Below are 72,089 nucleotides of genomic sequence, written 5' to 3'. Positions count from 1 at the left end.
GCTTATTGAAATGGAAAGCATTTGAAATTTTGAATGACCTCACATGTTAAAAAAATTGTTAAAGGACCTCTCATGTTATTCAATGTCAAATGTCAATCAGACATTATCTACCGAAGACAGAGCAATATGAAAACATTGATAACTAACTCGCCTAAAAAGAAGAAAAATGTGGAATTAAATTAAAAATCATTACAAACTGCGTGATAAAAAATTAATATAATTCTAAATATAACTTAAATAACGTATTTGGATTGGACACGTTAGTCTTTTTTGTTTTCTCTTGATGTGCACCAGGGATTCTCTCTGAACCACAATGATGTACAAATCATCAAAGATACATGTTAATGTAATAATGTCTCAAACTATACTAACAAGGTTTTAATTTAATGTTACAAGATTTTACTGGATTTACAAGGTTGAATTTGATTCCTGTAAACAATACTTATTGGAAGTGGTAGTTACGAACTACAAAAAGTATTAGCCATTTATCCAAAAAGGTGAGGAGAAATGCTTATATCAAAAAACTATCATTTTTTGTTCATAAGATTATTCTGTGGATGCAAAAACCAGTGATAGAAAGTTCTGATTCAAGACTAGGGTTGGCAAGCTGCGGGTGCATTTATGTGTCTTTAATAATTAATATATAGAATAATAATAAGTATATAATATATAATTTTGAAGTAGTATAAAATTACAATATAAACAATATTTAAATAAAATTACAGTTATGATGATACTTGTGTGTGGATATCACGATCTCCATACCTAATTGTAAACTATTATTACGAGTAACCAGAGGTTAAAGTATTTTAGGTATCCACAAGTTACCTATTTTTTTCATCCCGGTAAAGCTAGAATGAGAAAAGCAGTGTTGTGAAACCCGAGCCGGACGTTAAACCGGCAGAGGTCCTGTATTAGGTTTAACCGGTTTAAACGGTTAAACCGTCCGGTCTGACCGGATGATTTCGTACATAATTAATAATTTTTATTTATAAATATATAGTTATATATAAATGTAAAACTTTATATAATTAATAATTATGTATCATTATATTGAAATAATACCTCTTTATCTTTTTTGGACTGTAGTAAAACAAAATATTAGAACATTGTCCCATTTTTTTTTATTTTTAAGTGAGCCGTCCGGCTTACTTCCCGGGTTAATCCGGTTTAACCGGGTTTAACATGGTCGGACCGGATTTTTTCCGGTTCAAAGCGGTCCAACTCTCATTCGGTTAAGACGGCAAACCAGAGTCGTTTTCAAGTCCGGTCAGCGGTCAGACCGGTCGGACCGTCCGGTCCGGTCCGGTTCCAACAACACTGCAGAAAAGTGACAATATCCAAAAATATATATTATAATTTTTTTTGGTTTCCCACAGGTATCCTCGTACTGGAGGTGATCCTGTCCGAGCCGGACACATCCACAGGTAAGTGAGGCTAACTCTCCCAACGGGCATTTTTTCCATTCACAAGACTCGAACTCGGGTTCTTACTTAAGGGGAATCAAGCATGTACCACTTGAACCAACGCCTGTTGGTAAAAAAATATATATGATAATTGATAAAGCATAGCCCATACCGACCAGAGAAAAATGGGCGAATATATAGATAGCCAGCTAAGCAGAGACACAAAAAATTAAAAGTAGGAACCTTATGGTGGAACGGACCTACCCATTAGACACCATAAACAAGGATGCCAACCCAAACCAAATGATTGAAAATTTGTGAGGTCCATTTTCATGAATGAGGGTTCTAAATACTGTTCCTCCTAAATGACTTGTCTCACTTTCAAAGCTTCACTTGGCTTCCTATCATGTCTTTTGTGTGCTTAGTTTTGGCTAACAAATGTACGGTTGTGGTTATATTGTACAAAAAAGAATAATGATCTTATATAATAATACAATACAAAAAAATATGTGGAAATGTTTTTCAGCACCTCTTACTTTTTTTATAATAAACCAATATGATTAACTCAAAGGTAATATGATGAGTTTGCAAAGAATTAAACTAATTTTAGTTTTAGTTGATAATTTCATAATTTTGATGTAGAAAATATTCTCATCCAAAATTATTTATGGTATTAGTAATTTATGTTTTAAATATTTTTAGATACAGCATGAATGTTTTTTGCTTGCAAACTTGGATTTGAGAATGGTTGACCAGTAAAGATGCAAAACAAGTATCTCCATACAAGATTTACTCATCCATCTTAGTATATATTTGGCTAGAAGAACCATGGAATGCATTTTTGTATTGCTGACCTCTAATAAGGAGTTATCTTAGCTTAGCTTTTAATAGATGATACTCTATGAATCCTTACTTGCAATTAAACAAAAGATAGTTTTATAAAAGGGATTACATCTCCCTAACCTAACAAGGTGAACGTTGGTGAGAATCAAACAAAAAAATTATTTTTCCCTAGAAGTTTCATTTCAATTTTTAATAAAACTTAAAGCACCAATAGTATTATGGTTTGAACAGTTTTTTTTTAAGATTTTTGTATTCTATAAAAAAAAGGTTAAGATAAGAGTACGTAGTGTTTAATAATTGATTATTTAAATGAAAAAACTCATGATGATTTGGTTATAAGGGGCAAAAATGGCCTCTTGCTTTTTCCCAGAGAAAAGATTGTTTAATTTAAGTTCCATTTGTGCGTTTCCCTAACTCATTGGGCCAATGGGCCCTATCCAGGTTGAAATGCCTTTTAGAAAAAGGAGGTTGCGTGGAAAATGGAAGTGGTATGAAGACTTGCATGACTGTATCACAACTATATCCCAGAAAGTGGGGAACCCTTTGTCGTTCATGTTGTTATTAGCCTTATAATCAAAAGAAAGAGAAAGCACAGGGTTAATTGGTGCTTTTGTGATGTCCCAATGCCACGTGACCGTGACCGAGGGTAAATGTGTCATGGTCGAGTGATTGGTGAGCCATGACCAAACATCCTGGATGAGCCGGGTGACCGAGTGTAAGTGTGTTTTGGTTGAGTGAATGTATTTGTGACAAAACACTTGGTCCAGTATTTGGTTGAATCTCTGATGCATCATGAACGACTACCAAGCTCGATAGTGTCAAGCATGCATCAACAGGTCAACACCAAGTAAAACATACACCAAGCATCAAGAGGTCAGCAGCAACATCAAGGGTCAATAACTTCCTATTGATTATTGTTATGCACTGGCACATATTCTTTAGATAACAATATGAGTTTAAGCTGATGTAAAGAGGTTAGAGTAAAAAACTATATATTTATACTATGTAAACCTTATGTAAAAAAAGAATAATATCTAAACACAAATCTTTATTCTCTAATTCATAGTGATAGTCTCTTAATGCTTTAGGGGCATAAACATAATTGACTCTCATTACTAAATTTTTTATGTTATTCTATTTTCCTAACCTATTTTAATATTTGATTGTTCGTTTGTTCCAAACAATTATCAAGTTAAGTAATGAGCAAAGTTAGTTAAAAGTAGTTACATCTAACTTATCTATAAAGTTGTATCATTTCTTTTTGAGTTGAATAAAAATGTCTTCAATCATTTCCTTTTCCTTCTCCTTTGATTTCTAAGAATATATGAGAGTTTATCAACTTCTTACAAGTTATTTCACATTGTACATATGTTAAAAAAAGTTGGAATGAACTCTTAAATCTCTAGAGCAAGTATTATTGTTGGAGTTTAAGGGCCACAAATAACCATCGCTTAGTGAGTAAGAATGTGTTTAATTCATAAACAAGTTGAGGATCCAATCTCATCATTTTCAGTATACAAAGCCAACACCGAGTCCTGTATGCAAGTGACCCAGCCTCTTATAAATTAAACCACAACTCAATGGTGGTTACACCTCTTCAGAATCTTTGGACCCCAGTGTCTTTTCTATTCTGAGTAAACATAATGAGTGTTGTGGTCTTGTTGAACCTTTTATGAATAAATCTACCATCGAAGGCACATGTTATTAACCCAGGAATCATTTCCTTCAGTTCTTAAATTTAAAGAAACCACACTTGTATTTTTATATGGAAAGTGCCCAATAATGGTAAAATCAAATGCACCTAGTTTTGAAAAGGGAGGAGTATCTTTTCAGTCAAAGATATGTCCTAGTTAGCTTTTAGCTCTTTTCAAGATATCACTAATTATATGCAGAATTTACTATATTTAACAAAGATGGAGGTGGTTTAAGTTAAATTGGAAATTAGATCAAAAGGAAAACAAATGTCTATCTAGGGATATTTTAATTTGTTAGGGGAGTTGGAGGTGGTTTAAGCTAAATTGGAGGTTAGAACAAAAGCAAATACCAAATTACATCATTAATTCGTAAATAATTTTGTTATGTAGTCTATGTTCGGATTAGTCAATGACTTGACTAGGATACTGAACTAATAAGTCATTAGTCCAACCAGTCAGTCAATGATTGGACCAATTAATTCATATTACATTAAAATTTCTAAAAAAAGTCATAATATAACATAACAATATTTAATAATTGTATACTCAAAATTTAAAAACATAGCCTACCTAATTAAACACTTAACAAGAAGATTTTACTACTATAAAATGACATAAATAAGTTAAAAATATCATCAAACAACATATGAACTATGCTTTAACTTCTATAAAAAACGTACAATATGTTTAAAATTTAATTAAATAACGAAGATTTTGTTATAACGTAAACTAACAAATGACAAATAAGATAAAAGTACTTGATTTTTCACCGAAAAATAACATCGATTTGGTTATTTTAAAAAATATATTCTAATTAACTCGGTCGGTCCAACCGGTCCGACCATCCAAATCATTAATTTTAGGCTTAAACTACCGAGTCACCCTGATTTGACGCAAAGCCGGTTAGATGAGAGACTCAAATCGAGTAGATGTCTGGTTCATGGTTGAACCGGTCAGTTCGAGCCAAGTTTTATAACACTATGCTTAAGTGCTAAACTCTTTTTTAGCATTTTAGTAATAAATTTAGGGGGAAATGCATAAAACTTGATGTACTATAAACTTTATGTTTTTTTTGTAAATAGACATGGTAGACTATTTTTTCTTCTAATTATCCCTTAAACTTTATTAGTTTATGAAATTGGTCCCTGTATAAATATATTGTTAAATTACTCATAAATAGACTCACAATAGTTGTAATGTAACAATCCATGTTAGTGAACATTGATATCCGGAAGAAACCAACATCAAGAAAGATCAATCAACTGACTAAGCACAACCAACAGAATAAGCAATGTTGTTTTTTATGAGATAAATCACCTTCAAATGAATATTAATACCATTAGTTAGCTGGGTGCGGAAACTTTTAGTGTCTATTTTAGGCCATATTATTCTATGGCCTTAAAGGCATGGTCTTATGTTAGGATGGCTTGAAGGAATGTATACCATGAACATTCAAGCAATACTTAAATTACACAAGTTATTGCTAAAAGCTGTGACACCAAATACCTAGATAGGACACTTGAAAGGCTTATATCCACCATGAACATTCAAGGAATACTTAAATTACACAAGTTATTGCTAAAAGCTGTGACACCAAATACCTAGATAGAACACTTGAAAGGCTTATATCCAAAACTTGGGATGGTGGTCTGTTATTTATGAGTAATTTAATATTATCTCTATGTAGGGATTGATTTCATTAATAATTAAAGTTTAAGGAGTGATTAGGAAGAAAAAATAGTTCATAGTACCCATTTACAAAAAGTATAAAGTTTATGGGGTTTCATATACTTTTCTCATATATGTATGACCAAGTATTTTGTTAATTTTTTATATAAATATTTTCTATTGTTTACAAAAATAGTTGGAAGCAATCTGAGTTAGGAGGATTCGGCCTTACTTGTTCATCTGGTATGACCCGATCACAATCAGGCCTAAATAGGATCGGGTCTCATCGGTTCTAAGGCTAGGTTTGGGTTAAAAAATTAGACTCTGTGAATATTTAGGACCGGGTATGGACCAAGCATGTCCCGACCCGACCCACGGTCACTCACTCATTATGTTTATATGTGTCTTTATTCAAATGTGCACAAAATAAGGGTATCTTTTTTTGTCAAAACTATCATAGATTCTCTAATTGTTTCATCATATATACATATATCATTTTGTATGTCAAATTACATATTCATAATAATAAATAATATTGAGAATATTTTATCTAAAATGACTATGCATTATATTTAATTGGATCTAGGTCAGGTTTGAGTTTAAAGGCTGACTCAATCGATATTTAAGATTGAGTTAGCTTCAGGTCTATGGTCGAGTTCAGGTTCAAAAAAATAACTCGACCAACATTTACGACAAAGTAAAATACAAGTCTTAACTCGTCCCAATCAGACTCATTCTCAAGCACTATAACAAGCATTCATTAATGTATACTATCCATGCCACTAAAAACAAATAATATAAGGAGAATGAAACAAAAATTATTTTACGAATAAAAATTTAAGATTCTTTTCAGAATTCAACCTTCCCATTTATGAAAGTGGAAATCTATCTTTACAATCTCTGTCATGTTTTAAGATTAATTAGAATATTAATTTCAAGGACATTTTGTTATCTAATTCTTCTATCAAATATGATATTCCGAAAAATGTCAAAATATATTCATTGTATAAACAACTTTCTTTATCTAATTCTTCTGTTAAATATGAGATCCAAAAAATGTCAAAATATTCATTGTATCAAACTCTACCTAGTAACCAACAAGATGTTGGTTTAGTGATTCTTGAGAATGGTTATAAGATATTAAGTTTGATTTCTGAAAGCAACATTTGTTAAAAAAAATATTTACACATTTAAAATAGATTAGTTTATTTACCAAAGTGTGAGAAGATACTCTCGATATTACTCAAAAAAAACACACCTAGTAATTTTATATCTTTCTGCACTAAATCAAACAAAGGATAAGTATATATTCACTTTAAACTTTTTTAGAGAATATCAGCTTAAAACAGCATTAGTGCATGCTTTGTGAAAATCAAATTCATGCTAACTAGCTTTTTAGGCTTGGGCAAATCTTTATTAGAACCAAATCTTAAACGCCCTTTATCTTTGATAGTAAACAAGAAGATCATAGAAAAGAGAAAATGATCACATGTTTGTAACTATTTCATATGCTAGTAATATATTATCCCATGAATAAATTAAAAAAAAATGTAGGTGATATCTGTCCATAGAAATGCTATGGTCGGACAAGGATCTGCTGTCCCAAATTCTATCCTAGACTAATCATATTATGTCACGTCAGTTAAAAAATTAAATATTTATAATTTATCAGTTTTGCTTCATTGTGATTGGTCAGGAATGTGATTAGAGACATAGTTAGAGACACCATATTCCCATCTGGTATGGTCGACCAACATAATATGTTAAACCAACAAAATATTGTCACGTGGCAGAATGTGATGTGTGGGTGAATATCAATGGGTGACGCAATAAGCTACATAGCTAAGACCTTAACCTTGTCAAATCCTTGCACTGTTTCAGTCTTTCCTTTTGCATTTGCCAGAGTCATATGTCTTCTACACAAACACATTTCATTCACACACTTCCTTTCTTTCTTTCGCTGTCTCCGTCATTGATGTCTAATGGAAATTATTTTCTAAATAAAATGGGCATAAAGGGGTGAAGGCACGAGTATTTTGAAAGATTAAGTTTACATGATTACATATTAAAAATGTATTTTTAAACCTTGAGAAATAGTGCACAAGATATTTTCACTAATTGATTAATTTTATGTGAATAAAATATTTTCTCATATTAGAAGATATTTTATCTCCTTAAAATTACTCATTGCTTACATGTGTTTTATTTTCATTCTCTCTAGAAATTTTCATTTTAAAATATATTATAAAAATAAAAAATAATACACACTTTAAACAATAAGTAATTTTAAGGAGATAAATTATCCTTTAGTATGAGGAGATACTTTATTCTCTAACTTTATTTACACTTTGAAAAATATCTTAATATTATTACTCTATTCTTATTTGATATTTCATTATTTTTAGTTGAAAGTATCATAATTTTAAATTAAGATTTATTAGAGACAACAAAAGAGTTAAAACATTTAATAAGGACAAATAAAAAGAAATAATAGAAATGTCTAAAAAAAGATCAGTCAAACATTCTATAAGATATAGTGTAATAAGCATCTAAGGATTTTATCCATTTTTCCAACACACCTTTAAAAATATAAGTAAAATAAAAATGTAATGATATTAATTTTTTTTATTATGTAAGGTCAAACCACATGTGTTATATTTATACATTTATTACACTCTACAATTTTAATGTTTTTTTACTATAAGTAATATTATTTTTTGGCATGTGTTTGATGGATTATATTTACTCATTTCTTCTAAATGATCATATCCATAATAGAACAATTTATTGTATTATTTTCAGATTAATATCAATATTTATTTTGTAAAGAGTAAACACTCACTTCCATTTTTCAAAATAGTTTTTAATATTGTCCAAAAAAGTAATCATAAAATATATTTAAAATAACTAATTTAATTTATATTTAATATTTTTAGAGATTAATATGAGTTTTTAATTTTTACGGTCAAATTAATACAATTTTTTTTAGGGACCAAAATGAAATCTATTTTGTAAATAAAGTGAAATGTAACTCATTTTATACTCAAATAATGTGAACTTTTACATAGCAACATAGAATTGAGAATTCAAATCTTGAATATCCCATGACGAAGAATATTTATCTTCCAAGGAATAATAACTAAATCATTTTCAATTAATTTATTCTTATAATACATCACTTTTTTTATAATGTTATTTTAGGATGTTGAATTGGGTTCTTTAATATTATTATTTTTTTAGGTGAATTAAAATAATAACAAAATAACCTTATTCAAGTGTGAAAAAATCCCAAAATAATAAGTAGAGATCATCTATAGAGATGGCAAAACAGGCTGTCTAACCTGTTTAGCCTGCACCCACAAATGCCCATAAAAATTTAAGCAGGCGCGGGCATGCCCGCATTGGTTAACGGACAAAATTCAATGTCATGCCCGTTTTAAAACGGGCTAATTGGCTAGCGGGCGGTCCGCAGATATTGTTGAATAATTAAAAAATAAAAAATTCATATAATAAATGAAATTAAATAAAGTAGTGGAAGATAAAAAATTAACAAATTTTTTGATATTTTATATGAAGTTTAACAAATTACATTAGATTACAATTTTTTAGGGATTAAAAATTACATTACATCATAACCTATTTAAAATTTCTTACTTTTTCCTTAAATTATGTTTATGGACCTCTCGGACCCAACAGAAATGCCCGCAAACTTGGCGGGCGAAACATGCAAATAGGCAAATTTTGTATGCCATGCCCGCAAAAAATACAGACTATGCGGGTGCACCCAGTGGCAGTGCCCATTTTGCCATCTCTAATCATATACTACCTGGAAAAAAAACTACTATTTTTACTCTTAATTTTAAGAATAAAAATATCATTATAAATATAAATAGAATGATATAATTATGATAGTATTTCACATTTTTCTTTATTTTAAACTCCACCTCCCTTTCTACTAAGGTAGTAAGGTGGTACCAATTTTTTTTTTAAAAAACCTTAATGAATAAATATCTCATATATTTTATGAAACCAATATTGCAATAAATACATCATTATTGAGGCAGAATGAGTCATTTCCATGTTTCTTTCTTTCACAGACATCATATATCTCTCTCTACCTGTCTTCTTTCCTTTGTTCCTTTCCCCAGGTTTTCTTGGAAAAGTAAAACCAAGGTCTGGTCTCTATCCTGCTTCCGTAGTAACCCACTCTTTCTCCTTCTTCTCTTCATCCTTAACCCACTATTCTCTCTCACAGTGTCACTATCATTACATTTTTGTATCAAACATACATACACACTCAAAAACTTTCCTTTCTCCAAAACAACCAAAGAAATTCCCACTTTTGTCGCTGTTGAATTCTTCAACCTTAAGCAAAACATAGCTGTCTCTACAGTCTCTAAAGAAAACCTATATATGTCACACTGTATATCAGTACCATTTTGTTGCTTTTCCACTAGATATTTTATCTATTAACTCTGCTTTTTCCCCTCAAACTATCTCAACTGTTATATATTAGTAATTTCTTTTATTTCTTTACCAAAAACTGGGTTGTGTTGTGTTGTGTTGAGCGTGTGAGTTATGGAAGATATTTTCAAGATGAACCCTACTCTTCTATCATGTCCAGATAATGTTGTTAGAGTTGGCAACGTTGCTTTTACTTCTGAATTGCATCTAGGACCTGCGGCTAATGATTATCTTCAACTGGAAGAGCCCGAACCGGGTTCAGGTAACTCGGATCGGCTTATCAAAAACCAGATCGCCAATCATCCTCTTTATCCAGATTTAGTGTCTGCATACATACAATGCCAAAAGGTTATTATACAAGTTCATTCTTATTACTTGTTCTCTCTTCTCTTTTTTAATTAGATTATCTATACAATATTCTTATAAAATTAATGTTACTCCTCAAATAAGATATGTTATATATAATATCTAATTAAAAGCTAAAATTCCTATAATATTTATGCACGGTTATTGAAGATAAATGGTGGAGGATAAATTATTCTCTAAGAAAAAAGTAATCATTTCCAAATTAGAGAAGAAGTCTAAATAAGTTACCACTATACATGTAATATGATTATGAATATTAAATGGAAGTAGCATATATAATAATGCAATTTTTGGAATTAAGGTTGGAGCACCACCAGAACTGGCGTCTGTCTTTGAAGAAATAGGCCGTGAAAGTCACCCCACCGGTGCTCGAGGTGAGATCGGAGATGATCCCGAGCTCGACGAATTCATGGTATATTATTTTTTTACTCAAATCCATATATATATATATTTTATTTATATTTTGGGTATAAATATTTTGGCATATTGTATATCATATATATAGTTCAATTAAATCAGGTTGGATACTCGTCTCTCCTTTTCCTAAGTATAGGCACACATAAATGTAAGGTGAAGGATATTTATGTATAGTTTCTGAATGAAGATTTGAATTGTTGTTGGTATAATTCACATGTTAGGAATCATACTGCGAAGTTGTTCATAAATTCAAGGAGGATTTGTCTAAGCCCTTCAACGAAGCGACGTTGTTTTTGTGCAATATGGAATCACAATTCAACAACCTCTGTAAGGGAACACTAACAATGCCATTGGATATAAACAACAACCGCTCCGGTAATGACTCTTAAATTGTGTTGAATTAATGTCTGAAAAAAATGTGGATATGACTCTTCTTATTACTTATTATTGTATTGATTATTGTTTTAACTTGAGAATATGGATGGTGCTGACACTCTTGTGTATAGTAAAGATGAAAATACATCCATTCTACGTTTTTTTTAATATTTTGATTTTTTAGAAACTCTAATACATAATTATATATTATTTTTCAACATACCCTCATTTATATTTCCTCTTATTTATCTATATTTCTTGTCTTCTCCTTAATATAGTTCTCATTTTAATTGCATCAATTTTATATATAGCTTCATAATTTCTTAAATAATATGTGCATAATTTTAAATATCAATCCATATGACAGCATAATAATTTCATACACTTAATCAAATCTTTACTTAGAGGGCCCCATGTCACCCACACCTGACCAGTTAAATATCGGATTTCTTAATGCAATGTTCCACACAAAAATAATTTAGGACATTGTTTTGTGTGTGTATATATATACATTATGCATCGGGAGCAAATGTTTAAAAAAAAGTGAGGTACATATATAATGTCTTCCTAGCTTGTCAAATGATGAAATACATAGATGTATATGCAACTTACAGCAAATGTCTAAAACAAAAAAACTAGTAAGGTACATCTATGATGTTTTCCTAGCTTCTCTACTGATGAAATATTTGTTTAGTTTAAAAAAATGTTATTTTCATCGTATAAATTAAAAAAAAATAGAATGAAATGATAACATATAATATTACTTGTAATCTTTAATTTGAAAACGTTTATTTAACCTAACACCCCGAACATTCTAATGTTGAGTATTCTAAGTGTGAATGAAAAAGTCTCACATTGATAAAAATTGATGAGTTAAATAATATAAGTGAGTGGACTCATAAACCTAATGCCTTAAAGATTTTGGTCAAGATGTGGTGTCAAATCTTTCACTTTTCCATAAAGGAATGTTGTAACAATAATGAAAATCTCCCATCTAATTCACAAAATTTACAATTTACTTGCCTTAATAGTAGTCCATTGTTGAAGAATCAGTCTCTAGCTTTTGCTGTCATCTTGGATTCTGTAATCCCAATGGCTTAAACATGTGCGTACGAGTGGTTGATGCTCCAAAAGGAAAGTACCATGTTGATGTAATTATGGCAATGGCCCTATAATAGTATTTATTATTTCAACATTGGATTAGGAAATAGTATTTGAAAATTTTAAATTGAAGGGTTGAGTCGCTTCATAGTAAGCACAATTTTGAAGATCTGTCTCCATGGGATCATATGACAAGCCCAATAGAGTAGGGCTATATGGCATGAATTTAAAGTTTTTGTTATTTGAACATTTTCCATCTCTTACCTGTTAAATACATCTTAAAACTTTGGAGACAATTCTTTGTATCCTAAAATTACGGAGTTAGGATGGCAACTACATAAAAACATAAAGATATTACATTTTTATTGTTTAGATATAATGATATGTCACTTGCAAGGATAAAAACAACAACTTATCTTTCTAGTATCGGAGATGATTCTTTCTGAAATTATGGTTACCCATTTGCATCTGGTAATTGGCACCTGCTATAGTTATTTTGATAACGCAATACGAACAATGATCACCTGTCCCAAAAGTTGTTATCCTCATGTTCCAAACCAATCATATTTCAACAAGTAACATACAAAAGTTATTTTATGATTATTCTTTTTAATTACATGTCAATCTTTAATTGGATTGGGAGACCATTAGAACACCTAAAATAGGACAGGTGATCTCCATACAACGCATTAATATCCATTTCTACATGGACACAGTTTTTCTTTTCCTTCATTAAACAGTTTTCAAATATTAGATCAGGACTTTTTAGTTACTCCAATACATATGCAGAAACATCACTTACCAAGGATCTTAGCTACATCCTATGGTTCTTTTGTATCTTATGCACGTTTAATTTAATCCTGTATTGAGGTTAACATGCTATATATAGTTTCCTTTTGATGTCGAAGCTGCTTTTGCTTTTCATTTTCAATATTTAACTTCTGTTGTTACTTACAATTTCAATAGAAGAGAAACTGATTTATTGGTTTTCGGAGTCCTGTGATAAGTAATGATATGTAAAGGTTTTAGCTATACTTATTATAAGGTACATGGTGACAGTTTTTTGGCGTTCTATTTCTTGAAAATCCCAAGTAAAACTTTGCATTTAGTTTCTATATATATGGAGATTAAATTTATGAAGAGGAATCAGCATTCTTTGTCGTACTTGAAAGTGAAATGTTGGATCTTTTGCTAAAAATGACAGAGTACTCAGTCATAGGTAGAAATTTTTTTGGGGGGGACCATTTCAATCCAATGTCTTGAAGAAATTAAAAAGAAAAGTGTAACGCTGGACTTTACCTAATAATAATTGGTGTATAGTTTGCACTTTGCAGCACTGCCAGTCAATGATTATAGGTAAACTCAACTTTTTGTCAATCTTCATGTTTATTGCAAGCTTTGGCTTTTCACCAACTAACAAGAACACTTCATCAACTTTGCATCCAATTAAGCCCCAATAAAAATAAATAATCTAAGCACATTTTGTTAACAAAGGACGAGGATCTTTTGTCATCGAGCATGTCTTCAAGTCTGTCTAATACTAATCACAATATGTCATTTCAATTAAAAAAATTAAACATTCGTGACCTTTTTCTATTTTTGCTTCATTGTGATGGGTTCGGGGTAAGCTTGGGACAATAGATCCTTGTCGGTTAACCAATGCATAAAATACCTATGTTTTCTATGTATGTGTCTTGTGCTTTATCCTTTTGTTCAGTGCAAACATTTAAGAAAACTATGAAAGTTGATTAATTCTAAATCAGCATGCAGTTTGGTCAGTCATTGAATCCCTTGTGTGTTTTTCATTGTTGTCAGATGAGGAAGCCGGGACTTCAGAGAATGGATTAAATTGTGAGAATGTGGAATCAGTTGAAGCTTATGAATCTTCTAGCACACATCCAAGTGATGATAAAGAGCTCAAAGAAATGCTTCTTCATAAGTATAGTGGATATCTTAGTAGCTTGAGAAAGGAATTTCTAAAGGAAAGGAAAAAGGGTAAGCTACCAAAGGATGCAAGGATGGCACTGATGGATTGGTGGAATACTCACTATAGATGGCCATATCCTACGGTAATTGTCATTAAATATCATAAAGTATATTTATTGCAGTCGCATAACTGGTGTTCGACCGTGACTATTAGCAAGTGTTTTTTTTAGATTTGCTTACCTTTGGAAGGTAGGTAGCTGAGATATTATCCTAAAATCTCATAATCCAACTCCAAAAGTCTTTGGCTGTGTTTGGTGAAAATGACTGAAGGCTAAAAGCTGGAAAGTTATTTGAAGGCTGAAAAGATAGGGCTAAAGGGTTAAAGGATACTAATTGATAAATTGGCTGAAAATGGTAAAATGATCTCAAAAAGTTTACAAGTTAGAGGATTATAAGACAGTTCACTTTATAACTCTTCTTAAATTAGGGGTTATAATACTGAGGCTTTTCAAAAACTCTTTTAATGAAACTGAGTTTCAAACTTATCTCTTGTCAAATAAGCTTGTTACAGGATAAAAATATATACTATTGCATGCCTTGCCAAAGTGTGTGTTTGGTAAGATATGAAAGAGGATTACATGCTAATAAGTGACCTTATTTGACCCAAAAAAAATTAAGTTTGTATCCTCGGAAAAGAATCCTATCAAGTATTGGAAAGATAAGTTATTGATTTTGCCTTTAAATTTAAGTATTTGTTTGCGAGTTGAATATTGGAAGGAGAGAATGAAAACAAATTGCTTGAGAGTTATGAAATACATTTGTGAATTAGCTTTGAAACATTTCATTTCCCTTTCTTTTCCTTCAAAACTCAATTTGCAAATAGACCTAAAGATAAAAGTGTCATCATATTGTTAGGATTTTGGAAATGTAAATGATTTCTATAGTGTTTATATATAGCCTCATTTTTCTGGCATAATATGGACTTAAGAAACATCATGCACATACCACATAATGTTTGAAACATTATACAATATAACATGCTATATTAGTTTATATCTTGTGCACTTTTTAGCCAACAACTAATTAGTCAATCAAGCATTGTTGCCATTTTTAGTAGTCAAAATATCAAATTTATATAAATGCGTAGAAACTATATTCTATTGCCAGGAGGAGGAGAAAGTGAAGCTATCAGAAATGACTGGACTGGATCAAAAGCAGATAAATAATTGGTTTATCAATCAGAGGAAACGACATTGGAAACCATCTGAAGATATGCGATGTGCCATTATGGAGGGTGTGAGTGGAGGAGGACCTATGTAATTCAATTCTGGAAATGGTCCTCAATATCACGATTTCTGAATATTTCCTTCTACTTGTACCTTGTATGCTATAGTCATGTATATACATATAAATTCCATCATATGTTAAGTTTTTGGAACTGTACTTATATCTTAAAGTATGCCGGGTCTGCTTATATATACGTAATTGTAAAGGCTAAATAAAGATTAAGAATAAGGATTTAATGTAATACGAATAAATGATATATGATGGAAAAGTTTTAAAATTTAAACTAACAATATAAAAATATTAAACTCTTATTATAAAGGAATAAAAGTCACAAGGTGAAGAGTATGTTCAGCATTTTGTTGGACAAGCGGTTCTTGTGAAAGTGCTTACCTTAGGGGTTACAAGGTTTTTCCTTTGTAATAAATGTTAGAATTTTTGACAATTACCACTTGTTGGAGAATTTCTTCATTTATAATCCTTAGATTGAACGCAGAAATCATTATGACCATGGCTTCGTTCCCATAACGTAATGTTTATGCCCATACATAAACCCAAATGGAACAACCATGGTCTAGACCGAAGAAACCTCAATTGATTTCATGGTGAAGATGAAGAACATACATTGATTAGCCATATGGAATCTCGAAGGTATGAGGGTGTGATGATCTTCCAGATGTTAGAGCACTTGATGGTTTTCCTTATGCTTCTCTTGAGGGGAATGAGAGAGCTCAAAAGCTTGAGTGTGTGCCTTGTGAGGAGAGATGCCTTATAGTTACCTTATGGATGACTAGATAGTGTTTTATCCTTATGGATAACACTATCCTAATCCACATTTATTCTCCTTAACCTTACACTTGAAAACTTGTTGCTCTACAAATGAGACCATAACCCATAAAAGTAACCCCGAAGCGGTTACTACTTAAGTTGCAATAATTCTGATTCAGTCCCTTCATCAAAAATCAGAAATTGCCTGAAGGTATCTACACTTATATTATTTCATGACACATATGCCCTTAGCCACCAAATTAAATTATTGAAAATCATTTTATATTTTGGCTAATTAAATAATAGTCATAACACAATTATAGAATTATATTTGTGACCCATAAATTGTCAGAAATTCTAACAATAAATACACAGTTTACTAAATAATATGCAATATTTATACATACTTAATATATTTTCATCCTTCATTTATATATTTTTGAATAGTCAATAAAGATTAAATGTATATGAATGGTGGATCATTGATAATTGTTAAAATAGTTGAGTTTTTGTTAGTCGGTTAGTTAATTTGGTTAGGGTAGTTAGTGTTTTCTTCCATTTATATAGATGATTCAATGTAATTTTGGAATTCAATTCAATTCAATAACATTTTCTCATTCTTTCTTATTCATCAAGAATCTCTTTTATCCATGCCTACTACCATTTTAACATGGTATCAGAGCATAATTATTTTTTTAATCGCTTCCACTTGTGACCCAATTCTTCCAAGATTCAAGAAAGATGAAGTCTTGGAAACAAAGAAGGAAATGTGAGGGTAAGAGAGATAGATACAAAACAACAAAGTTATGAGTGTTATTAAGTTTGACAGGGACCCAATCTTTACATTAAGATAAGGCACTTGTGAATCCAGAGCTGAAAAAAATTCGTGAAGAACGTGGTTATAACTACATGAATGTTTGTGAGGTGTGCCCTGAAAAGTTGCCAAACTATGAAGAGAAAGATCAATACATTCTATTTCAAAGATAATTCAAGATTCATTCTTCTACATTCAAGATTTTGATTCTCTCACTTTCTCTTCTCCTCATCATGGAATCCACCATGTTTTACATGGTATGTCAAAGACTTCAACACGCAAGAAGCTGCAAGAGAGAAAAGTAGATTCTTCCATCATCATTTCATCAAAGAGTAACTTCACAAGCCTCAGATCCGGCAAGTGCAGAAGGAAAGGTTGCATGTGCATTTGCTTCTCAAAGGAGGCCTTAGATTCTCCTTGCTGCTTCTGGATGCGTTCTGATGCTATTTGCAATCCTTTGTGGTGTTTGAAATTAGTTGTTTCAGGTTTCAAGATCAATGCAGTAGCTTGGAACCAATATTTTCTTCTCAATGACAATAAGAATCTACACATTCTTTGATCTATTCCCCCAATTATTTCTCATTTTTTTATTACTCTAGTTTCTTTACCCCTCTCTGTCATTAAACACACAACATTATGGTGTGTAATTTTTTTCCTCATTGAAGCAACATATAAGGATGAAGATTAAGGTCCATCTCTTTTATCTCTTTTATCCGTTATGATCGGTTTGCTTCTGTCAAATAGATGGTTAAGCATCGGATGAAATTGCTTCTGTCAAATGGTGGTTAAGCGTCAGTATTGCTTCACATTCAGATTTCATGATTGGGAGACGAATATTAGCTCACCAACAAGAGGAGGTATTAGAGTATATCATCGTATTCAACACAATTATTTCAAGCTTGGAATGCTTGATACATTCCAGCTTGCGGGGGAATGTTAAAATAGTTGAGCTTTTGTTAGTCGGTTAGTTAATTTGGTTAGGGTAGTTAGTGTTTTCTTCCCTTTATATAGATAATCAATGTAACTTTGGAATTCAATTCAATAACATTTTCTCATTCTTTCTTGTTCATCAAGAATCTCTCTTATCTATACCTATTTTAACAATAATATATAAAACTCATATTATCACTCTAATTTACATGTTCCTAGCATACTGAATATAATTTTTATGTTGACAATATCATGCCAAACAAAGAGATTAAGAATAAAGCCATCATTTTAAGTGTGTTCTCCCCCTTCGCTTTTAAAAGAAAAAAATGCCTATAAAAATTGTGTTTCATGGTCAGAGAACCTTGACTTAAAGGTGAATGAGTTGTTTGGCAGATCTTGAATACCGTAAAAAACAACCCTAGGTTGTTGATCTCGTTAAGTTTCACAAGAATATAACTTGCATTGAAGTCTCTATAACAAGAATATAACTTGATATGTGTTAACAAGTCTTCAAGTACCTTTGTTTAAGGAATTCTAAAAAAATAACAATGAAAAGCAAAGTCTACAACTTCGTATAATAAAACATCAAATTTTAATGTAAAATTTTCATTTTCTCTACCTTAAGTAATATCATGAGGTCCTTGTTAAGAATTGTTGAAGTTTCCCTTAATAACAATACTATTTGAAGAATTTATCTATTCATCTAATTAATAAAAAAATTACTTATCAATTGTCTTGGATTATAAATAATGATATTTTTTAGAGTTTGAATTTATTAGGAGTTTATAGGAAATTTATTTCCGTTGTCTACAGAGCTTGCTGCATATTGCATCACTATCTTCCCAAAAAGGCCTTTCTAGATGCCTAATTGGAGTTTTCAACGGTTCGTGAGTCATAAAATAACGACTGTTTGTGGAGCTTGTAAATAACAAAAGGCCCAAAGGCTTGAGATGTTGCATTTTGCGGATAGTACTATGTTGTTTTCCTTCAATGTTAAACAGCTTTTATTTTATTTTTCGGGAAAAAATGGAAACAAGTCTTTAAAACGAAACATAATCATATTTTGGTGTTCTAATAACCATTTACATTTTCTCAAACTATATATCTGATACCAATAAGACATTAGTCTATAATGAACGTCCCATCAGATCTCAGAAAGACCAAAATGTTAAATGTTCAATTTTTTATACCAACATTTATTGGGATGGGCAACAATAAACTCAAAAAAGAAAGATTAGTTCTTTATTAAAAAAGAGTAAAGAGATAGTTGGTAGTACCAAAAAACTACACATCTGAAATGAAATCAAGTTATCTCGTTAACTATAGTCCAATGAAGATGAAAACCTCTATACTATTTCAATAATTCTAATATTTAGTCTGTTTAAGCTAATACTAGCACATGAGTAGTCTCAAGAAACTGAAATATTTCTCAACTTAGTTATTGAAAAAATCGTTACTAACACTTCTCTATGTCAAAATAATTTGGTAACAATACTTAGAGTTACATGGGATGACAACTTAACCTTTTTTTTTGGTACAACGAAAATATAAAAAAACAACAAAACTAAAATACAGGGTACAAATCCATATGTAGGATAGATGAAGCTCCTACAGGTGGTGTATCCTAGAACATCCAAGAGACTTGGAGACTCAAACTAAGCTTGGCCACGAAGTCAGCCATCATGTTTCCTTCCCGAAAAATATGTTGTATATGAACCTGCCAATTTATGTTTACTAAATCGGCAATGCTATGAATAACTGGTTCCAGATGTTGAAGTTGAACCTGCATCTTATTGGTGATTATGTGAATAGCCTCAAGACAGTCACTCTCCAAGATTACAGCTCGATGGCCCCAATCCCAAGCCAACCGAAGCCCATGATCAATAACAAGCAGCTCAGCTATGATGGGAGACCCATTTCCAAACTTACTAGAGAAACCTGAAAGCCAAATTCCAGCATGGGCCTGGATAACTCCTCCTCCACCAATAATTTGATCACGAATAGTGCAACTTCCATCAACATTAAGTTTTACTCAACCAAACTTCGGGCGACACCAGTGAGTACTAGCCAAAGCTACATCCATGGAAAGGGCATCAGTAGAAAACCGATCCTTAAGATCGAGGTGAACATTCCTAGTGACATAGTTTGAATCCCATGGAGTAGTGCCAAAAATTGAATTATTTCACCACCGCCAAGCCCACTAGAAGCCTGTCAAAAAAAGTCTCCCATTGTAAGATCTTATATTTTTCACCAGCCACAACATGAAGGACAGTAGTCTAAAAGCCTTGATCATTAAAACCCAAACGATGCCATAGGAGTGCAGAATGAAAGCAATCTCTAAAGTTATGGAAAAGATCTTCACTATCATTAATACATCGAGGGCACATAGGGGAGATGGTAATATGTCTCCTGAAATGGAGAGAGTTAATAGGCAAGGAATCATGAGCAGAGAGCCAACCAAGAAATTTGACTTTTTTTGGAACATTCAGTCTCCACAACCAACTCCACTGAGTATGAACAATCGTGACCTCGTCATTGTTCTTAATCCACCAATAACCTGAATTAGTTGAGTAGAACCAAGTTGCACTACCCTCCCAGATCCAAGAGTCAATAATGTTTGAGGAAGACGGAACTGGAATTGTTAGAATAACTTCCTTCACATGTATAGGAATTATAGTATAAATTATGCTAAAATCCCAAGAACAGTCCTTTCATAAGTCCTTTAACTGTAGCTGAGTGTCTGTGATGTTAACATAATTCACCAAATTGCAAAGCTTTCCCAACCCATACCAATTATCATACCAAACAAATCGATTTCCATCACCTAACTGCAAGGTAAAGCCACCCCTCAGCTCGTCGGTAGCCTTCACAATACTCTTCCAAACAGATGAAGTAAATTGCCTACTAGTTGCAAAAATCATACAACAATCCCCAAGATACCTCTCTTTTAAAACATTGCACCAGAGTTTGTTACTCCCTTGGATCAAATTCCAGCTATGTTTTCTAAGAAGAGATATATTAGCCGAGCGAGAGTCCCGAATCTCAAGGCCACCATCTTTTTTATTTTTAGTCAGGGTCTCCCATTTAACCAGGTTTAAACTACGCTTATTTGCATCACCACCCCAAAGGAAATTCCTTGACATTCTATCAATGTAATTACAAATACTCTGAGGGAGCCACATACTTTGCATGATATAAATTGGTATAGAGTTAATAGCAGATTTAACAAGACAAAGCCTACCTGCTTTATTAAGGAGGTTCGCCTTCCACGTACTCATGTGTCTCTGAGTTTTCTCCATCAAGGGATTGAAAACTGATTTGTAGACCCTCCCTTGAATGAGCGGGGTACCCAAGTATTTACCAAGATTGGAGACAACTCTCATTTCACAAATTGACATGAAAGTATGAGTAAGCATTTAAACACAACTCAAATTTAATAGGAAAAATCTACTTTAACTAGGTTTGAGTTTAGTGTTCCCTGATTTTAAATACTGACTTCAGGTCGTATTTGGTATAGGTGATACTCCAACTCAATTTATATAATAAATTTCAAATTACAAAACATGAATAACACTAAGGGCAAAAGCGTCCATTTAAATGATAAGTGAGTATATTTCGGTCGGAGTTAATACAGATTCAGAGATACTCGAAATATGATGTGTAAAGATGATAATTTTTTAGCATTGTTGTATTAGTGGTCGAGTAAGTAAAAACTCGACCCCAACCGATCTAGATACCTCTTCTATTATGAGGATAAGACCAAATACAGTTATTATCATATATTAAAAGTAAAGGTTGAATCAGAGATAAAACTTAAGATAACTAAAAGAAATTGTGTTAATGATGATGCATAACATGTGTTTCAATTGAAACGAGCAAGCAAGGGTGTGTTTGTGAGCCGTAGAGTGTAGATGACTAGAATAATGAGTATTAAATAAACCATAATATTCAGCAATATTAAAATAGAATTAGATTTATTTAACTAAAATGGGATGTAAAAAATTCCTCCCATCAGTAAACTGATTTTGCATGGCAAATTGGGCAATCCTCATGACTGACTTACATAGCTTGAATTTTGTTGTGAGCAATACATACAATTTTACTTCATTTGGTTGCTTTCCCTACTAACATTTCCATTAGGCAATATCATGGACATATGTTAAAAAAAATTAAATAAATTATATGTAATGTAATTTAATGATTACAAATTATGATATAATGTAATTTATTCATCTTCAAATAATATACTAAGATTTTTAATAATTTTTTATCTTTAACTTTTATCTACTTTTTTAAATTTTTAATTTTTTTATCAATGATCAAAGACGAACATAAAATTCAATGAACCTGTTTTAAAACATAAAAAATAATAAAATTTACTCAAAAATTATAAATGGGTATATCTACATCCTTTATTGATGTGCGGGTAAGAACTAAAGGGTTAGGAAGCATATATGGGAATCACTTTTTTCAACGGTTTTTTGTGATAGGAACATTAATCTAATGGAAGCCTTCAATTATTAATTTTAGGAGTTAATTTTACCCACCCCATAAGTTATAGTAAAATTATACAAATCATTTATTCATTTTTTGCACATATAAAACATCCCTTAATTTATATACATATATTATACTGACTATTTATGTATGAGAAATAAGTGTAATGATTTAAATATTATCTCTGAATTGTTGATGCATTTTGTAATGAACTAAAAATAATGAAAATTATTGTCTCGTATATTATTTGAATTTGTCTTCTTAATATATTATAGTTTGTTTAACTTAATTGTACTTATCTTCATTTTTTATTTAGAATATCACATTTATTTCTCATGTAGGGATAATCTATATATACTATATGTATATAAATTAGAGAAATTTTTGTAGGTCTAAAAAATACAGGAGTAATTGAAAATGAGACATATTAATATAAACTCTAATTTTAAATTATCTCTCACCTTTCATATTAAATTTCAAATTAACTAGAGTATTATTCTTTATTTTAAATTTTTTAATCATACATCAATATATGATTATCTTGGAATAGAGAATAAGATACTATTAGAAATAAAATATCTTATTTCATATCAAATTGTCCATTCCGGTTCTGACAACTTTGATTGGAACAATTAGTGAAATATCAGACTGATTTTTGATAGGTGAATTCTATATATGATGCACCATACAGATGATAAATAGAATTCATACTCTTTGAGTATTGGGCATTTTATAGCTATACATGACTTAAATAAAATTTTAATAATCTCAATTTCAGATTATTTTTTTAATAATGTGGGGCCAAACCATGATGAGGAGTCTTCAACATTGAGGAAGTTCTTTTACTACTAGAAACGGGAAGAATGAAGAGTTATAAGAGTATCTCGAGCAACAAATAAAATCTTCATTCTTATTTGGGATTAACACATTATTTATAATTTATTATAATTTCTCATGAAATAAGAATATCATATACTTTTTATTCACACAATAATAAACATTATTCTTATTCTTATTTGGGTCCCACAATAATTACTCTTTTCTCTCAATATCTACATTTTTTCCACAATATTTACATCTCTCCTCACTTTCATTTGGCTAAGAACAAAAACACAGAAAATACCATTGATACATTGAAGAACAGTGTAAGAATGTTCTTATTCTATTAAGAACAATCATCGTGATTACTCTAAGTGAGATACCACATCTTGAATGTGAGACTTTTACTCCTCTCATCATATTCAATATGATATATGACTTCACAATTGAATAAACTAAACAATCTACCTTTTAAATATGGGTACCACACAATTATCTTTCCGCTCCCCATTAAGTCTACATGCCTCAAACAAACTATTGGTTCTGATACTAATTATTGGACATGACTTTGACTGGAGAGCCTCCAACCACTATGGAGTTCAATTGTTACTGGGGTATGAGAAGAGTAGAAAGTCACAAGTGCATCAGTTTCATGAGTTTTACACTGATAAGCTCTTTCACTTATCCACTCATATCCAATATAAAACTTCAACTTGAATAAACTCAACAAATAAAATAATTTTAAAAATTAACAAAAATGAAAAACTCTAATAAATAAGATAATTAAGTAAATAAATATGATCGAATCATTTTACTCAAAGAAAAATGACATACATCACAAGTGTTACTTTATTTACTAATAATTGTTTTACACGTGACATTCTATTTTCATGTAGAAATGAGGATTTGTGTAATAATTTAATATGAGGATATATCATTACTTTAATTTTTACACATCTTAAAGTATGTTTATGTTCTTTTTTTGTATTACCAAGAGTATTCTTACATTTTTTAGTACGAAACTAATCTCTTTGGGATTCATTGATATCTCTCCTAACAAATATCGCTCTTATGAATCGAACTCTTAACATTAAGATTCAATATAGTCTTACATCATTAAATTAACGTATTGTAAGTTCATTTATATTTGGTTTAATGTTATTTATACTCAAACCTTTTGGATAAATTCTAGCTACAAAATACAAGTATTATATTTGGGGTAAACGGATTTTGAGGCTCCCAAGTACCAACCGCATAAACAATCAATGTTATTAAAACCATATCGGTTATCAAACCGGTCATGATAATAGTGCATTGGTTTAGTGGTTCAATCAGTGATTTAGTAATTAAACCGCATACCGGTTAAACCGGACAAACATGCTTATATTTATATATACGTAAACCTATAATAAAAATTTTCCAATATGTAGATACTCAAATTTATAATCAATGTTCATAGTTTACAAAAAAAAATCTTTCATACACAAACACATTTAGTGTCTTTGAAACTGTGGGATGAAATGATGAGACTCAATCAATTTGTCACTTTATTTAATATAATTTTTTTGTGGAAAATGCTCCATCTACTTCACCATCCACCGTTTCTAACTTTCTCTATTTCCAATCCCTTTCACTCCTCTATTTTCAAACCCTCTTCCAATTTTATCTCTCCAAAAAGTTTCTAACTTTCTATATTCTCTATTTTCAATCCCTCTTCTAATTCACTCTCTCCAAAAATGCTTCATCTACTCCTTCTATCTTCTCTATTTTCCAATCTATCTTCTAACTCTATCTCCAAAATGCTCATTCCATTATTTCTATTTTCTCTCTTCTCCAATCCATTTTCTAACTCTTTATCTCCAAAAATGTTTTTTTCAATATTAACGTTATTAACGATGAAAGATGGATCTATGAGAAGATAGATATGCATCATAGAAACACAATGGAGGACAGATCTGTTTGGAATCCGGTCCAATTTTAATATCACTGTAAACAACAACACATACATTTATGTCTGTTCATTTCCACGTTTGTGGCAAGGAAATGTGCACTAATTTTCCAAAAATAATTAAGAGTAGCTCTTGGCCCAAGCTAATTTTGACTCCAATATCTTCTGTCTTAAACTTTGTCTTATTTTATGTATAATTTATTTCTTATTTATCAAAAAAGTAAAATAAAAATTAAGTTTATATTTTTTGGTCAACAAGAATAAAAAAGTACATGAACATGATAAAACATCCACATAAACAAGACCACATTCTTCCTCAGCAGAAGTTCCTCAATGCAAGAATAGCTAGATTACTAGTAATATTTGGATTAGTCTCTACCTTAGCCACACAATTGTAAGCTTGTTTTTTATTATCTATGTTATTTTAGGAAATTAGAGGAGAGAAGAAAAAAAATACAAATTACAATTTTAATACAACTATACAATTTTAAATTGTCAATTAAATTCAAATTTCTTCTATTTAAAAAAGCTAAAGAAAACAAAGTCACATTACTTCATTATGATAAAACTTAATCATTCAGTCCGACCAGACGGTTTAATCATTTATACCGGTTAAACCTTATATGAGATATCTTTCAATTTAATGTTTGGCTCGGATTTCATAATGTATCTTTTTTGTTGAAGTAATTGTCTTCACCAGCCTTGTAGTTTTTTCTTAATTGAACTTCCTGTAACAAAAACTGACAATTTTTGAATATATAATAAATGCATTTTAATTTATTAGAAAAATATGAAAACGTATATTTCCAATTAAATTGAATTACACTATTAAGTGAGAGAGGAATATCATAGCCAAGTCAAAAGGTCGGGTATAGAATAATTTATCTAAATGATTAAATACTAACAACAAGCGTTGGTTCAAGTAGTACATGCTTGATTCCCCTTAAGCAAGAACCCGGGTTTGAGTCTTGTGGATGGAAAAAATGCCTGTTGGAAGAGTTAGCCTCACTTACCTGTGGATGTTCCCGGCTCGGACAGGATTACCTCAAGTGCGAGGATACTTGTGGGTAGGGGTGTTCAAATCCAGACCGGTCCAAAACAAAAACCGCAAACCGATCCAAAGTAGACCGAAACCGCAAAAACCGAATGTATTTGGATCGTATTGGATTTATTTTTTAAGGACCGACCGGTCCGGTCCGGTCTTCGGTTTCACGTCTGGGATCCAGACCGGACCGATATTATTAAGTTAACTAAAATATATCACATAAGCATTAAGCAGTAAGCTAAACACAGCAAAAACGCATATAAACTGTCGTAACAATATGAATATTGATGTTTCTAATCTTGCTATTAAAAGAATCAAACTTTTCTTCATTGTTCTGGTTACTACCTTGTTGGTGTTGTAGGCTAAAATTGAAGGAATTTATATGTTTATATCTAAAAAATAGACCGATCCAAACCGGACTGAAACCGCATATAATATTTGGACCGGATTGGATCGGACATCTTAATATAAATGGACTGAACCGGACCGGACCGCATACTAATTACGCGTTTGGATCGGATGAGTTTTTGCTTAAAACCGATCCAACTGGACCGCGAACACCCATACATGTGGGAAACAAAAAAAATGATTAAATACTAAATTTAATTCTGTTTAAAAAACTGTTGACCCTCACATAAATGAAAATAGACAGGAAATAAATAAAAAGAAATAAAGAAGATCTCCGCACACAATAACATGTGCCTGATAAAAAAATCATGAGCTTCACCATAAAATTATTTCTTACTAGAATAATGATAATAATTACATAAAAGTATTATTATTATTTTAAGTTTAATATTTATGTATATTAGGGTAAATTTTTTGTTACTTGGTCAGTAACTTGGAATATAATATATCATTTACATATATTAATTTTATTTAAGAATTAATAATAATTCAATACTTAAATAATTGAAGTGAAGTGTGTATTAAAAAATATTCATACTCTCACTACATAGATAATTTTTTATATTAATTTTAGACAAATTTTTTGAGGAGAAAATACATGTTCAAACATACATACTACCTGTGCTTATTTTCTTCATGGAAGACATATATAGAAGTAGTAGTGTATTCGTGGATGCTTGTATTTTAAATAACAATTTTTTGGTCACCTATTTTATACTATTAATGAAATTCTTTCATCATGTGCATAAAGAAGTAATCCATTTTAAAATGGTGAGTGACGATCTTAACAAATATTGATGCAAGAAATCATTCCAAAGATAATAAGGAATGATTGCCTAGGTGTAAGGGAGTGATTGCCTATGAGTTTTAATAAATTGAAACAAAGACAGTAAGGGAGTGATTGCCTAGATGTAGATGAGGTGTCTGGGGTGGAAAAAGAGCAATGTTCATCAATGGATATGAAGCAAACGCTACTTTTCTGCCCCCACCATTCTATTGTTACTGCCAATTTTGTCGGACAAGATCATCTGTCTTATAATTTTCTTATCCCGGATCAATTAAATTTCACAAAATTTTATAAAATAGTAATTTTTATTTTTAGAATTTTTCTTTTTAAATGAATAAAACTTTATAATTAGTTTAGTACACCAAGTAGAATATGAATAGAAACATAGGATCCTCATCCAATTTCGTCACCTCCACTATGACCAGTCACACTATAACAGAAAGAAAAATGTATGTTTCATGAACACCTACTTAATGATGTTTAATTCAATGCCTTTTTTACCTAAGGAAAACATGAATACAAGGTAAGTCTAGATAAAAAATAGATGTCTGTGGTGTCAAATATTTGGTGTATAAATAATTGGGATAGTAAAAAAATGAAATTACGTTAATTACCATATTGTCAAAATATGATCTCAAACATCATGTATCCATAACTATATATATATATTTCTTTGTGGCTCCATGACTTTATCTATCTTTCGGTAGCACCATCACAATTATTTATATATATATAAGGATTATGATCAAAGCTGAGTGGTGATGAGTATAATGATTGGCTATGAATGAAGTCAAATCCACTTGATCATTATGCAAATGGACAACGGCGTGTGCCATGCAGAGTCTCAACCTGTTCCTGCGTGTGGAGGCGTGTGTCTTCTTTAATTGCTGTACATTACTCCATTGGTCATTAATTAAACTTGGGTTTGCTCTATCACCGTCCAGATGCTTCAACTCAGGCATTTATTGCCTCATGCAATCAAGCGGCAGATTTCAATGAATCACATTTAGGCTATGTTTGGTTAAAGAAGGAAAATGAAAGAAAAGAAAATGGAAGGAAAGAAATTTGAAGGAAAGAAAAGTAGTAGAAAATGGGATGATAATTTTATTGTTTGGCATGATTGAAAATAGAAGAAAAGTGAGAGGAAAGAAAATGCATACTTAAACATAATATATTTAAAATGACATAAGTGTCCTCATTATATAACTAAATTACATAACTAAATATTTATTTAAAATGACAATACATAATTATAAAATATGTCTAATTTTTAAATACTATTTTTTAATATTGCAAATTACATAACTAAATAATTTATTTTTAATAATATTGATTAATATTTTTAAGTTACTAAGTTTAATATAATAATTTATGTTTATAAAATTCAATAAAAATCATTAACATCTTATATTTTCTTCTCACCAATGTATCTAAGTAAAATATAACTAATTTTTTACAATCACTTTTATATTTTTAAAATCTCACTTCTATATATTTTGCGTTTTGCCTTTCTAATTTATTTATTATTTGTCTATTTGTTAGTAATTATGTTTATTTTTTTCTTTTCATTCCGGACAATACACAATTATTATTTATTTTGAGTTTAGAAGCAACGAAAATAAAATTAAGTTAACGAATTTCACATCAAAATGAATATAAACAATTTTTTTACTAAATTGTATATATTTTCACATAGATTGTAGTTCTTTAAATTCATTCATGATGAATGACAAATTTGAAATATTTGAAATTTTTCTCTCATTTCTTAATTTTCTTCACAAAATAGGGAGGAAAACTTTTTATGTGGGACCCATGCTTATTTTTCCTTCCCCTCATTTTTAGTGTTGAATCAAACATAATGTTAATTAAGCCTCATTTCCTTCCTCCTCTTTTCTTTCCTCTTTTTTTTCATAGAACCAAACATAATGTTAATTAAGCAGGCAATATTTAAATCTGGCACAACTTGATGGAAATTCCCAATCCACAATTGGAAAGGGCTCCAACGGTTAGAATCATAATTTAGTGGCCTCTTTAATGTGCACCGAAATTGGCAATCCTTCAAATGATCAACTTTTGGAATTCGAGACATTTACTTCAACTTGAATAAACTTAACAAATAAAATAATTTTAAAATTTAACAAAATCTCATTTCCCCCCAATATTCTAGTACTAAAAGAGAAGCTCTAATAAATAAGATAATTAAGCAAAGAAATATGATCGAAACAATGTCTTGCAAGATGGAGACTGTGGTATCTGAAACACATTATTTATCTCTTCTTCTATAGTGAAGAAGAATATGATGAAAAACATACATATGTTGCTAGGTAGTGCCCAAACGAGTTATACATAGTGATGGACATATCTATATATAAAGATGCTAAATACCCATCATGCATGTGTGGAGAGACAATTGCAAAGTTAGGGTAGCTCCTCCTTGGTGACCAATTCTTCAGTCACATTCCCATTAATGAGAGGGTTAGAGACTTTGATCTCATTAGAATAGTAATTTTGTAGCTTAGAACCAAGGCCATTCTCAAGTGATGAGTGTGTAGGAATAAGACATTTTTGTGCTATGACAACAGAATTGATAACCTCATTGGTAGGATGAAACACTGAGAGGACTTCAAACCCTCCAAGATCAGAAGGATTAACCACTGGATAGAGAAAAGCCCTTGCACCATGGGCACTCCTAACCATCAAAAGTGCTCCTTTGGCCATGTACCTGGCCAAGTGCTTGACGATTCTTTTCTTTGTCTCGATGTCCATTCCAACAAGTGCCGCCAAGTAAACGACTTCATAGTCTTCCAAATCATTTGTCACATTCGATATATCATTGGTGTGAAAAACCATACGCTTCGACAAGTCAAGGTCAGAAGAGACCAATCTCAAGGCTTTGGAATTGGCCAAAGGGTCAATGTCATAGTTATGAAAAGTGGTGGTCGGTAAATGATTTGAGGCCAACACAATTGAAGTAAGAGGAAGTGGACCTGACCCCACAAAAGCAATTTTGCTAGGGGTTTTGGTATAATGTTGGTTAAGGATAGTGAATTCAAGGAGACCAAGTTTAAGGTAATTGGAATAGTAAGGGAAAATATTAAGATGATGGAGTGGATTATCATATGAATTACCTAAGATGGCTGAGTAGTGACTCTCCAAAAGGCCTTCAGCTTCACCACATAGCCTTATAAGTTTTGTTCTAATCTCTTGAACATTTGTGCTGAGTTTAGTAACATCAATAGGGCTAGGTGGCATGCATGTATGAACAAGTTGGGTGAAAAGGCTGTCCACATCTTTGCAAGGTTTGAGACTCTCTAGGGTTGAGATTTGATCATATAACTTGCATACTTTCTCAATCAACAACTCTTCCTCACAAACCATGTTTACACTAAGAAGTTATGGCTCAAGGGTACAAGTATAGAGCTAGAATTAGAAAAGGAACACTTACACACTCTTACATATCACAAAACAATGAGAGTGTTGAATATTTATGCTCATTTGTAAGCCCCGCAACCACCTTATTGGGATTGTTTAGTTTTAAATAATATATTTATTGAACACACAAAATAGTAACCATAGTCAGCAAGTGATATGAATGTAAAAATATTATCTTTAACTTCATTAAATACACCATTTCGAATACCATTTTTTTCACTTATCCGTTGCCTACAAAACTGTTTGTAAAATATTTTATAAGCAAGCTCACCAAAAAGGTAATTTGGAGGGAATCAAGATAACTTATATGTACTTTTGAAAAATTAAATCAGCCATTATTTAGTTAATCATTTTTTCTCCACCTAATTTAATAATTATTCTTAATTTAATTTTCAATTTTTTCTCCATTTTCTCAATGCAATACTCTCCGTTTGTAATTTTCCATAGGGTGTAAAATTAGGCTGTACCTCAACTCTCTACTTTTGAATGTATTTACTATTTACCTTATCCCAGTAATTCTTCTCTTATTTGAATTTGAATCAAATTTAAGGACGGTGGAAAATTATCTCTAAGAAAAATATGACAATTTAATTGGGTATTTTGGTTAAAGGTTTTTAATTTTTACGGAAATATAGTGTCCTACTAAATCATTTTACTCAAAAAAAAAATGACATATATCACAAGTGTTACTTTATTTACTAATAATTGTTTTACACGTTACATTCTATTTTCATGTAGAAATGAGGATTTGTGTAATAATTTAATATGAGGATATATCACTACTTTAATTTTTATACATCTTAAAGTATGTTTATATTCTTTTTTTTGTACTATCAAGAGTATCCTTACATTTTTTGAGTAAGAAATTAATCTCTTTTAGATTCATTGATGTCATTCCTAACAAATATCGCTCTTAGGAATCAAACTCTCAACATTAAGATTCAATATAGTCTTACATCATTAAATTAACATATTGTAAGTTTATTTATATTTGGTTTAATGTTATTTATACTCAAACCTTTTGGATAAATTCTAGCTACAAAATACAAGTATTATATTTGGGGTAAACGGATTTTGAGGCTCCCAAGTATCGACCGCATAAACAATCAATGTTATTAAAATCATACCGGTTATCAAACTGGTCAGGATAATGGTACATTGGTTTAGTGGTTCAACGAGTGATTCAGTAATTAAACCGCATATTGGTTAAATCTGACAAACTTGCTTATATTTATATATATGTAAACCTATAATAAAAAATTTCCAAGATGTTGATACTCAAATTTATAATCAATGTTCATAGTTTACAAAAACAACTTTCATACACAAACACATTTAGTGCCTTTGAAACTATGGGATGAAATGATGAGACTCAATTAATTTGTCACTTTATTTAATATAATTTTTTTTTGGAAAATGCTTCATCCACTTCACCATCCACCGTTTCTAACTTTCTCTATTTCCAATCCATTTCATTCCTCTATTTTCAAACCCTCTTCTAATTTTGTCTCTCCAAAAAGTTTCTAACTTTCTATCTTCTCTCTTTTCAATCTCTTTTCTAATTCACTCTCTCCAAAAATGTTTCATTTACTCCTTCTATCTTCTCTCTTTTCCAATCTATCTTCTCTCTTTTCCAATCTAATGCTCATTCCATTATTTCTATTTTCTCTCTTCCCCAATCCCTTTTCTAACTCTTTATCTCCAAAAATGTTTTTTCAATATTAACGTCATTAACTATGAAAGATGGATTTATGAGAAGATGGAGATGCATCATACAAATACAATGAGGGATTATTTTCTGACTTTGTATTATTTTATGTATAATTTATTTCTTATTTGTCAAAAAAGTAAAATAGAAATTAAGTTTATATTTTCTGGGTCAATAAGAATAAAAAAGTACATGAACTTGATAAAACATCTACAGAAATAAGACCACATTCTTCCTCAGCAGAGGTTCCTCAATGCAAGAATAGCTAGATTACTAATATGTGGATGAGTTTCTACCTTAGCCACACAATTGTAAGCTTGTTTTTTATTATCTATGTTATTTTAGGTAATTAGAGAAGAGAAGAAAAAAATACAAATTACAATTTTAATGCAACTATACAATTTTAAATTGTCAATTAAATTCAAATTTCATCTATTTAAAAATGCTAAAGAAAACAAAGTCACATTACTTCATTATGGTAAAACTTATTTAGCAAGAAATGTTTAATAAATCTAACATGATATCACAATTATGAATTAACAATATAATATGAGAGATTAACAATATAACATTATAATTTAACAACATAACATCATAGTCATGTATAATAACATACATATATAATTAACATTATCTATCAATGATGTTAATGTATATACATACATATATATATATATATATACATATATATATACATATATACACATATATATATATATATACACATATACATCTATATATATATATACACATATATATATATATACACATATATATATATATACATATATATATATATACACACATATATATATATACATATATATATATATATGGCGAGTCAGGTAAGAATTCCCGTATAAAAATTGGACAACAGTAAATCAGTATCTTACAACTGTCATAAATGACTAAGATTAAAAGTTAGATATTGGTCATATGATCTCACTTAAAAAATTCTCATGCATTTATAGCTTAATCTTGATTGCTTAAATAAGATCAAATAGTTCATATTAATTGTACTTATTTCTCACAATAGTGCATTATTATCAAGTGAGCCTTATATATATATATATATATATATATATATATAGATTTATAAACTCAAGTGAGACCAGTTCTCATATAAAATATGCGAGAACAATAAATTCGGGCCTTTTGTTATATGATAGTCACATGTATGTAATTTTTAATCTTAACCGTTCAAAGAAGATATAATAGTCTATATTAATTGTTCATATTTCTTATAATAGCGTATTATTCTCACACGAGTCCCCCTTATATATATACAACAATACACACAAGACTGACTCAAGTGTGAATAGTTCTCATATAAAAACTGAGAATAATAAATATTGGTTTTATAACCAATCATGAGTTGTTGGGATTAAAAACTAATTATTGATCACGTGATAATGATATTTGCATGTATCTTTTAATCTTAACTGTTTAAATAAGATTCACTGGTTCAGATTAATTGTTTTTATTTCTTATAATAGTATGTTGTTCTCACATGAGTCAGTATATATAGTGACACAAATAAAGACAATTCTCATATAAGAGAACAATAAATTTAGGCCTTACAAATAATAATAGATTTTAGTATTAAAAGTTAGTTATTAGTCACATTATCACTTAAGAAAATTATGTGCATATATTTTTCAATCTTGACGTTCAAATATGATCTATTGGTCTCACACTAGTGCATTGGTGGGTCTTACAGACAATCAAGTGCATGTACTCACGAACTTAGGTATCCATTACCTGGATCTAGACTCATTTAATAACGAGTTTTAAAATATTCAATTGAGTTGTGCATTAGTCTAAAAATCGAGTTGTCCATTGGTCTAAAATCATGAACCTGAAGCCATCCCATTACATATATTACAACATAATGTCATTTATACTCTAAAGAGCCAAAAAAACCGGATGCACTTCCATGCCCAAAATTGGCAACAAAAAATGAAGAAAAGAAAGCTGGGTGCCTATTTTTGACTTGGTAGAAGTGAGAATTATTGCATAATTATAGCCATGAAGGCAATATGAACCATGCATGAGATTGCGTTAACAAGCGTAATTGGCTAATATAGACCGGTAATTAATTGACTTTTGTTTAGTTTCATACATAAGAGTAAGAGCTAGCGTGTTCATCAATATATTACAAACGAGCAATCTAAAATATTCTAGACTATCATCAAAGCTATAAAACAACAACAAGGATGCATGTTTTTCTTATATGGTTATGGAGGAACTCGTAAAACCCATATGTGGAGAACTCTAACATATGTGTTGAGATCTCAAAAACAGATTGTGTTAACTGTTGCTTCTAGTGGTATAGCTTCTTTATTGTTACCAGGAGGTAGAACGACACACTCTAAATTCAAAATTCCTGTACCAAGTGTTGAGAACTTTGTTTGAAACATTCATCAAGGTTCTGAACTTGCTGACTTATTGAAACAACCAAAGTTAATTATATGGGATGAAGCTCCGATGACACATAAGTTTTGCTTTGAGGCACTTGATAGAAGTCTTGCAGATATAATGGGTACAAAAACAAATGACTCAATTTTATTCGGAGGAAATGTTGTAGTTTTTGGAGGTGATTTTAGACAAATCTTGCCAGTAATTCCAAGAGGGTGTCATTCAGATATTGAACATGCAACAATTAACTCATCATATCTTTGGCATCAATGTAGAATTTTGAATATTACAAAGAACATGCGTTCACAAAATAACGACAATGCAACAGAGATTAAGGAATTCTCAGAATGGATACTAAAGGTTGGGGATGGAAAATTATCAGAGCCTAACGATGGTTGTGTTGAAGTTGATATTCCAGAGGAACTTTTGACTCTTGATTTTGATAACCCAATTGATGCAATAGTGTCCAGCACTTATCCGAACTTACATCTTCACTACAAGGATGTACAATTTCTGCAATCTAGATCAATACTTGCATCAACAATTGAGATTGTTGACCAAATCAATGAATATGTTCTAAGCATAACTCTTTGGGATGGTTCTGACTTTGATTGAGATTTTCAACCTTCAATTGGAAATTCTGGTGGTCTTCTCAGTATTTGGAGAAATGAGAAATTTCAGATAATCTCCATTAAAAGCGGTTAAGGTTACTTGGGTTTTATCAGCAAGTACTCTAAAACGGATGAGCTTTGTGTTTTAATAAACATTTATTGTCCTTGTATCAACGGTGAGAAGCGGGAGGTTTGGTGTGATCTTGAACAATGGAAGCTTGATTCTAACATTGATCTGTGGTGTTTAGCTGGGGATTTTAATTCCGTCAAGCTTCTTAAGGAGCGAAAAGGTAGTGAACACCATGGGCGCCTTAAGGAAATGTAGGATTTTAATACTTTCATTAATAACATGAACATTTTGGATCTCCCTCTTACTGGAAGGAAATATACTTGGGTTAAAGGTGATGGTAAAACTATGAGTCGACTTGACAGATTCTTAATCTCTAACGCTTGAGCTCTTAAATGGCCTAATTTACTTCAGAAAGGGTTGAAGCGTCACGTCTCTGATCATTGTGTTGTTGTTCTCTATGATAATTTTCATGACCGGGGTCCGAGACTCTTTCGGGTTATTAATACTTGGTTTGAGGATAAACATTTTCCTACTTTTGTTGAGAATAATTGGAATAAGCTTTCATGTCATGGTTAGAGTATGTTTGCTCTCAAGGAGAAACTCAAACAATTAAAAGTCATCCTGAAGAAGTGGAACAAAGAGCATTTTGGGGACATCAACATCAAAATCAACAAGGCTGAAATGTGGTTCATGAGTTTGATATGAAGGATGAATTGGTGGGCCTAAATGATAAGGATAACACAAATAGATCTAGGGTTTAGGCTAATCTTTGGCATGCTCGGTCGCTTCTTCATAATCTTACTTTTCAAAAGTCTAGATCCAAATGGCTTAAGGAAGGTGATTCTAATTCTAAATACTTCCATGGTCTTATGAATAGTCGGAATCGTCGTAACTCCATACATTGGCTCAATATCCAAGGTGATTGGATTGATGATGTTTATGGTGTCAGTCTGTCAGACATGGGATCTTTAATCACTTTGAGAACCTTTTACGGAACAGAGCAGAAATTTGTTCGACCTTACATGGTGTTCCTTTCCATCAATTAGATTCTTTGGATAATGATGTGCTTACTGCAAATTTTGATGACGAGGAGATTAGAAATTCTATATGGGATTGTGATGGTGGTAAGAGTCCGGGACCTGATGGTTTTAACTTTAAATTCATAAAAACCTTCTGGAATATAATGAAGAATGATATCATTTCTATGGTCCGGGAGTTTCACGTTAATGGTAAAATCTCCAAAGGTGTCAACTCTTCCTTCATTTGTCTCATCCCGAAGAGTTTCAACCCTTAGCATGTGGGTGATTATAGACTTATCTCCCTTATTGTATGTCTTTACAAAATTCTAGCTAAGTTGCTCGCAAACAAATTATGAAAAGTGATTGGCAAGGTTATCAGTGATAATCAATATGCTTTTTAAAGGTCGTCATATTCTAGATGGTGTGGTTGTCCTCAATGAAATCATCTATGATGCTAAGAGAACTGGCCATCAATGTGGTATTTTTAAAATTGACTTTCAAAAAGCTTTTGATTCGGTTTTATGGAGTTTCCTTGATCATATGATGTCTCAGCTTGGCTTCTGCCAAAAATGGAGGGTTGGATTATGGAATGTTTGTCTACTGCTACCACGTCTATTATGGTTAATGGCAGTCCTGCGAAGGAGATTTATCTTCAACGCGTGCTGCGACAAGGAGATCATCTTTCTCCTTTTCTTTTTCTTATTGTGGCTGAAGGTCTTTATGGTCTCATGCAACAAGCTACTTCTCATGGCTTTTTCACACCCTACAAGGTGGGCCTGGAAAATATTGAAGCCTCTCTGCTTCAATTCGTCAATGATGCAATTCTAATTGGTGATTGCTCTGATCAGAACATTTGGACTTTGAAAAGTATCCTACAGTTATTTGAACTCACCTCTGGTCTTAAAATTAACTTTTCCAAATGTAAATTGCTTAGTTTAAATATTGTTGAGGATCATACCAAACGATTGGTTGATTATCTTCACTACAAGCTATCTCCTTCTGCCTTCTCTTACGTGGGTATCCCTGTGGGTGTAAATCATAGAAGACAATATACTTGGAAGCCTTTTATTGAAAGACTAAAAAGTACACTTTCTTCGTGGAATAAGAATCGTATCTCCTTTGGTGGTCGACTCATCCTAATTAATGTAGTCCTCTCTTCTCTACCTGTGTACTTTCTGCCTTTTTATAAAGCCATATTACTGTTATTATTTCGATTCAAAAAATTCAAAGGGATTTTCTTTGGGGAAGATCTGAAAATCTTAAGAAAACTAATTGGGTTAAGTGGGATAAAGTTGTTCTCCTAAGTCTAGGGAGGTTTAGGGGTCAAATATATTCACCTTTTTAACCTTGCTCTTCTTGGTAAATGGAATTGGCGTCTTCTTAATGAGAGAGATAGCCTCTGGTGCAAAGTTTTGTGTTATAAGTATGGTCATGACTTTGCTATTACTTTGGTGGTTGGGTCTAGATCTCTCCATCTTAAGAAATCTGCTTGGGGTAGGGATTTATGCAACATCACTCCTAGGAATAATTCTAATAATCTTTGGTTTTGGAATGGGATTTCTCGTCGCATCGGGGATGGGTCTAAGACTATATTTTGGCATGATAATTGGTTTGGTTCTAATAATTTGTCAACTAGGTTTGGAAGACTTTTTTATCTGAGTCTGCATCAAAATGCTCTCATTAATGAGTAAAGTAGTTGGTCTGAGGGTACTTGGATTTGGAACTTCTGTTGGAGGCGTCATCTTTTTACTTGGGAACTTGAACTAATTGATTCTTTTTTGCAGGAACTTCAAAAAAGAGTGTTACAGGAAAGTGCTACTGATTCTTGGAAGTGGCACCATGACAACTCTAATCAGTACTCAGTCAAATTTGTTTACGATTTTCTCACTCAGCACCACCATCAATCAGCCATCAATATCAACCATCTTTGTCTTCTATGGAAATCCAAAGCTCCCTTAAAAGTCATTACCTTTGCGTGGAGACTTTTTCAGGAAAGGATATCTACAATGGTCGCACTTCATAAGAGGGGATCCTTTTATCTCATGGAGGTGGTCCCTTATGCCCTTTCTGCAACGAGTATGCAGAAACTCCATATCATCTATTTTTTACTTGCAACCTCACATCTTTGATTTGGCAGCTCCTATGCAACTGGTTGAACATCAGTATGACGCTTCCTTCACAACCTATAAACCATTTTATTGCTCACATGGGTATGATATCAAACAAAAGTCGTTCAAAATTTTGGAGTATCATCTGGTTAGCTTCGAGTTGGGCTATTTGGTTTACTAAGAATGACTTTATTTTCAATTCTGTCAGTCCTTTTCCTCCGAAGATTTTTGAAGCTACAAGAATTTATTCTTGGTTGTGGGTTAATGGTGAGATGGGTAATAATTCTTTTCCTTACTCGGACTGAGTTTCTAATCCAATCTCTTGTGTTATTATCATAGTATAACCAGTTCTTGGTCTTCTTAGTTTCGCTTCTTTTTTCTTTTTGTAATTATCTTCTATTACTAAGATTCTTTTTCCCGATGAAAAAAATATATGTACCATAATAATATCTATCTAATGTCAAAGAATAACTTTTATTTGTTAATGTGAGGGGTTTCATTTTTATTAGAATTATAGTGTTTAATTCATGATATTAGTGATGAGTCATTATGATGATAAATATTTACTCCTACATGCATGCACATGCAAGTGCAGTATAATACTTAATCACTCTGCATGAACATTGTGGACCTCAAAGTATGAATTTCAGTCACCAAAATCTCTCACGACTCTTCTGCAACTCTTCTCCATCTCTTCCTCTTTCCTCTCCATCTTTATCATTCAAACATCCAATTGAATCCGAAATAAATTCGTGTGCTTGCTTTTTTCGACAATCCCCTTTGAATGCAAAAGATGCATAGAAAGTAAATGATTTTTGTTGGATGATTGAAAATGACTACTCTAGATTTTCTTTGAATAATACTACTCTAATGAATAGAAATATGTTGCAAAACTAGAAAAATATAATATATTAACTAAAGAGATAAATATTCATTGTTTTTTCTATTTTTTCTTCAATATTATTAAAAATATAAAAGCCCTCTTTCAATACACTTAATCAACATATACAACTATTCTTGAATAAGTGGAGTTAGTTCATATTAAAAATTTAATAAATTCACAACATGATACCATTTAGTAATTCTTTCAAAAGTATAATTCTTTTTTAAGTATATGATTAAACAAGTAATAAAAAAGTTTTACTACACGATATTGTGACAAATAAGTTGTTGAAAAGTCAACTAACAACACAGTTTTAAGCTTTAAGCATAACAATTATGCGAAAATAAAATTTAAACTTAAATAACAAATTTGTTCCAACATAAACTAACAAATAACAACTATAATAACAATAAACATAATTATAAATAAGTTGAATAGAACCTCATTTTTTATCTTAAAAAAATACTCATTTAATGTTATTTTTAAATTGATTGAAATGAATGAGTCAATCCAAGCAAGTTGCTAATTTTATACTCAAATTGATCCATACTATTTTTGGTGCATAATTAATAGAGGTGAGTATGGGTCGGGTAAGGCTTGTCCTTACTGACCCTAATTGTTGGTTGTACTATTTTTTGAATCCGGATTCAACCCTAGACCTAAAGTTAACACACCCTAAATATAGACTGAGTCAATCTTTAAACCTGAATCCGATTCTAGATCCTATTAAATATAATGCATACTCATTTCAGATAAAACTTTCTCAATATTATTTATTATTAGAAATGTGTAATTTCACATATAAAATGACATATCTATATATATTTTTAATTATGTAAATATAATGAAAAAAATTAGAAAATTAATTATACTTTCGACCAAAAATGTGACATTATTGTGTACAAATTTGAACAAAGACACATATAAACATAATGAATAGACACATACAAACATAATGAATGAATGACCATGAGACAGGTTGGAATGAGACATGTTTGGTCCTTACCCGGCCCTAGACACGATGAGACATGACCCTATTTGAGTTCGATCATAATTGAGTTGTATAATCGAGCCGTACCAATTGAGTCTTGCTCACTCCTAATAACTGGATTAAAAAGTAGCTCAAACTGATCAACGGTCCAGTTTCTATATAATGCTAATTTAGTTTTTTTGTGTGGTAGAAATGCTAATTTAGTATATACTAACTTATTTGGATTATAGTGAATAGTGTTACTTTAGTCTGTTAAGTTAACAGTTTTACACTTCGGTTCTTTATTTAGCTACCATTTTTTTTGTGTTTGTGTGGATGAATGTTATGTTAGACCAATTCCAATCAATCTAAATAGAACATTATAACAACATTATGTAAAAACTAAGGTACGTACATTGGGACTAATTAAGAGTGTAAACATAATATTGGTGAGATTTATTAAGGTGCGACAAAAAAATAATTAAAACAATTAAATAAGACAAAGATAAATGAGTAAAGTAAGAAAAACGATTAATTTTTTTTTGCCAAAATTATAATTTGCAAGTTTTCCCTTTTATGACTCGAAATGTCAATATGTTTTCTTATTGAAGACGACAATCTTTCATGGAATCATGTTAAGTATGTTTCTTGAGAGAAAAGTAGAAACCAAGAGGATTCCCAAACCTAACTCTTAATCATGGAATTTATGTTCCATTTTTATCCCTAGCAAGTAGAGCACGCAATATTTGAATACCAATTTTCCTTTCAAAATTTTGTACGACAACCCTAAGTCGTTGTGTTTGTTTACTTTTTTATAGTACTTTCTTATGACCTAATTCATATTCAGGTATTGTTGGGCCGTGATGAAGGAATTACAAAGTTAAAGAAAATCTATTCTAATTCACCTCATAGGAGCTACACTAATAGATAGTTAGAAATTATATTAGATCGATTAAACGTTGTTGGAGAATATTGAAAAATAATTTTTCATTCGCTATAAGAAACATATATATCATGGATTGCTTTCTAAAAGAAAAAAAAAACCCAAAATTTTAGTGCTCTTGCTTCATGATTCAGAATGCAGGAAAGTTAAGTGTGGCATGTGATATTTAAAACTATATATTAAATGTTTAAATTATTAAAAAAAATGATTATTACTTTTCAAAATTTAAAAATTTAGATAAGAAAACTGACATCAAGAAGTATATCAATCACTTATCAATTATTATTAAAAGTATTTTTTAGAATCAATTTTATTTATTCGTTCCGTACTTTAAGTAAATTAAAGTATTCCTCCAAGTTTCAATTTTCCTTCCACTTTTCCAGTTAATGTGATTGAGGATCTCTTTCATAACTTCTGGGGTGTGCTAATTCATCATAGTTATTGCATCGTTTGGGTTTTCATGGAAAATTTTTTCGGGGGAGCCAACCCTTTTTGTCTTAGCTAGAGACTAATGCTAGACATAGTTAGGGGTGTCTCTTTTTAGCGGGGGTCTGGTGGGCTTGGAGGTGGCGCAACAACTCAATTTTCGGAACGACTATTTGGGACATGCCTTATGTCGTTAGGATTGTGCATCATGATTTGGTGTTCTATTGACACTTATACATATGATGTTACTATGCCTTCAATTCATTGGTGTCGGCCGAAAAATGGTAGGGTTAAAATTAATGTTAATGGCAGCTGCAATCTGAGAGATCAAACTATTGGAGGGGGTGGTGTCCTTCGTAGTGAATCATACATTTGGTTATTAGGTTTTTCTAGAAAATTTGATATTAGATCTTCCATTCTCAAAAGGTGCATGTCTAGAGGTAGTCCACATCATTTCTCAGAAGGTGTATGTTCGCTTAGAATAACTATCTCGAGTTCTTCACAACATTAGTGGCTCGCTTAAAAGAAATTGAGTTGTTCATATTAAACATATCTTAAGAGAAGGAAATATGTTGGCGGACTTCATGTCTAAACCTAGTCTTGGTCATCCTCAGAATATTAAATTTTGGAATTCATCGCCTACGGAAGCCCTTTCTATCCTATAAATGGATCTTGCTCATATGCATAAATGTTTTTTTGTTGCCTTTTCTTTTCATTGTATCAAAAAATACTATTATTCCATATTAATTCATCTTATATCTCAAATTTATTATTTATTCAATGCTATAATTTATCTTATATTTCAATTTTTATTTCTCAGAGGCACACGCCTGGATTAGTAATCTAAACAAAATTATACACACGAGATCAAAGTAAAAAATAATTAAATCTAAACAAAGTTGATCCCTTAGGATAACTTATTTGTTGAGTTAGTTTAGTTCTCAAAAATCCATTTTATTAAGAATTTGATTATTAGAAGTAATATTTATTAGATGAGTAATGATATATTTTAAAAGGATTAGTTCATTAGTTCATACATTCATTTACCAAGAAAACTTATTTGTACCAACAAGGCAAAATTTACACAAGCCGGGGGACAAAATAGTACTTTTACATGAAAACAAAAGGCGAGTTTGGTAAAACAAAACACACGAGGGTTTTTGAAGGGCTTTAACAAATCCGTGTACACGAAAACACTTCTCCACCGTCCCCATCCAGAACCACCACCGATCCAATTCCACGGCAGTGTTTTGGAGCAACTTATAATCAAAAGCCACATTCCATTATAATAATCACTTTTTACTTTATGAACCATTTCTTATTCATCATCTCATTCCCATAAAAAAATGTTGAAGCACATTTTATCCTCCTCCGTCCACCGTCTTCCCAAGACGGTGGTTCCGCCCCTCCGACCTGCATCCGTTTATTTCTCGCCGTTGCATAGAGTGCTCGGTTCTCTCCGGGGAGGAAGGTTGTTTTTCTGTTCCGGTTCCGGTGACGGAGCTGACGCCGAAGCTAAAGTGGTTGAGTTAGCCTCCGGTGCTGATGAGTCTCAAACAAAGGCTTCTTCTGCCATTGTGTCCACGAATCCCAGGCCCGAAGATTATCTTACTGTTAGTTTCTGATTTTACTTGATTACTTGTTTACATTAGTTGTATTCAACAATTCTAATGTTTATTTATTTTTTCTTTCGAAATGCTACTTATGAGTTCTAGAAAATATTTGGTGGATTGAAAAAATAGGGCAAGGAAATTGTAATTTAGGTCCAAAATTAATAATTGTGTTGCAAGTGAAAATTTATGTTCTTTGTTCGTGATCCAATCTGTGAAATGTTGCCACAACTATGTGTTCACCTTTGTCTGAACTTAAACATCTGTATAGGAGTATAGGGTATATATTTATTTTTAACTGGCCCTGATGGAGAAGAAATTGCAATGTCCACTAATAGTAATACTTTCAAATTCCAATGATAGATTTGACAACTAAATTTCAAATTAGAGCCCATTTGTTAAGTTTTTTTTTGTTCCTTAATAGCACACATTTTTATCACACTTGTGAATTGTGATGTTTATAAGCTTGTTTGGTTGGGTTTCACTTAAAGCCTTTATTCTCTTTCTTCTTAAAAGAATGTTATTTTATTTATTAAAAAATCACTTCTGAATTGTAATGTTTATAAGCTTGTTTGGTTGGGCTTTACTGAAACCCTTTTTTTTTAAAGAAGCTGAAATTTAGAACCTGTTTGTTTTACGTTCTGACCAAACATTTTTGGGAAATCACTTTTTTGAGAATCCTTAAAAAATAGGTTCTTAATCTTACAGCTTGTATGGCTATACAGTCCAAATGTTATGTGTTTATTGTATCGAGTGTAGTAATCTCGGAGTATGCAAGAATCTCTCCAAATAGAGTGTTTCTGCTTCAGATAAGATGTTCAAATCCTATTGGTGTTTGCCCTTTCCCCCCATTGCTTTGATGTGATTTTGTTGGAAATGTTGGCTGTTCTTGGAGACTGATTTTCTTTCAATTTTTTTAATTAACCTGAGATATAGTTTGGAGAGGATTTTACGCGTAGCCTGAAGGAAATTTTGGACTTGTTATCCTACTTTGTGTCTAGTATCTGCTGCAGCATTTATTGGTGTCTTGGAATGTATTATGCTGTTCCTTCATCATGGAAATGAAGCAAGGACTAGTGCATACCAATTATCTTGTGTTTGTTATTTATTTTTATATATACACTTTCTAAAATAAATGATCGGGGTTTATGACTGGTATCTCCTTTCAGTGCCGCTTTATGACTATCTTTCTTGATTGCTTATATCATAAGTATTCTTAATGTTGGTGTTTTTTCCTTTACTTTGAAACAGGTTTTGGCGTTACCATTGCCACACAGACCACTTTTCCCTGGATTTTACATGCCAATCTATGTTAAGGTATTGTAGGTTGTGAAGAATAATGAGTTAAATCTATTTCTTTAATCTTTATTCATTACATGCTTCTGGCTTAAGCATATCAGAACTGTAATCTTTGGTCTGTGCATGTTTGTATGTGTCAATGAATTGGTTAAATGTAATGTTTAACTTCAAAGTATGATTTCTAATGAGTATTTTACTATGCATCCAGGATCCCAAGTTGTTGGCAGCTTTGCAGGAAAGTCGAGAACGACAAGCCCCTTATGCTGGTGCTTTCCTCCTTAAGGATGAGCCAGGGTCTGATCCTAGTGTAGTAACTGGCTCTGACACAGATAAAAATGTATATGATTTAAAAGGAAAAGAGTTGTTTAACCGCCTTCATGAAGTTGGGACTCTTGCTCAGGTATGTGATTTTTAGTGCAACTCATTACTTGCTTTATACCTTCAATAGATAACTTGTTTAGCTTTAATAAGTACCTCACATTTTGTTACCACTCCCCCTATTCAATACCAGATTTCAAGCATCCATGGGGATCAGGTGATCCTGATTGGTCATCGGCGTCTACGCATAGCAGAGATGGTTAGTATTGAACATGTGAAGAATAAGAACTAGTGTTTGATTATATTTTTATGCCATTATCTTCATATTTGTGGCTAAAGTATTGTGATGGTTATTAGCTTGTCTTAAACACTGAAAACTTGTATCTTTTCTACAGGTTAGTGAGGATCCACTTACTGTACAAGTTGATCATCTTAAGGTATTTTTTTATCTATTGTTTTCTCGGATTAGATTTTAATTAGAGTGAAATATTTCTTTTGCTTTATTATTCTGAGGTACTTTTTTAACTCTCTGATGGGGTTTTACTTGGTGCTGCAGGATAAAGCTTTTAACAAAGATGATGACATTATAAAGGCCACATTTTTGGAGGTTATCTCAACCCTAAGGGATGTTCTTAAAACAAGTTCCCTTTGGAGAGATCATGTTCAGACCTACACTAAGGTTTGAACCCTTCTTTATTTGAGGTTATTGGAACTTGGAAAACTGGGTGGGGGTTGGAACTGTCATTTGTTCACATGCCTTGGTTTGTTTGCATTGGTTTGATAAAACTCTTGGAAGACGGTACTCCTCCCTTAATTTGTAGTTTGTGAGTTTTAAAATACTGTATTAAATGAATATTTTCTTTGTATTGCAACAAGCTCTCCGATGAATTGGCTCTATAAATGTTTCTTGCCCTAACATATTTCCATAGGTTAAACCTTTTCATTCTATTGTCACGCATCGTGATCAAATCTGAAAAATAGTTAATGTCAATCTCTGTTATAGATCTACTGTTTGTGGGTTCGTAGAGGGACTGAGGGAGAAAGAAGAAATATAAAAGGACTAATGAGGAACAGAAAATGTTAGGGAAAGAATGGGTAAGTAATTTTTTCTAACTTCCAAGGGCCATGTTATAGATATCTTGGTAAGTGATAACAAGTTTTATGAAGTTTTAGGCTGTATTTTGAACAAGTGTCTTGCAGTTCTCTCTTGGGATAATTCCCAGTTGGATTAATGGATTCCTGAGGTTTTTTCTACTCAAAACACCACGCTTTTCATTCTTCTGTTTTTTATATTTTGAATGTTATTTAAGTTTATGTGAGAACATAATTTACTCCGAACTTGAAATTCAATCACTGTGCATACCTGCATTCTGGTGTCCTTCAATGTTCTCTATGACATAGTGGTGCTCATAGGCCTATAAAGTATCACAGTATTTTGAACTCAAAGGTGCATGTTTTCCACAAAATTTTCATTTGTTGTGTGTTAAACAAGGATCAGTCATACACATAGTTAGTATATTGGTGATATGGATTTGTTAGTCATCCTTGCAGTATGAATGGGGTTTTATAATATTTATTAGCCCTTAACTTTGTTTTCTCGGAAACTTAAAGTGTGTCATGTAATTAATATATTTCCTTCAGTTTAGGATCATCAGTAACATTTAAAAGACCTGAAATATGTTAGTCTAAATTTAATTACATTTTGGCAGCTTGTTGGGTTGGACTATAACAACCAATTAGTTAATTTCGTGCTAGTTGTATTTCCTTGGTTTGTTCTTATTATTTTTGTTTGTAGTTCATATTCATCACTATATAACAATTATTAGGGTTGGCCAGCCTGTCTCTGATACTGTGATTTTACCTCTGTTTGTGAAGCAAATTTTCTGTATAAAAAATTGCAGGATGACGAAACTATTATTCTGTTTAACAAGCTAGAAGCTACTAACTTGATTCAATTGTTATTTTACACAGAAATTAAATGAATCATGTATTATTATTAGGGCTAAATACTCTTTTGGCCCTTCATCTTATTTTTAGGATTCAATTTGGTCCTCTAACAAAAAAGTGTAAATTTAGTCCTCTATCCTTTTAATGTTTGTCATAACATTCTAAAATTTTCATTGAAATATACCAAATGATCGTCAATTTTTCATCGGAGTTTGTAGTAGTCTTGTCATTAGGATGATAAAGATGGATAAATTATGAAACTGATGAAGATGAAGATACGTGAGAGACAAAGAAAAGTTGCAGAAAATATTCAATTGATAATATTTTGTCCATATTGTTAAAAATTGATATATTCCGATAAAAATCCAACATTGTTTTGATAGAAGGTTAAAATTGATAATATTAAAAAATGAAGGAATAAATCAACATCTTTTTTGTTAAAGGGACAAATTGAAACCTAAAATTGAGATAAATGAATAAAAGAGTATTTAGCCTTATTATTATTATTATTATTATTATTTATTATTATTATTATTATTATTATTATTATTATTATTATTATTCCCACATAAAAATAGTTTCTCAAAACATTAACATATAAGTGCCTGACCTGTGTTTTTTGGTTGCTTCAACTTCAAATTAGAAGACAATGAATGATGCAGTTAGAAGTACCGAAGTAATGTGATGCTTGTTTAAATGTTGTAGTATTGAGTTGCAGATCCTTGCTATACTCATCATATCACGTTGACTCTCTTTTCTTCAAATTGTGCAGCACATTGGTGATTTTACCTATCCAAGGCTTGCAGATTTTGGAGCTGCAATATCTGGAGCAAACAAATTGCAATGCCAACAAGTCCTTGAAGAGCTAGATGTGAGTACATTTTGGTTGTTAACAATGAGAAGCTCTGACTGAATGTAGTACACTGTGCAGACTATACTTTCCATTTTTATCTGTAATAAGTTTCAATTTCCTTGGCTATACTTTTTTGGAAATTTGACGTTCTTTGTTATTCTTGAATTAACATAGAAAGAAGTATCTCATCCCTGTCAAACATATAAAGAGATGAACATAAGGAACACAGGATTTTTTATGTTTGGAGGCGTTATTTGTTATTTATCGAACAGGTGTATAATCGATTAAAACTTACGTTGGAGTTGGTAAAGAAAGAGATGGAAGTCAGCAAGATTCAGGTAATAATGTCCTTTTCTTCTTAGTTTGCCTTGGTTGCATCCAATTTTTCATCATGTTTTGAAGCTTATGTTGATTCTTGCAGGAATCAATTGCAAAAGCAATTGAAGAAAAAATAAGTGGTGAGCAGCGCCGTTACTTGTTAAATGAGCAGCTTAAGGCCATAAAGAAGGTACAAAGCCTTCATGATATGGTTACATCCGTGTTCCTTGAATCCTAGACATGTTTGTATTTTTCTCATATCAACTAGACTTTCCACATCAGAAATTGGTTCATTACATTTCATCACATCAGAGATTGGACATATCTGTTACATTATTAGTTATCCATATCTTTTTAGTGGGCTTTATCCCGTGGTGTAGAAACTTTAGGTTTCGACCTAGGTCTTTGATCTTGCTGGTGTCATTTCCTTTATCCTAACATCAGTGCAATTATATGTATGTCATACTTTTCTGAAATTTCTATTATTCTAGTTGGCCTTAAATTTAATTTCTATTTGCAGGAATTGGGACTGGAGACCGATGACAAAACAGCTCTCACTGGTTGGTTCTAATCTACGATAGTCGTACATTTCTTTTTATAACTCATTTCCCGAAGGATTGATCTAATGTGCATGCATGTAGGAAAGGTCGTTGTAGAACCTACAACCATGTGATTGAAGTCTGCGAATGCCAAATTACTAAAAAATGTTTACCTATCTGGTTGTTTTCATCTTTTTCTCTTTATGTTTCTATATATGCATTCTTCAAATATTTTGACTATATAGTGAGCATATAAATGTTCTTTATATCATACGTTTTCTATGTATCCTGTGGTTTGTGTTTATTGTCACCTGATATAGCTTCCATCCATTAGTTCACGAAGTGATATGTTGGTTGGGGTATTTTCCGGTGAAATTTGTCGCTATCATTACATTACTTTTACATTTCAGGTAAATTCAGAGAAAGAATTGAACCAAAGAGGGAGAAATGTCCGCCTCATGTTTTACAAGTTATAGATGAAGAGCTCACTAAACTGCAGCTGTTGGAGGCTAGTTCTAGTGAATTCAGTGTTACCCGTAACTACTTGGACTGGTTGACTGCTCTGCCTTGGGGAGAATACAGGTTACTGCCTTAGTTTTTTCTTCATATCTCTTTGTATTATTGTCTTAACTTTTTAATTTAATTCTTAAGGATTTCTTATCTTCCTTTTGAACTGTTCTCTTCTTTCTACACAACCCACATAGATGTTACTTACAATAAAAACTTCATTCTCATTACTGTTGGCGAGATTAATTTGAGTTCATTTAAGATTTCAATGAATACTTGAAATTGACACCAACATTACCATTCATGTGGTACTGGGTTTTAGGAAAGGCCCTTAGGAGGTGTCTGTTTTTTGAAGTAAGTCTCACGTTGTCTGTCTCGTTCTCCTTGTACATGGTGGGCTACTCTTCTTTTGAATGGAACATTAACATGGTATCTATTAGAGTAGTTCAATTAGTAGTTCAGTTTTAACTACTTTATGTAACTGCATTGTGACTATCTCCCTTTTAATGTATCTAGCCCCTATGCCTGTCCATAAACATTTTCCTTTTCTTTTTCTCTGCTCTTTATAAATATTGAGCGTGTACTCTTTGCATATTAACATTTCAATACATTTTCAATACATAAAACAGATTTCTCTTTCTCTCTTACTCTCATCCTCTCTCTTTCTTCCTTCGTCATTCTCTCTCTCTCACCGAAGGGTTTCCTTCTTCTTCACCATCGTCTTCACTGATTCTTCTTCCTCTCATCATCAAAATTCTAATATGGTATCTAGAGCTTCTAGATCCTGAAGATCAATGGATTCTTTTCCGCCGACGTCACCTTCTCTCTCTCCTCGACCTTCGATGGTGGTTCCTCCGACGATGGTTACTTTCTCTCACAATGTTTCAACAAAACTTTCGGAGAAAAATTATTTCATCTGGAAACAACAGGTAGAAGCCGTCCTAGCTTCACATCGGCTTGAACAATTTGTGGTGAATCCGCAGATTCCGCTTCGTTTTCTCTCAGAAGAAGATCGTGATCTTCAACGATTGAATCCAGCTTTTCTGCAATGGGAAGAACAAGACCAGCACCTGGTCTCATGGTTGCTTCAGTCCCTTTCTGAATCCGTTCAATTTCGAGTGCTAGGGCTCAAGCATGTGTGGCAGATTTGGGATGAAGTTCATACGTTCTTTGATTCCTTAATTCGTGCTCGAAGCCAACTTCTTCTCTCTGAACTTCGCACAATTAAGAAAGGCACTCAGAGTGTTACTGAGTTCATATCTCGCATAAAGGCCTTAATCCACTCTCTTGCTATGGTTGGTGAGGTTATTTCTGGCCGTGAACAGGTTCGTTTAGTTCTTGAAGGTCTTCCTTCCGAATATGAATCTTTCGTTACTACGATCAATAATAGAACTGAATCTTGCTCTTTTATTCAACTTGAGTCTCTTTTAATGGCTCACGAGACCTATTTGGAGAGGATTCATCCTCCTGCTAATGAGGTATTCTCAGCTAACGTTGTTAGTTCCTCTCTCAAGCATCAATTCTCTAAAGCTGGACATCAACAATTTCAGAATCAACACTATCAGACAGCAACTGGTTTTCCTTCACACGTGGTGTCAGATACTCATGTTGGATATCAGTATACTGTTACCAAGTACCAATCTGGGGCACCGCATACAGGGAGAGGACGTGGCAATTATTCTGGACGTGGCAGGGGCTATCGTTCTAGACGTGGCTGAAGTACTGTTCGTTGCCAACTGTGTAACAAACCTGGTCATGAGGCCTTGCAATGCTGGTACCGATTTGATTTGGTAATGCAGTCACAGGTTCCTGCTTCTCCGGTTCAGTATGCTCAGTATGCATCCCCGACTCAGGTTGTGCGTCCTGCATATGGAAATAATGTTCCCTCTCATTTTCAGCAACACACTTCACGACTCTATGGAAATAATGTCCTTCCCGTGTTACATCTGGGGTATCTTCAACCCTCTGTTTTAGGGCTGGTTCCTATGCCACCTGCTCCGTCTCACTGTGACTCTTTTCATCCTGCACAAGGGTAGCCTAGCCCTCTCCATCATTCGGTTGGTATGGACCCACAAGCTTATAATTCTCAATTGTGATATCCTGATTCTAGAGCCACACATCACATTACTGCTGATTCGTCAAATTTGATGCACTCTATTGGCCTATCCGGATCTGACAACATTTTTATGGGTAATTGTTCTAGTGCACCTATTACAGGTATTGGTATGATAGAGTTTCAATCACCTCACAACCCCTCACATGTTCTTACTCTTAAAAATTTACTTCTGGTTCCTTCTATAACTAAGAACCATGTTAGTGTTAGTCAATTTGCCAAGGACAACTCTGTGTATTTTGAATTTCATTCTCATTATTATTGTGTTAAATCTCAGGTTGGTGGTACCTTACTTCTAGAGGGCACTCTCGGTCCTGAAGGGTTATATGTCTTCATCGATCTTCGGCTACCTGTCTCGCTGTCATCCTTAGTTTCTAGCAGTAATAGTTCTAATGTTCAGTCGTGTTGTAATTTTTCTGTTTCTCCTACATGTACAAACTCTAGGGATGATACTTTGTATTTGTTATGGCATTCTCGGTTAGGTTATCCAAATAAAGAAGTTGTGCAGTCTATTTTGAAATACTGTAAACTTCCCCTCATAAATAAAGACAATACTGTTTTTTGTAGTGCTTGTGCTTTAGGTAAATCACATCGTTTACCTTCAAGACCTTCACACGGTTTATTCCACTCCTTTTGAGTTGGTGTTTATAGATCTTTGGGGACCTTCTCCGGTTGCATCTGTTTCGAAGTTCAAATACTATACGTCCATTGTTGATTCTTGCACTAGATACACTTGGTTTTTCTTCTCAAGCAAAAGTCTGAAGCTCTTAGTATTTTTAAGCAATTCCACACTATGATTGAAGTTCAGTTTAAGGGAGTCTTAAAGTCTCTCCAGACTGATTGGGGTGGGGAGTTTCGTCCGTTTTCCTCCCTTTTGAAAACTCTTGGTATTCATCATAGAATTATTTGTCCTCACACTCATCATCAAAATGGAGTGGTCGAAAGGAAACATAGGCATATTGTAGAAATGAAGTTGACTTTGCTTGCCCAATATTCTCTTCCTTTACAGTATTGGGAGTATGCTTTTGACACCCCTATTTATCTCATAAATAGAATTCCCAGTCAGTCTATCAAGGGTGAAGTTCCTTATACTTGTCTTTACAAATCCCCTCTTGACTACACATTCCTAAAAAAAATTGGTTGTGCCTATTTTCCTTGTTTAAGACCTTATACAAAACATAAGCTGCAATATAGGTTTGAAGAGTGTACTTTTCTAGGGTATTCTTCACATCACAAAGGGTATAAATGTCTTGCTTCTAAGGGTAGAATGCATGTTTCTCGTGATGTTATTTTCAACGAGGGCAAATTTCCTTTCACTGTTTCTCCCATTCCACATCCGACTGCCAACCTAGTAGTAGTGTGTGTATCCCTCTCTCAGTGGTGTCTCAACCCTCGTCTCTAAATACCTTACCTCTTTCCTCTACTTCAGCCACTACTTTCCAACTTGTTACATCCTCTACTACTCCCTCTCACCAGTCTCTCAGTTCATCCTCATCCCCGTGTGTGTCTCCACCTTTGTTGGTTACTAGTCCTAGTTAGGTGTTGCCTCTTAATACTCACCCAATGCTTACACGGTCAAAAACTGTTCACTCTAGGACTATATCTTTTCCTAGTGCTCTTATTGCCTATGTTGAACCCAAAACAGCAAAGATTGCCTTGTCACTTCCTGAGTGGAGAAATGCTATGGAAGCAGAATTTGATGCTTTGATGAAAAATGATACTTGGAGTTTGGTTCCTTTACCTGAGAATAGAGAAGCTATTGTGTGCAAATGGGTGTTCTTCAAGGTAAAAGAAAATCTTGACGGCACCATTAATAAATAAAAGCACAGTTGGTTGCTAAGGGGTTTTAATCAAAAACCTGGTTTTGACTACAATGAGACATTCTCTCCCGTTGTAAGACCAGTCTCTGTAAGGGTTGTGTTAACCTTAGCTCTTACATATGGATGGGATGTTCAACAAATTGATGTCGATAATGCTTTTCTTAATGGAGTTCTTGAGGAGGTAGTTTACATGCAACAACCAAAGGGGTTCAAGTCCTCAGACAACACCTTAGTCTGCAAGTTGAACAAGGCTATCTATGGTCTCAAACAAGCTCCCAGGGCCTGGTTTGATAAACTAGCAGGAACTCTCTTATCCTTTGGTTTTCGAAAGTGCAGATGTGATCACTATCTTTTTCTCTTAACTACTGCTACACATAAATTGTTTGTCTTGTGCTATGTTGATGACATCATAATCACTGGAACGTCTTCCGCTTTGATAAAGCAACTCATTAAAAAGATGAATTTTGCCTTTGCTCTCAAAGATCTTGGTGCTTTGGATTATTTTTTGGGTATTGAAATTCAAAAACTTTTGAATGGGTCTCTTCTTCTTACTCAGTCCAAATACATTAAAGACTTGTTACAAAAATTTCATATGGATAATATGAAGAGTCTTCCTACTCCTATGGTTGGATGGTGCAAGCTTACTAGACATGGGAGCAATTTTTTGGAGGATGAAAAATTGTACCAGTCTCTTGTTGGGGCCTTACAATACGTCACTATTACTCGACCATAAATTTCCTACAGTATCAGTAAGGTGTGTCAGTTTCTTTCACAACCTCAAGAGGAACATGGAAGGCTTTAAAAAGGATTTTACGGTACCTCCAAGGAACAATTACTCATAATCTATTATTAAAATCGGCATCTCCTCATCATCCTCTTTCTCTCTACATTTACTGTGATGCAGATTAGACATCCGATCCTGATGACCGCAAGTCTACTTCTGGGGCATGTGTTTATCTTGGCCCTTTTTGGTTTCCTGGTGGTCAAAGAAACAAGAATGGATTGCTCGGTCCAGAGCTGAAGCAGAATATCGCAGTTTGACTCTTGCTGCTAGTGAGATGATCTGGATCCAAAGTCTTCTTCAAGAATTGCAATTCAAAGTCTCTGTTCCAGTTGCCTATTGTGATAATATGAGCACTGTCTTACTTTCCAGAAATCCGGTTCTTCACTCCAGAACCAAACATATTGAGTTTGATCTTTTTTGGGTCCGAGAAAGGGTTATTAGCAAGCAGTTACTTGTTGAGCATGTTTCCTCCGAGCATCAAGTTGCATATATTCTCACTAAACCTCTCTCTACCTCCAGATTTATTCTTCTCCGAGATAAGCTTCATGTGACTGATCTGTGTACTGCTCAACGTGGTCATGATGGCTCCAAATTTAGGGGGGAATATTAGAGTAGTTCAGTTAGTAGTTCAGTTTTAACTACTTTATGTAACTGCATTGTAACTATCTCCCTTTTAATGTATCTGGCCCCTATGCCTATCCAGATGCATTTTCCTTTTCTTTTTCTTTGCTCTTTATAAATATTGAGCGTGTACTCTTTGCATATTAACATTTCAATACATTTTCATTACATAAAACAGATTTCTCTTTCTCTCTTACTCTCATTCTCTCTTACTCTCATTCTCTCTTTCTTCCTTCGTCATTCTCTCTCTCACCGAAGGGTTTCCTTCTTCTTCACCCTCGTCTTCACTGATTCTTCTTCCTCTCATCATCAAATTCTAATAGTATTAGAGGGAGAACCCAACTTCCTTTCGGTTGTCATGGGCCAAAAGATGTCCTTTAATCATGGGTCAAAGGTAACCTTTCGCCTGATCCGGCAGACTTCTGTGGAGGGGATAAGTTGGGAAATAAGTCCCACGTCGTCTGCCTCATTCTCCTAGACATGGTTAAAATACTTGTTGGGCTACTTCTTCTATCGCCAATTGGTTTTGAGATGGAATCTTGACATTGCCAACTAAAATGCATATGCATAATTTTCAGAGACTTTTGGGTGAACTAAGGGTTTCAATTTTCTGAATACTACTAACTAGTCTTCATATGCTAATTTTAAACTTTTATGAATATCATGTTTTATGTTTTGTAATCTTTAATTTCCACATCCAGTGATGAGAACTTTGATGTTACTCGAGCACAAATGATTCTTGATGAAGACCATTATGGATTAACGGATGTGAAGGATAGGATATTGGAATTCATAGCTGTTGGGAAATTAAGAGGAACTTCACAAGGTAAGCATTGCTCATCTTTGTAATATATCCCAAAGACTGATCTGGGTGTTTATTGTCTGCGAACTCAATATTTTGCTAAGTATTGATCTAGGTGTTTAGTTTCTATCAAATACTATATTTTTAACATTTCTTAAAACGAGTCATTACGTAGTCTTAAATCATCATATATTTTGATGCATGGTTCTATATATTTATGGAAGGACATGTTGGCAAACCTGCTTTGGAGTATGCTATTAGTTATTTTTATTGATATATATATATATATATATATATATATATATATATATATATTGAAATTTGGATAATTTAGAAGATTACAAACATGATTGTTTCTGTTAGGCTTTGAAATATGGTGGCCTGTTTTTTAGACTTTATTGAGCGGTTGAGCCAGACTTTTGCTCTCCCTTTATGTATTTTGTGCCAATTCATGTTTAAAAGGTTTTAGATTTTGGCTGCAGCTTCTATTTTGTGCTGATGAGCTAATGTCTTTGTTCACTTATCTGTTTCTTGGCATGGTTCCTGATATTTCTTATATATGCAGGAAAAATTATCTGTCTTTCTGGTCCACCTGGGGTGGGCAAAACAAGTATTGGCCGTTCAATTGCACGTGCCTTGAACCGGAAGTTCTTTCGATTTTCTGTAGGAGGATTAGCTGATGTGGCTGAAATCAAGGTATTGTTTCCTTGCCAAGGTTGAAATGTTACTTGTTTTATAACATTATATGTACTAGTGTTTTGTATGATTAATATTTTATCTTACAGGGTCATCGTCGAACCTATATTGGTGCTATGCCAGGGAAGATGGTACAATGCCTTAAGAATGTGGGAACAGCCAACCCTCTTGTTTTGATTGATGAAATTGACAAGGTAAGACATTGCTAGAATGTTCAATTTATTTGCTGCCGAGTAATGTTAGTTTCTGATTTCTTGTTAAATTCTCCATTAGTATTTGATTACCTTCACTCTAGTAAATATAATGCATGGATTTTATGTTATGTTAACTTCACTATGGTTTTAAGCTTGTAAGTCTTCTATGGAAATGTTGATTTTATTACTCATATTTGTTTTATTCGATTGGCAGTTGGGCAGAGGACATGCTGGCGATCCAGCAAGTGCTTTGTTAGAGCTTCTAGATCCGGAGCAGAATGCTAATTTTCTGGACCACTATCTTGATGTTCCCATTGATCTATCAAAGGTAATTATTTTGATACTGAAACCTGAATGTTTAGGTGATAGAAGAGTCAGTAATTTGTGAATGTTTTTTTTAATTGTATGCTGCCGTGTTCACGGGATTTAAGTTGGGTGTCTATAGTTGTTTCTTTGGATAGCTGGGCAATTTTTGAATGATGTATAGTTCTAATTCAGTACCCTGAAGGCAAAGTGGGATATTGTGAATGTTTTGACAGCGACGATTCATGCATTCGAAATGTCATTGCAGGTTCTCTTTGTTTGTACTGCAAATGTAGTGGAGATGATTCCCAATCCTCTATTGGATAGGATGGAGGTTGTTTCTATTGCTGGGTATATTACTGATGAGAAAATGCACATTGCAAGAGATTATCTGGAGAAGAGTACACGTGAAGCATGTGGAATAAAGCCTGAACAAGTAATTATCTTTTCTACCTGTTCTGCGGTCTTCCTTTCTTAAAAGAAAGGGATTGTCCTAATGTAGGGATATTGCAAGCATAATGATGCCTGCTTTTGTTGCCTTTTTTGTTTTAATTGAATTTAGTTATTTAGTATTAATACAGAAACTAACTTGATTTAGGTGGAAGTGACCGATGCTGCTCTTCTTGCCCTAATAGAAAATTACTGCCGAGAAGCAGGGGTACGGAATCTCCAAAAGCACATAGAGAAAATTTATCGAAAGGTCTGTTGAAATATTTTTAGGTCAATATTAGTTACTGCAAGTTGATCTTAAATTTAGTAAATGCTTCAATTACCTGTGGTCTAAAATGTTTTGTTTGTGGCATGGTAGATAGCACTACAACTTGTGAGGCAAGGGGAGACAATTGATGCTACAATTGCTAGTTCTCAGTCTATTGAACCTAAGAATGCCAAAGTAGATGTTGATGAATCAGGTCAAAATGCAATTAAAAAGGAAAACTTGTTAGGGAGTAGTAATCCTGAACAAATGGGTGGAACCTCTGAAGAAGATGACAAGTTGCAATTAGATCTACCAGCTGAGGAATCTCCATGTCCTGACAATCAATCCACAGATAATGAGGTAGTTGTTCTCTCAGGGAGCACATCATAATTCTCTCGTAAACAAAAGTTATTTTCTGAAGTTTGTTCAACGAACAAGTAAAGAGAGATCTATGAAGTGCCATGTTATAAGGAAAACTTACGAAGTCCTTTTCTTAATATTACTTCAATTTTATGGTAGTGCTTATCTACGTGCATTTTGTGTTTAACAGCTCTTCTTTGACAATTGTACAAGTTTGTGGTTTGGTTTAATTGTTTTCAACTGGCAAAAAGAATATATGATGATTTTATGTAAAGGGGCTTTGATCTGAAACCTGATATCTTTTCTGTGGTCAAACACCATCTTCTTTTGGTTTGATATGATTTATTTTTTCTGTGAATCCAGAGCAAACCTTTTGTGGTCAAACAACTTCTCATTTGCTCAATTTATATGTATTTATCTTAATTTTGGCAGGTTGCAAAAGAAACAGAGGAAGATAAGGAAACTGAAACAATGACAATAGAGAAAGTCTTGATTGATAAATCAAATTTAAATGACTATGTTGGAAAGCCTGTCTTCCATGCTGAGCGCATCTATGATCAGACTCCCACCGGGGTTGTTATGGGCCTTGCCTGGACTTCAATGGGTGGTTCCACTCTGTATATAGAGACCACACTCGTTGAGGAAGGGGAGGGAAAAGGAGCGCTGCATGTCACTGGTCAATTAGGAGATGTTATGAAAGAAAGTACTCAGATAGCTCACACAGTTGCCAGAGCAATACTACTGGAGAAGGAACCAGAAAATCCTTTCTTTGCAAATTCAAAGTTACACCTCCATGTTCCTGCAGGGGCTACACCAAAGGACGGACCCAGTGCTGGTTGCACCATGACCACTTCACTGCTGTCCCTTGCCTTGAAGAAGCCGGTAAAGAAGGATCTAGCAATGACCGGGGAAGTGACACTTACTGGGAAAATTCTTCCCATTGGCGGGGTACGTTGAGTAATACCATCTATTGCAATATTGTTGTTCATAATCTTTATTTGTAGAAATTTCGGCCTTAAAAGGCTTGTCTGGATTAATTGAAATTGATGGAATGATCCCAGGCTCTATTGTTTGGATTGTTAAAAAAATAAAGATGGAATGGATTCCATTTCATTCACTCATTCCCGTATAAAATATTTCAACTATGATGATGACTCCTTCCTGTTTCGCCCTGTTCGTGACAGATGCGACCATTGCCATGGTGACTTCGTTTAGTTTAATTCCATTCCACCCTTCCATAAATATCCAATTATAAGCTTTTGTCATTTGTTTTCATTATATGGAACATTTTTGTGAGGTTATTATTATCTTTGTTTCAGAGATGGAAAATGGGTTTTTCATGGGTGGCCCACCCCAAAGCCACCCCTCTACTCCACTATAATTCGTTTTTGCACATTACATTGCATCCGAAACTGTCAGTAATGCATTGCTGTGAAAATTGCAGGTTAAGGAGAAAACCATTGCAGCAAGAAGGAGCCAAGTTAAGACTATTGTATTCCCTTCAGCTAACCGGAGGGATTTTGATGAGCTAGCACCTAATGTGAAGGAAGGTCTTGATGTTCATTTTGTTGATGACTACACACAGATCTTTGATTTGGCTTTTGGTGATGAACATTCTCAGAATATAGAAAAGTAAGTGCAGGATCTTGAGATGAAACTCAATTCTTTCTTGAGCTTTTGGAACCAGCCTGAATATATTGATTTAGTGCCAATGGTTTTGGGAGCTTTTATTCAACTCGAGGCAAAGTATCTTTTTCTTTATCAGAGTGCTCTATCCAAATGTAATAAGATGTATATTTATATGTGAAGGGATGCTATTTAATTTTTTTGTTTTTACTAAGGTGGGAGAGTATTCATACTCAACATTCTAATATTTGCAAATAAAACACAATCACTTTTCAGATTATCGTTTGGATATGTACTGAGAATTAAAGTCGTTGCATTCTTCTTACCATTTTTTGTTTTTGTTTTTTTACACTTTTCACAATAAAACAGGGTACCAAGTACATACAAGGTTAAGATAAAACTAAATTACAAAACGAGCAGCATAATAAATTAAGCTGGTCTTCGCAAAACATATTTAAGTAGAAAAAGCACCATTAAAAAAATAAAATAAATTGGTATCCTCCATTCTAGATTCAACATGATTGTTCTTTTTTAATCCAACCAGTGGTAGAAATGTTTTATATAATTTCACTAAAACTCATATTAATAGAATAATTCTTTTAATAGTGCTCTATGGATTGTAGTTATTTCCAATCAAGATTTGTAACTAGTTGCATATACAATTGGATGAACAATTTAAGTAAACCTTATCACTTAGTTGAAGGTCATACAATATTTTTATAAGCTATTCTTAAGTCCAAACACAGGTTTTGTTTGGGAGTTAGGAGGGAAAGAAAAGGAGAGAGATGAGAAGGTAAAAAGGGGGAGGAAGGGAAAGAAAAAGGAAGGCAAATTCAAGTAAGCTCCTCCCTTGTTTGGAAGTATGAAATTTAGATAGGAGGTGGATGGAGGGTTAATGTAATACAAAATATTATTTTACCCTCCTTTAAAAAATTAATAGTATGTTATGTATTATATAATGTACAACAAATGTACATAAATATAATTAGAAAATATTAGTAAGGGTAATCATGTATTTAACATTGTTTTCCTCCCAAAAAACCCAATTAGGGGGAACACCAAAAAATGGTATAATGAGGGTTTTGGAGGGTTTTAAAAATTCTCCAAAACCCTACCCCTTCTCTAACCAAACTCCCAAACAAGAGAATTTCATCTTAAGCTCTCCCCTTCCTTCCCTTCCCCTTCAAAATAAGTCTCCCAAACAAGGCATTAGGTACTTAAATAATCTCATTATTACCTCTTCGAGACGACCCTTTTATCTTTTTGTTCCGGTTTTCCATGTACAATTTACTCTTGTACATTGTTTTGGTGCCGTATAGGCTGGTACTTCAGAGCATACTGTATCACTGGGTCCAAAAATAAAAGTCATTGCAGTTGATTTATCAAAATTGATTGATTTACAAAGAAGGTTATAACTGTCATATATATTGAAAGTTGAAACACATTGTCTTGTAAACATAGAAAAGTAACTAAATGGAAAACAAACTCTAACTAATTCTCCTAACAAATTAATAAACACGTGTTATAAAACAAGTTCAACATGCATTAAATATGTAAAATGTGTCAATTACAATAATTGTTCAGTGAATGCTCCACTTAATTTTTTAACCAGTTAATCGATTAACATTTACCATACAATTAATTGATTAACTGTTATTGTTGTTGTCTTGTTTCCATGTTACTTTGCTTTCCAATGAAAATTAAAGGGTTCAGACTCTCACAATGCATCTGTCATAGGAGACATTGTTGGAGACCCTCTCAAGGACACTTCGGCCCCTCACTCAATATTTTGATCAAGCTCATGGCACTTGAATCATTGAGATTTGCTCCATTCTTTGCAGCCCATGGAGGCTTATAATCTTCAAATTACTCTACTGTCCATGCTGTTTCAGCTTCAAACATGTTCTCCAGCATCTAGTGGAATTTTGATTTGTGAGATATATATACTATATAGTGCTTGCTTATGTAATTAAAAGTCCAGGTATGAAAACTAAGAAAACATGTTTTGCTTAGTTTGCATAAAATATTTAGAGTTGAATAGGATAGCAATATAAAATATTTTTTTACATTCTTAACAAATCATCTATCTATGTAGAGACTTGCTTAAAACATTGTTAACAAATCATATTCATTAATTTTGTAAGACACTCATATCAATACGTTATGATTGTTATTAAATAAGTTTTATTGCTTTATTAATCAATAGACTATATCACCACACCAATTAATAAGTTTAATGAATTAAGATAGAATAATAAATAAGATCTTATCCTCCTATATAACAACATTCCATATAAAAAAGTGGGAAATATATGCATTATATTGTATGATTTTTATATCTTATTATTATATCATTTATTATTGACTCTCTGAAAAAATACAAATTAATTATTGAACAATATACTGTCTATATATAAATGTTTATATTAACAGTGTATAGATGTTACACTATAAAAACATTTAATTAATTATGATATTAAAATGGTGGGATTGTCCTTCAATCATACATGATAAAATGAATAATTAAATCAAAAATTCAAAATAGTAATGAATATTTAAAAAAATTAATCCACTTTAGGATGTGATAAGATCTGAAACAACTTATTTATATTTAAAAGAAATAGTTATATGAAGGCAAATCAATATATCATATGTAGAAATGAACGTATCTATTTAAACTAGTATGTTTATGTCTATCAACCCACGTTTTTATTTTAAACAATTAAATATTTAATTTCTATATATTTTATTTTATATAATTAGAATGATCTTTTCTTTTATATTTAATGTACTTTATACTATATTCTTATTGAAAAATATACTTGAAGTATTGTTTTTAGTTTTTATTAGAATATCCCATTTGTATTGAAAGTGACAATTTTAACTTATAATTAATGTGTTTGTTGATAATAGAAATTACTGGTGATAGTTTATATACGTTTCAGTTTTATATATTATTTGGACCAATCAATAACATGATTCCACGTGATATTGCAAGCATAATGATGCCTACTTTTGTTGTTTTTTTGTTTTGATTGACTTAAGTTATTTAATATTAATACATAAACTAACTTGATTCAGGTGGAAATGACTGATGCTGCTCTTCTTGCCCTAATAGAAAATTACTGCCGAGAAGCAGGGGTCAGGAATCTCCAAAAGCATATAGAGAAAATTTATCGAAAGGTCTGTTTAAGTATTTTTTAGGTCAATATTAGTTGCTGCGATAGGGCTATGTCTATGGTTGAAAAGACAGCCACTCTTGATCAGTTCTCTTCGATTTTTCTGTGAGACAGCATTTGTTCACCTCTGAGATTGAACTTCAATTTAGTGAATGCTTCAATTACCTGTGGTTTAAAACGTTCTGTTTGTGGCATGGCAGATAGCACTACAACTCGTGAGGCAAGGGGAGACAATTGATGCTACAATTGCTAGTGCTCAGTCTATTGAACCTAAGAATGCCAAAGTTGATTTTGATGAATCAGTTCAAAAAGAAAGCTTGTTAGGAAGTAGTAATCCTGAAGAAAGGGATGAAACCTCTGAAGAGGATGACAAGGTGCAAATAGATCTCCCAGCTGAGCAATCTCCATGTCCTGACAATCAATCTACAGATAATGAGGTAGTTAAACTCTCTGGAAGCACATCACAATTCTCTCCTGTAAGCAAAATATATTTTCTGAAGTTCATAGACCTATGAAGTGCCATGTGTTAATGAAAACTTACGAAGTCCTTCTTCTTAACATTACTTCAATGTTACGGTGGTGCCTGTATACATGCATTGCGTGTAGCAGCTCTTCTTTGACAAGTGCATAGCTTTGTGGTTTGGTTTACTCGTTTTCAACTGGCCAAAAAATATATGATGATTTTGTAGGGAGACTTTGATCTGGAAACTAATATCTTCTCTGTGGTCAAACAATATCTTGTTCTATATGATTTATTTTTTCCGTGAATCCCGAGCAATCTTTGTTGCCCAACAACTTCTTGTTCACTCAATTTATATATATTGATCTTAATTTTGGCAGGTTGCAAAAGAAAGCGAGGAAGATAAGGAAACTGAAACAAAGACAATAGAGAAAGTCTTGATTGATAAACCAAATTTAAACGACTATGTCGGAAAGCCTGTCTTCCATGCTGACCGCATCTATGATCAGACGCCTACCGGAGTTGTTATGGGTCTTGCCTGGACTTCCATGGGTGGTTCCACTCTGTATATAGAGACCACACTCGTTGAGGAAGGGGAGGGAAAAGGAGCGCTGCATGTCACTGGTCAATTAGGAGATGTTATGAAAGAAAGTACTCAGATAGCTCACACAGTTGCCAGAGCAATACTACTGGAGAAGGAACCAGAAAATCCTTTCTTTGCAAATTCAAAGTTACACCTCCATGTTCCTGCAGGGGCTACACCAAAGGACGGACCCAGTGCTGGTTGCACCATGACCACTTCACTGCTGTCCCTTGCCTTGAAGAAGCCGGTAAAGAAGGATCTAGCAATGACCGGGGAAGTGACACTTACTGGGAAAATTCTTCCCATTGGCGGGGTACGTTGAGTAATACCATCTATTGCAATATTGTTGTTCATAATCTTTATTTGTAGAAATTTCGGCCTTAAAAGGCTTGTCTGGATTAATTGAAATTGATGGAATGATCCCAGGCTCTATTGTTTGGATTGTTAAAAAAATAAAGATGGAATGGATTCCATTTCATTCACTCATTCCCGTATAAAATATTTCAACTATGATGATGACTCCTTCCTGTTTCGCCCTGTTCGTGACAGATGCGACCATTGCCATGGTGACTTCGTTTAGTTTAATTCCATTCCACCCTTCCATAAATATCCAATTATAAGCTTTTGTCATTTGTTTTCATTATATGGAACATTTTTGTGAGGTTATTATTATCTTTGTTTCAGAGATGGAAAATGGGTTTTTCATGGGTGGCCCACCCCAAAGCCACCCCTCTACTCCACTATAATTCGTTTTTGCACATTACATTGCATCCGAAACTGTCAGTAATGCATTGCTGTGAAAATTGCAGGTTAAGGAGAAAACCATTGCAGCAAGAAGGAGCCAAGTTAAGACTATTGTATTCCCTTCAGCTAACCGGAGGGATTTTGATGAGCTAGCACCTAATGTGAAGGAAGGTCTTGATGTTCATTTTGTTGATGACTACACACAGATCTTTGATTTGGCTTTTGGTGATGAACATTCTCAGAATATAGAAAAGTAAGTGCAGGATCTTGAGATGAAACTCAATTCTTTCTTGAGCTTTTGGAACCAGCCTGAATATATTGATTTAGTGCCAATGGTTTTGGGAGCTTTTATTCAACTCGAGGCAAAGTATCTTTTTCTTTATCAGAGTGCTCTATCCAAATGTAATAAGATGTATATTTATATGTGAAGGGATGCTATTTAATTTTTTTGTTTTTACTAAGGTGGGAGAGTATTCATACTCAACATTCTAATATTTGCAAATAAAACACAATCACTTTTCAGATTATCGTTTGGATATGTACTGAGAATTAAAGTCGTTGCATTCTTCTTACCATTTTTTGTTTTTGTTTTTTTACACTTTTCACAATAAAACAGGGTACCAAGTACATACAAGGTTAAGATAAAACTAAATTACAAAACGAGCAGCATAATAAATTAAGCTGGTCTTCGCAAAACATATTTAAGTAGAAAAAGCACCATTAAAAAAATAAAATAAATTGGTATCCTCCATTCTAGATTCAACATGATTGTTCTTTTTTAATCCAACCAGTGGTAGAAATGTTTTATATAATTTCACTAAAACTCATATTAATAGAATAATTCTTTTAATAGTGCTCTATGGATTGTAGTTATTTCCAATCAAGATTTGTAACTAGTTGCATATACAATTGGATGAACAATTTAAGTAAACCTTATCACTTAGTTGAAGGTCATACAATATTTTTATAAGCTATTCTTAAGTCCAAACACAGGTTTTGTTTGGGAGTTAGGAGGGAAAGAAAAGGAGAGAGATGAGAAGGTAAAAAGGGGGAGGAAGGGAAAGAAAAAGGAAGGCAAATTCAAGTAAGCTCCTCCCTTGTTTGGAAGTATGAAATTTAGATAGGAGGTGGATGGAGGGTTAATGTAATACAAAATATTATTTTACCCTCCTTTAAAAAATTAATAGTATGTTATGTATTATATAATGTACAACAAATGTACATAAATATAATTAGAAAATATTAGTAAGGGTAATCATGTATTTAACATTGTTTTCCTCCCAAAAAACCCAATTAGGGGGAACACCAAAAAATGGTATAATGAGGGTTTTGGAGGGTTTTAAAAATTCTCCAAAACCCTACCCCTTCTCTAACCAAACTCCCAAACAAGAGAATTTCATCTTAAGCTCTCCCCTTCCTTCCCTTCCCCTTCAAAATAAGTCTCCCAAACAAGGCATTAGGTACTTAAATAATCTCATTATTACCTCTTCGAGACGACCCTTTTATCTTTTTGTTCCGGTTTTCCATGTACAATTTACTCTTGTACATTGTTTTGGTGCCGTATAGGCTGGTACTTCAGAGCATACTGTATCACTGGGTCCAAAAATAAAAGTCATTGCAGTTGATTTATCAAAATTGATTGATTTACAAAGAAGGTTATAACTGTCATATATATTGAAAGTTGAAACACATTGTCTTGTAAACATAGAAAAGTAACTAAATGGAAAACAAACTCTAACTAATTCTCCTAACAAATTAATAAACACGTGTTATAAAACAAGTTCAACATGCATTAAATATGTAAAATGTGTCAATTACAATAATTGTTCAGTGAATGCTCCACTTAATTTTTTAACCAGTTAATCGATTAACATTTACCATACAATTAATTGATTAACTGTTATTGTTGTTGTCTTGTTTCCATGTTACTTTGCTTTCCAATGAAAATTAAAGGGTTCAGACTCTCACAATGCATCTGTCATAGGAGACATTGTTGGAGACCCTCTCAAGGACACTTCGGCCCCTCACTCAATATTTTGATCAAGCTCATGGCACTTGAATCATTGAGATTTGCTCCATTCTTTGCAGCCCATGGAGGCTTATAATCTTCAAATTACTCTACTGTCCATGCTGTTTCAGCTTCAAACATGTTCTCCAGCATCTAGTGGAATTTTGATTTGTGAGATATATATACTATATAGTGCTTGCTTATGTAATTAAAAGTCCAGGTATGAAAACTAAGAAAACATGTTTTGCTTAGTTTGCATAAAATATTTAGAGTTGAATAGGATAGCAATATAAAATATTTTTTTACATTCTTAACAAATCATCTATCTATGTAGAGACTTGCTTAAAACATTGTTAACAAATCATATTCATTAATTTTGTAAGACACTCATATCAATACGTTATGATTGTTATTAAATAAGTTTTATTGCTTTATTAATCAATAGACTATATCACCACACCAATTAATAAGTTTAATGAATTAAGATAGAATAATAAATAAGATCTTATCCTCCTATATAACAACATTCCATATAAAAAAGTGGGAAATATATGCATTATATTGTATGATTTTTATATCTTATTATTATATCATTTATTATTGACTCTCTGAAAAAATACAAATTAATTATTGAACAATATACTGTCTATATATAAATGTTTATATTAACAGTGTATAGATGTTACACTATAAAAACATTTAATTAATTATGATATTAAAATGGTGGGATTGTCCTTCAATCATACATGATAAAATGAATAATTAAATCAAAAATTCAAAATAGTAATGAATATTTAAAAAAATTAATCCACTTTAGGATGTGATAAGATCTGAAACAACTTATTTATATTTAAAAGAAATAGTTATATGAAGGCAAATCAATATATCATATGTAGAAATGAACGTATCTATTTAAACTAGTATGTTTATGTCTATCAACCCACGTTTTTATTTTAAACAATTAAATATTTAATTTCTATATATTTTATTTTATATAATTAGAATGATCTTTTCTTTTATATTTAATGTACTTTATACTATATTCTTATTGAAAAATATACTTGAAGTATTGTTTTTAGTTTTTATTAGAATATCCCATTTGTATTGAAAGTGACAATTTTAACTTATAATTAATGTGTTTGTTGATAATAGAAATTACTGGTGATAGTTTATATACGTTTCAGTTTTATATATTACTTGGACCAATCAATAACAGTATGCCACGTGACATTAATGACAATGTCGGAGTAAGTGGCATTTCTCTACTGGTTTCAGTCTTCCAAATCGTGTCCACGTAAGACTGAACAACTTCAATTTCCAATTATACCCACCACACTGAAAATGAAATGCACGATGAGGCAACAGTATATATCAGCTCCTCACACCTTACCTCTCACTTTCTTCTAATTCCTTTCTCTTTTAAATCCTTCAAACCTAGCAATGGCGCTTAGGGTCCCACACCCGAACCTTAGTTCTCTCCTTCTTCTTTCTCTCTTGACGATCGCTTCCGCTAAGGTCTTCTTCGAAGAACGTTTCAATGGTATTTCATCCTCTTTCCGTTTCTGACTTCATTTTAATTTACTTGATCGTGAGCTTCAGTTTTGTGTTTTTTTTTTATGTATTTCTGGTTTTCAATTTTTGAATCTGGTGTCATTTCGTTCAGGATCAAGGTTTTTTTATGTGTTTGAACATCGACCTGAAGTGTTTGAATTTTTTATTTGTATTTTGGAGTAGATCGGCGAATGTGTTTACCGTTTTGGTTTTATTTTATTTTCTTAATTTTTTAAAGGTGCTGTTTGGTTAAGGCTTAGGTTGGTTGATATTGTTGTTGATTAAGTGGTGAATGTGATGTTGTCTTTTTTATCAATTGTAAATATTTTAATTTATATATCTTCTTTGTACATTGTCTATAAACTACTTTAAGAACTTTACATTTTATTTTTTTAGTTCGTATTCATTGTTCGTTTGTGTCTTTCTAATCTCGTATTAGTATTTTTTTGTGTTTCTAATTCATGCTTATGTGTGTACTGTGATGAATTTTGAAGCTGGATGGGAAAGTCAATGGGTTAAATCTGATTGGAAAAGAGATGAGAATTTGGCTGGGGAGTGGAACTCCACTTCTGGTCAATGGAGTGGAGATGCCAATGACAAAGGTAAACTGAATTATATGCTGAATTACTCCTATGTATATTATGTCTTATAGTGTTTAATTTTACATTTAACTTGATACTAAGGTACATTTTGCTTGAATGTTTGATATCTCTATAGGTATTCAAACAAGTGAAGACTACAGGTTCTATGCTATTTCTGCTGAGTATCCTGAATTCAGCAATAAGGATAAGTCACTAGTCTTCCAATTTTCTGTCAAGCATGAACAGAAACTTGACTGTGGTGGTGGTTACTTGAAGTTGCTTAGTGGTGATGTTGACCAGAAGAAATTTGGTGGGGAAACTCCTTACAGGTGATTTATATATAACCTTTTGTATCATTGCTCTTTTGCTATGTATGCTTTACATATGTTAAAATTGTTTTTTTTGGATACTTGTTGTTCTGTTGCAGTATCATGTTTGGCCCAGATATCTGTGGTCACTCCACCAAGAAAGTACATGCAATTCTCACCTACAATGACACAAACCACTTGATCAAGAAGGATGTTCCTTGTGAGACTGACCAACTCACTCATGTCTACACATTTATTCTCCGACCTGATGCAACGTACAGCATCTTGATTGATAATGTGGAGAAGCAAACTGGTAGTCTCTACTCAGATTGGGATCTTCTCCCTCCAAAGAAAATCAAGGATCCTGAGGCCAAAAAAGTATTTCACCTACTGCTTTACTGTTTTGAATTATTTCTCAAATTAGTTTTAGGTATTGATAATTTCTTATCATAAAACTCACAGCCCGAAGATTGGGATGACAAAGAGTTTATTCCTGACCCTGAGGACAAGAAGCCAGAGGTAATACATTTCCTAAAAAGCTTCACATGTTGTACTTGTATGAAGTTTGTAAGTGTATTTATGTAATGTACTGACATCTTTTATTTGTAGGGTTACGATGACATCCCAAAAGAGATCCCAGACCCTAATGCCAAGAAGGTATCCATCGCTTTATTATTTCCCAGTTCTATATAATGTATACCTAACATTTTATCTTAGTTACTGATAAGATAATAAATTGTTTCTCTAGCCTGAAGACTGGGATGATGAGGAAGATGGTGAGTGGACAACACCTACCATTGCCAACCCTGAATACAATGGCCCATGGGAAGCAAAGGTTTGTGGAATTTGAAATTTGTGGCATGTATTTGGGAATGGATTTATTTTCTAACTTTGTGTCCCGAATCTCTTCAGACAATTAAGAACCCTAAATACCAAGGAAAGTGGAAGGCACCACTTATTGACAACCCAGGTTTACATCGATCCTTATTTCACAGTAGTAGTTATATGCATTATGTTTTTTTATAAAAATATATACGCATTCTCTTATTTTAGAAGATACATAGCTAGTCATCCATTGAATTAAGAATGACTATAACATTTGAAGAATATATCTTTCAGATTTCAAGGATGACCCTGAACTCTATGTTTTCCCCAAGTTGAAGTATGTGGGTATTGAATTGTGGCAGGTAAAGTTTTCATGTTGTTTACTAAAAAACATTTAGTTGATCTTTTGTATCCAAACTCTTGACAAGTAAAATGATTGATTTGCCAGGTGAAATCCGGTACCCTGTTTGACAATGTTTTAATTACCGATGATGCTGAATATGCTAAGCAACTTGCTGAAGAAACATGGGGCAAGCAGAAGGATGTAAGCTGTTTATTCACGTAATCTTGTAGTCTTGGTATTTTGTTGAAAGATTTGATCTCTTTAATGAAAATATATTCTTGCAGGCTGAAAAGACAGCATTTGAAGAGGCAGAGAAGAAGAAGGAGGAGGAGGTAATACTTCTTGACTTTGTTTCTTCCATCAAAGAAATTCTGTTTTGAAAAAACAATTTTTTTCTTATAATTTTCCTTTCCAACTCTTCACCAGGAAAAAAAGGAAGATCCAGTTGACTCAGATGTAAGTGGAGCTACTAATACCAAAATTTAGGTCCATAATTAGTTATCACATGGTTCTAAGAACTGAATATTCTTTTTAGACTGAGGAAGATGCTGATGATGCCGATGACTCTGAAGCTGACTCGAAAACTGACGCTGGGGAAGATGGTGAAGCCAAGGAAGAGGATGCTCATGTATGTTTTTCACCCCCTTAACTTTACATGAGTCATTTTTGGCAACTATCTGTTTTATAATTCTCTTCTCATTTGCCTTTTATTTGCAGGATGAGCTCTAAGGAGTTAATGAAGGGAATACAGAGCAATAAAAGTTATGTTCAGGGGAGAGGCTCTAATTTTTACCCTCTTCTATATAATCCTGTTTAGTAGTTGTAGGAATTTTCTTCTAGATAAGTAAAACGTTTAAATCTGCAAGCAAAAATTTTGAGGTGTTGCTTCAATCTTGTTTGACTATTTCAGCGGATTAGAACAAAGGAAAATGTCCACTTTTTTATTTATGATTTTTATGTTTCGGTCAATTGAGTTGGTAATTCTGCCAAATTTGCGTCAAAATATTGCTTAAAATGGTTTGTTACCCTCCACTTTTCCCACCTAAATTAAGGGGAAAATTTACTGAAAGCATCTAAAGTGGAATTAGTGTAACGTGGCGAGGTTGGGGCGATTACCCTTCGGTTTGGATTTTGGAAATGATCAGTTTTTTATGTAAGAGTTCTTCTAACTTGGCTAAGTAACAATTCGGATTTGAGTTAAGCATTTGATCATAAAGTCCATCCTTTACTAAAAAGTAATGACATTATCGTTATCTAATAAATTATTAAATTATTATTAATATTCAAATAAGAATGTTAATAACTTTACACCCGAACTAAAACCTGACATGATAAAACCTTTTTATGACAAGTACGACAGTATGAACTATAAAGTGACTTTGACCAACAAAAAAAACTATAAAGTGACTTTTGCATAATAATAATAATAATGATGATAATGATAATAACCCAGGTTGTAGAACAAATCTGGCCTTAAAGTCTTGACCCATTAAATGGTGCAGAACTTTTAAAAAATATTTGTGAGTAGTTTAGGAACAAAAACCGTTATGTATTCACGTATATTTACATCAATAAAAAGTAATCAATACATTAAAGATAACCAAATAATAAAATTGAATATGTCCGTCTAGTTTCAGTTTTAATTTTAAGCATAATAATCCAAGTAAATCTACTAAAATCATCTACTAATGTAAGAAAGTATTTGTGGCCAAAAAGAGAAGGGACACCATATGGATCCCATATGTGGAAGGATGTGAAAAGTCTTATTAGCAGAAGTACTAGAAGAAAAAGTGAGTTTTTTTTGTCTAGAATAATGGTATATATGACAAGGTTTTGAAGATTTAAAATGCTTGTCTAGTAAAGGATAATGTCTATTGATAAACAAAATAAAAAATATGGCTTAGTCTTAAGTGTCATGAAACAAAATCAGTGTTAGAGTTATTGTAAAAAAT

At 32.5% G+C, this 72,089-nt stretch overlaps 4 protein-coding genes across 15 annotated transcripts; 3 read left to right on the top strand and 1 right to left on the bottom strand.

The window, feature by feature from the left end:
• On the top strand, positions 9,702-15,711 carry LOC109353591 (homeobox protein knotted-1-like 1). The gene is made up of 5 exons (XM_019595923.1): positions 9,702-10,423; positions 10,743-10,853; positions 11,080-11,233; positions 14,150-14,403; positions 15,428-15,711. The coding sequence occupies exons 1-5, from the start codon at positions 10,190-10,192 to the stop codon at positions 15,578-15,580; spliced, it is 906 nt and encodes a 301-aa protein (XP_019451468.1). The 5' UTR covers positions 9,702-10,189; the 3' UTR covers positions 15,581-15,711.
• LOC109353753 (nicotianamine synthase-like) lies at positions 29,808-31,076 on the bottom strand. 2 transcript variants are annotated; one of them, XM_019596122.1, is made up of 2 exons: positions 30,121-31,075; positions 29,808-30,033 (listed from the first exon to the last, which is right to left on the bottom strand). In XM_019596122.1, exons 1-2 carry the CDS (start codon positions 30,936-30,938, stop codon positions 29,979-29,981), a joined length of 873 nt encoding a protein of 290 aa, XP_019451667.1. In that variant the 5' UTR covers positions 30,939-31,075; the 3' UTR covers positions 29,808-29,978. The 2 variants fall into 2 exon arrangements, with proteins under 2 accessions (XP_019451667.1, XP_019451666.1); XM_019596121.1 differs by having other exon boundaries at positions 29,808-31,076.
• LOC109354317 (lon protease homolog 1, mitochondrial-like) lies at positions 43,296-65,048 on the top strand. Of its 10 annotated transcripts, none has more exons than XM_019596727.1 (22): positions 43,304-43,413; positions 43,486-43,761; positions 45,010-45,075; positions 45,266-45,457; positions 45,569-45,634; positions 45,771-45,812; positions 45,932-46,054; positions 48,095-48,193; positions 48,448-48,513; positions 48,597-48,683; positions 49,014-49,053; positions 49,443-49,614; positions 55,579-55,703; positions 56,245-56,375; positions 56,465-56,569; positions 56,784-56,897; positions 57,141-57,308; positions 62,637-62,738; positions 62,935-63,040; positions 63,077-63,171; positions 63,575-64,090; positions 64,587-65,048. In XM_019596727.1, exons 2-22 carry the CDS (start codon positions 43,495-43,497, stop codon positions 64,776-64,778), a joined length of 2,874 nt encoding a protein of 957 aa, XP_019452272.1. In that variant the 5' UTR covers positions 43,304-43,413; positions 43,486-43,494; the 3' UTR covers positions 64,779-65,048. The 10 variants fall into 10 exon arrangements, with proteins under 10 accessions (XP_019452277.1, XP_019452272.1, XP_019452274.1 ...); XM_019596729.1 differs by lacking the exons at positions 62,637-62,738; positions 62,935-63,040; positions 63,077-63,171 and adding exons at positions 57,471-57,572; positions 57,681-57,801; positions 57,853-57,929; XM_019596728.1 differs by lacking the exons at positions 62,637-62,738; positions 62,935-63,040; positions 63,077-63,171; positions 63,575-64,090; positions 64,587-65,048 and adding exons at positions 57,471-57,572; positions 57,681-57,801; positions 57,853-57,929; positions 58,362-58,877; positions 59,374-59,835 and having other exon boundaries at positions 43,305-43,413.
• LOC109354746 (calreticulin-like) lies at positions 67,922-71,106 on the top strand. 2 transcript variants are annotated; one of them, XM_019597447.1, is made up of 14 exons: positions 67,922-68,065; positions 68,571-68,682; positions 68,798-68,990; positions 69,089-69,347; positions 69,432-69,488; positions 69,579-69,626; positions 69,718-69,804; positions 69,882-69,939; positions 70,089-70,156; positions 70,243-70,338; positions 70,422-70,469; positions 70,564-70,593; positions 70,673-70,765; positions 70,855-71,106. In XM_019597447.1, exons 1-14 carry the CDS (start codon positions 67,970-67,972, stop codon positions 70,864-70,866), a joined length of 1,257 nt encoding a protein of 418 aa, XP_019452992.1. In that variant the 5' UTR covers positions 67,922-67,969; the 3' UTR covers positions 70,867-71,106. The 2 variants fall into 2 exon arrangements, with proteins under 2 accessions (XP_019452992.1, XP_019452991.1); XM_019597446.1 differs by having other exon boundaries at positions 67,923-68,069; positions 68,575-68,682.

The sequence above is a fragment of the Lupinus angustifolius genome, chromosome LG08 (genome assembly GCF_001865875.1).
Source record: "Lupinus angustifolius cultivar Tanjil chromosome LG08, LupAngTanjil_v1.0, whole genome shotgun sequence".
Lineage (NCBI taxonomy): Eukaryota > Viridiplantae > Streptophyta > Magnoliopsida > Fabales > Fabaceae > Lupinus > Lupinus angustifolius.
The sequence above is the reverse complement of the archived record's forward strand: the minus strand, read 5'-3'. Positions and strand labels throughout refer to the sequence as shown.

What these genes read in the sequence shown, in the direction of transcription:
- LOC109353591 (XM_019595923.1), top strand. Translation starts at nt 10,190, where the DNA reads ATGGAAGATATTTTCAAGATGAACCCTACTCTTCTATCATGTCCAGAT. An exon ending in CATACATACAATGCCAAAAG is followed by an intron (nt 10,424 to 10,742) that starts GTTATTATACAA and finishes TTTGGAATTAAG; the next exon opens with GTTGGAGCACCACCAGAACT. An exon ending in TATAAACAACAACCGCTCCG is followed by an intron (nt 11,234 to 14,149) that starts GTAATGACTCTT and finishes CATTGTTGTCAG; the next exon opens with ATGAGGAAGCCGGGACTTCA.
- LOC109353753 (XM_019596121.1), bottom strand. Translation starts at nt 30,938, where the DNA reads ATGGTTTGTGAGGAAGAGTTGTTGATTGAGAAAGTATGCAAGTTATAT.
- LOC109354317 (XM_019596725.1), top strand. Translation starts at nt 43,495, where the DNA reads ATGTTGAAGCACATTTTATCCTCCTCCGTCCACCGTCTTCCCAAGACG. An exon ending in AAGTTGGGACTCTTGCTCAG is followed by an intron (nt 45,458 to 45,568) that starts GTATGTGATTTT and finishes ATTCAATACCAG; the next exon opens with ATTTCAAGCATCCATGGGGA. An exon ending in CTGATGTGGCTGAAATCAAG is followed by an intron (nt 56,376 to 56,464) that starts GTATTGTTTCCT and finishes TTTATCTTACAG; the next exon opens with GGTCATCGTCGAACCTATAT.
- LOC109354746 (XM_019597447.1), top strand. Translation starts at nt 67,970, where the DNA reads ATGGCGCTTAGGGTCCCACACCCGAACCTTAGTTCTCTCCTTCTTCTT. An exon ending in TGGAGATGCCAATGACAAAG is followed by an intron (nt 68,683 to 68,797) that starts GTAAACTGAATT and finishes ATATCTCTATAG; the next exon opens with GTATTCAAACAAGTGAAGAC. An exon ending in AGAAGAAGAAGGAGGAGGAG is followed by an intron (nt 70,470 to 70,563) that starts GTAATACTTCTT and finishes ACTCTTCACCAG; the next exon opens with GAAAAAAAGGAAGATCCAGT.